This window comes from Lolium perenne, chromosome 6 (genome assembly GCF_019359855.2).
Source record: "Lolium perenne isolate Kyuss_39 chromosome 6, Kyuss_2.0, whole genome shotgun sequence".
NCBI classification, from domain to species: domain Eukaryota; kingdom Viridiplantae; phylum Streptophyta; class Magnoliopsida; order Poales; family Poaceae; genus Lolium; species Lolium perenne.
In genome coordinates, this window is record NC_067249.2 from 113,338,305 (window position 1) to 113,410,393 (window position 72,089).

The 72,089-nt window shown below is 45.7% G+C and overlaps 1 protein-coding gene across 2 annotated transcripts; it reads left to right on the forward strand.

Moving 5' to 3' along the window:
* Nucleotides 1–44,142: 44,142 nt before the first annotated feature.
* Nucleotides 44,143–55,084, forward strand: LOC127326063 (type II inositol polyphosphate 5-phosphatase 15). Of its 2 annotated transcripts, XM_051352893.2 has the most exons (12): nt 44,143–45,041; nt 50,267–50,519; nt 50,634–51,444; nt 52,030–52,151; nt 52,242–52,326; nt 52,893–53,058; nt 53,215–53,249; nt 53,337–53,586; nt 53,738–53,764; nt 53,853–53,976; nt 54,111–54,441; nt 54,650–55,084. In XM_051352893.2, the coding sequence occupies exons 1-12, from the start codon at nt 44,216–44,218 to the stop codon at nt 54,875–54,877; spliced, it is 3,258 nt and encodes a 1,085-aa protein (XP_051208853.1). In that variant the 5' UTR covers nt 44,143–44,215; the 3' UTR covers nt 54,878–55,084. The 2 variants fall into 2 exon arrangements, with proteins under 2 accessions (XP_051208853.1, XP_051208854.1); XM_051352894.2 differs by lacking the exon at nt 53,738–53,764 and having other exon boundaries at nt 44,144–45,041.
* The last annotated feature ends 17,005 nt before the right edge of the window (nt 55,085–72,089 follow it).

Sequence of the window (72,089 nt, forward strand, 5' to 3'; positions counted from 1 at the left end):
TCAGGGAGGAAGAGGTCAAAGATATCCCTCTCATGCAACCCTGCAACCACAAAGCAAGAAGTCTCTTGTGTCCCCAACACACCTAATAGGTGCACTAGTTCGGCGAAGAGATAGTGAAATACAGGTGGTATGAATATATATGAGCAGTAGCAACGGTGCCAGAAAATAGCTTGCTGGCGTGTAGTTGATGGTGGTAGTATTGCAGCAGTAGTAACACAAGAAACAAAGAAACAAGCAGCGATAGCAGTATTTAGGAACAAGGCCTAGGGATTACACTTTCACTAGTGGACACTCTCAACATTGATCACATAACAGAATAGATAAATGCATACTCTACACTTTTGTTGGATGATGAACACATTGCGTAGGATTACACGAACCCTCAATGCCGGAGTTAACAAGCTCCACAATAATGCTCATGTTTAAGTAACCTTATAGTGTAAGATAGATCAATAGACTAAACCAAGTACTAACATAGCATGCACACTGTCACCTTCATGCATATGTAGGAGGAATAGATCACATCAATATTATCATAGCAATAGTTAACTTCGCAATCTACAAGAGATCATGATCATAGCATAAACCAAGTACTAACACGGTGCACACACTGTCACCTTTACACACGTGCAGGAGGAATAAAACTACTTTAATAACATTGCTAGAGTAGCACATGGATAGTAGTGATACAAACTCATATGAATCTCAATCATGTAAAGCAGCTCATGAGATTATTGTATTGAGGTACATGGGAGAGATGAACCACATAGCTACCGGTACAGCCCCGAGCCTCGATGGAGAACTACTCCCTCCTCATGGGAGCAGCAGCGGTGATGAAGATGGCGGTAGAGATGGCAGCGGTGTCGATGGAGAAGCCTTCCGGGGGCACTTCCCCGCTCCGGCAGGGTGCCGGAACAGAGACTCTGTCCCCGGATCTTGGCGTTGCGATGGCGGCGGCTCGGAAGGTTTCTGTGGTTTCGTCAATCGTATCGGGGTTTTCGATCCGGGGGCATTATATAGGCGAAGAGGCGGCGCAGGGAGGGTCGAAGGCGATGACACCATAGGGCGGCGCGGCCGGGCCTGGGCCGCGCCGGCCTATGGTCTGGGGCCCAGTGCCCCCTCCGGTCCTTTGGGTGTTACGGATGCTTCGGTGAAAATAGGAACCCGGGCGTTGATTTCGTCCGATTCGAGAATATTTCGTTACTAGGATTTCAAAACCAAAAACGGCAGAAAACAGGAACTGGCACTTCGGCATCTTGTTAATAGGTTAGTTCCAGAAAATGCACAAATATGACATAAAGTGTGCATAAAACATGTAGATAACATCAATAATGTGGCATGGAACATAAGAAATTATCGATACGTTGGAGACGTATCAGCATCCCCAAGCTTAGTTCTGCTCGTCCCGAGCAGGTAAAACGATAACAAAGATAATTTCTGGAGTGACATGCCATCAAGCATATGTAGTGAATGCAGCGATCAAAACAATGTATATGACATAAGTAAACAAATGAATCATAAAGCAAAGACTTTTCATGAATAGCACTTTCAAGACAAGCATCAATAAGTCTTGCATAAGAGTTAACTCATAAAGCAATAATTCATAGTAAAGGTATTGAAGCAACACAAAGGAAGATTAAGTTTCAGCGGTTGCTTTCAACTTGTAACATGTTTATCTCATGGATAATTGTCAACATAGAGTAATATAACAAATGCAATATGCAAGTATGTAGGAATCAATGCACAGTTCACACAAGTGTTTGCTTCTTGAGATGGAGAGAAATAGGTGAACTGACTCAACAATAAAAGTAAAAGAATGGTCCTTCAAAGAGGAAAAGCATCGATTGCTATATTTGTGCTAGAGCTTTGGTTTTGAAAACATAAAGAGAGCATAAAAATAAAGTTTTGAGAGGTGTATGTTGTTGTCAACGAATGGTAGCGGGTACTCTAACCCCCTTGCCAGACAAACCTTCAAAGAGCGGCTCCCATTTTATTTTATTTTGGGTGGCACTCCTTCCAACCTTTCTTTCACAAACCATGGCTAACCGAATCCTCGGGTGCCTGCCAACAATCTCATACCATGAAGGAGTGCCTTTTTATTTTAGTTTTATTATGATGACACTCCTCCCAACCTTTGCTTACACAAGCCATGGCTAACCGAATCCTTCGGGTGCCGTCCAACAATCACATACCATGGAGGAGTGTCTATTTTTGTTAATTAATTTGGGACTGGGAATCCCATTGCCAGCTCTTTTTGCAAAATTATTGGATAAGCGGATGAAGCCACTAGTCCATTGGTGAAAGTTGCCCAACAAGATTGAAAGATAAACACCACATACTTCCTCATGAGCTATAAAACATTGACACAAATCAGAGATGATAAATTTTGAATTGTTTAAAGGTAGCACTCAAGCAATTTACTTTGGAATGGCGGAGAAATACCATGTAGTAGGTAGGTATGGTGGACACAAATGGCATAGTGGTTGGCTCAAGTATTTTGGATGCATGAGAAGTATTCCCTCTCGATACAAGGCTTAGGCTAGCAAGGCTTATTTGAAACAAACACAAGGATGAACCGGTGCAGCAAAACTCACATAAAAGACATATTGAAAACATTATAAGACTCTACACCGTCTTCCTTGTTGTTCAAACTCAATACTAGAAATTATCTAGACCTTAGAGAGACCAATTATGCAAACCAAATTTTAGCAAGCTCTATGTATTTATTCATTAATAGGTGCAAAGTATATGATGCAAGAGCTTAATCATGAGCACAACAATTGCCAAGTATCACATTACCCAAGACATTATAGCAAATTACTACATGTATCATTTTCCAATTCCAACCATATAACAATTTAACGAAGAAGAAACTTCGCCATGAATATTATGAGCTAAGAACACATGTGTTCATACGAACCAGCGGAGCATGTCTCTCTCCCACACAAGCATTTATTCAAACAAAAACAAAAACAAAAGCACACAGACGCTCCAAGTAAAGTACATAAGATGTGACCGAATAAAAATATAGTTTCAAGAGAAGGAACCTGATAATTTGTCGATGAAGAAGGGGATGCCTTGGGCATCCCCAAGCTTAGACGCTTGAGTCTTCTTGATATATGCAGGGGTGAACCACCGGGGCATCCCCAAGCTTAGAGCTTTCACTCTCCTTGATCATGTTGCATCATACTCCTCTCTTGATCCTTGAAAACTTCCTCCACACCAAACTCGAAACAACTCATTAGAGGGTTAGTGCACAATAAAAATTAACATATTCAGAGGTGACACAATCATTCTTAACACTTCTGGACATTGCATAATGCTACTGGACATTAATGGATCAAAGGAATTCATCCAACATAGCAAAAGAGGCAATGCGAAATAAAAGGCAGAATCTGTCAAAACAGAACAGTTCGTATTGACGAATTTTAAAATGGCACCAGACTTGCTCAAATGAAAATGCTCAAATTGAATGAAAGTTGCGTACATATCTGAGGATCATGCACGTAAATTGGCTTAATTTTCTGAGCTACCTACAGGGAGGTGGACCCAGATTCGTGACAGCAAAGAAATCTGGAACTGCGCAGTAATCCAAATCTAGTACTTACTTTTCTATCAACGGCTTAACTTGGCACAACAAAACACAAAACTAAGATAAGGAGATGTTGCTACAGTAGTAAACAACTTCCAAGACACAAATATAAAACAAAATACTGTAGCAAAATAACACATGGGTTATCTCCCAAGAAGTTCTTTTCTTTATAGCCATTAAGATGGGCTCAGCAGTTTTGATGATGCACTCGCAAGAAATAGTATTTGAAGCAAAAGAGAGCATCAAGAAGCAAATCCAAAACACATTTAAGTCTAACATGCTTCCTATGAAAAGGAACCTTGTACACAAATAAATTCATGAAGAGCAAAGTAACAAGCATAGGAAGATAAAACAAGTGTAGCTTCAAAAATTTCAGCACATAGAGAGGCATTTTAGTAACATGAAAATTTCTACAACCATATTTTCCTCTCTCATAATAACTTTCAGTAGCAACATGAGCAAACTCAACAATATAACTATCACATAAAGCATTCTTATCATGAGTCTCATGCATAAAATTATTACTCTCCACATAAGCATAGTTATTCTTATTAATTGTAGTAGGAGCAAATTCAACAAAGTAGCTATCATTATTATTCTCATCAAGTGTTGGAGGCATAGTATAATCACAACAAAATTTACTCTCCATAGTAGGTGGCACTAAAAGACCAATATCATTATAATCATCATAAATAGGAGGCAAAGTATCATCAAAGAAAATTTTCTCCTCAATGCTTGGGGGACTAAAAAGATCATGAAAAACAGCTTCCCCAAGCTTAGAACTTTCTATATTATTATCAACAATGGTGTTCAAAGCGTTCATACTAATATTACTACCAGCATGCAAATAAGATTCCATAGGTTTTTTAATTTTCGCATCAAACAATCCATGTTTTAAATCAGGAAATAGAATAAGAAGATCATTCTTGTCCATTATGCCAAACTAGTGTAAACAAGAAACAAAAAGATGCAATTGCAGGATCTAAAGGAAATAGCTTTGAGTACTTACAACGGCGGAAAATAGCTTGGTAGCCGAGGTCCGGAGTGTGAGTACCTTTTACCTTTCCTCCCGCAAGCAACGGCGCCGAAAAATAGCTTGATGTCTACGTTCCCCCTCCTTTCCTCAGAGAAGTGTTGGGCCTCCAAGAGCAGAGGTTTGTAGAACAGCAGCAAGTTTTCCCTTAAGTGGATCACCCAAGGTTTATCGAACTCAGGGAGGAAGAGGTCAAAGATATCCCTCTCATGCAACCCTGCAACCACAAAGCAAGAAGTCTCTTGTGTCCCCAACACACCTAATAGGTGCACTAGTTCGGCGAAGAGATAGTGAAATACAGGTGGTATGAATATATATGAGCAAGAGCAACGGTGCCGTAAAAATAGCTTGCTGGCGTGTAGTTGATGGTGGTAGTATTGCAGCAGTAGTAACACAGTAAAACAGTAAACAAGCAGCGATAGCAGTATTTAGGAACAAGGCCTAGGGATTACACTTTCACTAGTGGACACTCTCAACATTGATCACATAACAGAATAGATAAATGCATACTCTACACTTTTGTTGGATGATGAACACATTGCGTAGGATTACACGAACCCTCAATGCCGGAGTTAACAAGCTCCACAATAATGCTCATGTTTAAGTAACCTTATAGTGTAAGATAGATCAATAGACTAAACCAAGTACTAACATAGCATGCACACTGTCACCTTCATGCATATGTAGGAGGAATAGATCACATCAATATTATCATAGCAATAGTTAACTTCGCAATCTACAAGAGATTATGATCATAGCATAAACCAAGTACTAACACGGTGCACACACTGTCACCTTTACACACGTGCAGGAGGAATAAAACTACTTTAATAACATTGCTAGAGTAGCACATGGATAGTAGTGATACAAACTCATATGAATCTCAATCATGTAAAGCAGCTCATGAGATTATTGTATTGAGGTACATGGGAGAGATGAACCACATAGCTACCGGTACAGCCCCGAGCCTCGATGGAGAACTACTCCCTCCTCATGGGAGCAGCAGCGGTGATGAAGATGGCGGTGGAGATGGCAGCGGTGTCGATGGAGAAGCCTTCCGGGGGCACTTCCCCGCTCCGGCAGGGTGCCGGAACAGAGACTCCTGTCCCCCAGATCTTGGCGTTGCGATGGCGGCGGCTCTGGAAGGTTTCTGTGGTTTTCGTCAATCGTATCAGGGTTTTCGATCCAGGGGCATTATATAGGCGAAGAGGCGGCGCAGGAGGGTCGAAGGGGCGACGACACCATAGGGCGGCGCGGCCAGGGCCTGGGCCGCGCCGGCCTATGGTCTGGGGGCCCAGTGCCCCCCCTCTGGTCCTTCCCGGGTGTTCTGGATGCTTCCGGTGAAAATAGGAACCTAGGCGTTGATTTCGTCCGATTCCGAGAATATTTCGTTACTAGGATTTCTGAAACCAAAAACAGCAGAAAACAGGAACTGGCACTTCGGCATCTTGTTAATAGGTTAGTTCCAGAAAATGCACAAATATGACATAAAGTGTGCATAAAACATGTAGATAACATCAATAATGTGGCATGGAACATAAGAAATTATCGATACGTTGGAGACGTATCAGGCACTCTAACCCCCTTGTAAAACAGACTTTCAAAGAGTGGCTCCCATGAAGGACGTTATCTCTACCAGCAAGGTAGATCATCCCTCTTCTCTTTTGTTTACACATGTACTTTATTTTTATTTATGGATGACACTCCTCCCAACCTTTGCTTACACAAGCCATGGCTAACCTAATCCTCGGGAGCCTTCCAACATTTCACATACAATGGAGGAGTGTCTATTGCAAAATTAAGTTGCTTACTGATGAATCAGGGCAAAACATGTGAAGAGAATTATTAATAAAAGTTAATGAATTGGGGCTGGGAACCCCGTTGCCAGCTCTTTTTGCAAAATTATTGGATAAGTGGATGTGCCACTAGTCCATTGGTGAAAGTCTGCCCAACAAGATTGAAAGATGAAACACCACATACTTCCTCATGAGCTATAAAACATTGACACAAATAAGAGATACTAACTTTTTGAATTGTTTAAAGGTAGCACATGAAGTATTTACTTGGAATGGCAGAGAAATACCACGTAGAATGGCATGGTGGACACAAATGGCATGGGTTTGGTTTAAGGTCTTGGATGCACGAGAAGCATTCCTCTCATTACAGGTCTTTGGCTAGCAAGGTTGGTTAGCAAGCATAAGAGTTGAGGGAGACAAACAAATATACATGTGATAGAAACAATCGTGCATCTTCCTTGTAGGCACAAATAATTTTAACTTCAGAATACTAAACTCATTAGCTAACAAGAAAGAAAGATAAAGAAATAATATATCTACATGTATTTCCCTCTTTTCTACTTAAGCCTCAAAGTATTGTTGCTGTTGACCAATGCTAAGTTTGCCAAAACCAAATAGATTTACTTGATGCTCCCAAAGTGATACCAATACTAACAACAAGATCAATCATATAACAGAAATTGCAAACTAAAATAAGGTGTGCAAAACGTAAATGATAAAACTTCTCATTAATATTCCATAACGATAACTCACACCAAGGGATACAATAATAACCAGCTAAAAGAGAGATACTTCCACACTACAAACCATCTTATATGATAACTTCCCTTCTCATGATATGACACTACTTGATAGTAAAAAAGGTAAAAGATAGTGATGATGTGATACCGCGGCACTCCCCCCCAAGCTTGGAACAAGCCAAGGGGGTGCCAATACCAATGATGAATTACTCCTTCAGCGGTGGTGGTGAATTCTTCCCGTCATCAGACTTCCAAGGAAGAGGCTCTCCATCAACAAACGACATCTTGGTCTCGGGAATCCTGAAACTGGCAGCATAGCTTATGTGTTTAAACTTGTTTTCATACTCACAGTTTTGATTCTGAACATCATAAAGTTGAGCTTGGAGTTTGTTGGTAGTGTTGTGAAGCGAGAGGATATCGTCCCATAGCTTTGCAGTCTCCTTCTTGTGTTCATCAATAAGTTTAGACACAATTTTGTGGAAGATGTCCACTTCACGCTCAGCCATCTTCTTGTAGGTGAAGACCTCTTGTTCTAGTTTCTCCATCCTGTCCTCCAAAATTCCTTCTCCTTTAGGACCCCGGACATCTTCAATCTGCAACTCTCCATCTACGAGCAGCAATTCCTTGGGATGCATCTTCAGCTCGTTCATGTACGGGTTGACGACACTCTCAAAGAAGCTGTCCTTCGGAGTTCCCGACGAAGACATGGTGGCTCTAGATCTGAAAACAGTATCTGGAGAAAACAGCTCGAAACAAAACACGACGAGAAAACGATATACGCACCTCGAGGGGTCCGGGGGATTATATAGAAAAAAAATTCACGACAGAAGGAAAGTACCAGGTCGAACTAGAGTGGAAAAGGGACTTCGAGGAGCCGTCCCCATAGGGCGCCGCGGCCAGGGTGGGGCCTGTGCCCCCACGTGGGGACGCGCCCTCGTGCGTCTCCTCCGCTCCGATTCGATCTCGTAATTTTTCATATTTTCTAAAAATAGCAAAAACATTGTTCGGAAAGTTAAACGCGGACTTTTTATTACCAAAACTCTTACCTATCAAAGTCGAACTCTGCAGAAGTATCTTATCAACTGGAGCTACCAGAAGAAATGTCGGCAGTGCACGACGTGTTTCACATCTCACTCCTCAGGAAGTGTCTAGAAGTGCCCGAGAAGACCGAAGTGTTCAAGAACATCGATCACAGATCGGTGGATATCAACAAGGACTTGACGTATCGCGAAGTGCCAATTCGCATACTGGAGGAAGCTTTCAGAACCACCCGCACCCGAAGCATCAAGTTCCTGAAGATACAATGGAGCAACCATACCGAAGACGAAGCCACTTGGGAGCGAGAAGACTACATGAAGAAGGAGTACCCAGATCTCTTTAGTACCTAATTTTTCTTTAAGATCTCGGGACGAGATCTTTTGTAAGGGGGACGAGATTCCTACGCATAGGAAGTGGGTTAGACTTAAATGTGTTTTGAATTTGCTTTTTGATGCTCTCTTTTGCTTCAACTCTTATTTCTTGCGAGTGCATCATTAAAATTGCTGAGCCCATCTTAATGGCTATAAAGAAAGCACTTCTTGGGAGATAACCCATGTATTTATTTTGCTACTGTTTTGTTGTGTCTTGGAAGTTGTTACTACTGTAGCAACCTCTCCTTATCTTTATTTTATTGCATTGTTGTGCCAAGTGAAGCCTCTAATAGAAGGTTGATACTAGATTTGGATTTCTGCGCAGAAACAGATTTCTATCTGTCACGAATTTGGGCAAGGTTCTCTGTAGGTAACTCAGAAAAATCTGCCAATTTTTCTGCGTGTTCCCCAGATATATACGCAACTTTCATTAGTTTTGAGTTTTCTGATTTGAGCAACGGAAGTACCTCTTAAAAATTTGTTTTTACTGGCTGTTCTATTTTGACAGATTATGTCTCTGTTTTTTGCATTGTCTCTTGTGGACTTTAAGCGAGGCTTTCTAGATGTGGAGAGCTGTAGATAATGTTTTATTGAGTTCTTGCAATGTGTCACTACAGGACTAAGGTGAATTAAAGTTTTTTTTTTGAGTACTAACCCCTCTAATGAAGTTTATGAGAAGTTTGGTGTGAAGGAAGTTTTCAAGGGTCAAGAGAGGAGGATGATATATGATCAAGAAGAGTGAAAAGTCTAAGCTTGGGGATGCCCCCATGGTTCATCCCTGCATATTTCAAGAAGACTCAAGCGTCTAAGCTTGGGGATGCCCAAGGCATCCCCTTCTTCATCAACTTATCAGGTCACTTCTATTGAAACTATATTTTTATTCGGTCACATCTTATGTGCTTTACTTGGAGCGTCTGTGTTTTTGTATTTTTGTTTTTGTTTGAATAAGATCGGATCCTAGCAATCCTTGTTTGGGAGAGAGACACGCTCCGCTTTTTCATATGAACACTTGTGTTCTTCGTTTTACTTCTAATGTTAAATGGTAAAAGTTGGAAGCTACTGCACTTATTGCTATTTGGTTGGAAACAGAAAATGCCTCATATTGTCTTGAATAATTTGATACATGGCAATTGTTTTGAGCTCTCAAGTAGATCATGATTAAGTTCTTGCATCATGTAGTTTAAACCTATTAGTGGAGAACTACCGTAGAGCTTGTTGAAATTGGTTTGCATGATTGGTCTCTCTAAGGTCTAGATATTTTCTGGTAAAAGTGTTTGAGCAACAAGGAAGACAGTGTAGAGTATTATAATGCTTGCAATATGTTCTTATGTAAGTTTTGTTGTACCGGTTCATACATGTGTTTGCTTCAAACAACCTTGCTAGCCCAAAGCCTTGTACTGAGAGGGAATGCTTCTCGTGCATCCAAAACCTTGAGCCAAAACCTATGACATGTGTGTCCACCATACCTACCTACTATGTGGTATTTCCTGCCATTCCAAGTAAATACTTCATGTGCTACCTTTAAACAATTCAAAATGCATCTCTTATTTGTGTCAATGTTTTATAGCTCATGAGGAAGTAGGTGGTGTTTTATCTTTCAACCTTGTCATTTACTCTTGACAGACTTTCATAATGGACTAGTGGCACATCCGCTTATCCAATAATTTTGCAAAAAGAGCTGGCAACGGGGTTCCCAGCCCCGATTAATCAAACCTCATTAATAATTCTCTTCACATGTTTTGCTCTGACTCATCAGTAAGCAACTTAATTTTGCAAATAGACACTCCTCCATGGTATGAGATTGATGGAAGGCACCCGAGGATTCGGTTAGCCATGGCTTGTGTAAGCAAAGGTTGGGGGGAGTGTCACTCATAATAAAACTAAAATACGTGTGTAAACAAAAGAGAAGAGGGATGATCTACCTTGCTGGTAGAAATAACGTCCTTCATGGGAGCCGCTCTTGAAAGTCTGGTTGGCGAGGTAGTTGGAGTACCCATTACCATTCGTTGACAACAACAAACACCTCTCAAAACTTTACTTTTATGCTCTCTATATGATTTCAAAACTTAAAAGCTCTAGCACATGATTTAATCCCTGCTTCCCTCTGCGAAGGGCCTTTCTTTTACTTTATGTTGAGTCAGTTTACCTACTTCCTTCCATCTTAGAAGCAAACACTTGTGTCAACTGTGCATTGATTCTTACATACTTGCTTATTGCACTTATTATTCTACTTTGTGTTGACAATTATCCATGAGATATGCATGTTGAAAGTTGAAAGCAACTGCTGAAACTTATATCTTCCGTTGTGTTGCTTCGATGCTTTTACTTTGAATCTATTGCTTTATGGGTTAACTCTTATGTAAGACTTTTGATACTTGTCTTGAAAGTATTATTCATGAAAAGTTTTGATACATGTTATCTATTTGTTAGCAACTATAGATCATTTCCTTGAGTCACTGCATTCATTTCATATGCTTTACAATAGTATGATCAAGGTTATGTAAGTAGCATGTCACTACAGAAATTATTCTTTTTATCGTTTACCTACTCGAGGACGAGTAGGAACTAAGCTTGGGGATGCTGATACGTCTCCAACGTATCCATAATTTCTGATGTTCCATGCTTGTTTTATGACAATACCTACATGTTTTGCTCACACTTTATAATGTTTTTATGCGTTTTCCGGAACTAACCTATTAACAAGATGCCACAGTGCCAGTTCCTGTTTTCTGTTGTTTTTGGTTCCAGAAAGGCTGTTCGGGCAATATTCTCGAAATTCGACGAAACAAAGACCCAACATCTTATTTTTCCCGGAACCTTCCAGAAAGTCAAAGGGGGACCAGAGGGGAGCCCTGGGGGCCCCACACGTGTGGGCGGCGCGGCCCAAGGGGGGCGCGCCGGCCTACTGTGGGGAGTCCCCGTGGCCCCTCCGACTCCGTCTCTTCGCCTATATAAGCCCTTTCGACCTAAAAACGCGAGACCAATTGACGAAACTCCAGAAAGACTCCAAGGGCATCGCCGCCATCGCGAAACTCCAATTCGGGGGACAAAAGTCTCTGTTCCGGCACCCTGCCGGGATGGGGAAGTGCCCCCGGAAGCCATCTCCATCGACGCCACCGCCTCCATCATGCTGCGTGAGTAGTTCCCCCATGGACTACGGGTTCTAGCAGTAGCTAGTTGGTACTCTCTATCCCATGTACTTCAATACAATGATCTCATGAGCTGCCTTACATTATTGAGATTCATCTGATGTAATTGGTGTTGTGTTTTTTGGGATCCGATGGATGATACATTATGATTAGTCTATCTATAAAGTTCGTGAAGTTATTGTTGCTGCAATCTTGTTATGCTTAATGCTTGTCACTAGGGCCCGAGTGGCATGATCTTAGATTTAAGCTCTATACTTATTGCTTAGATTGTATCTACAAGTTGTATGCACATGTCTATGTCCGGAACCAAAGGCCCCAAAGTGACAGAAATTGGGACAACTGGAGGGAAAGGCGTAGGTATGAGGATCACATGTTTTCACCAAGTGTTAATGCTTTGCTCCGGTGCTCTATTAAAAGGAGTACCTTAATAGCCAGTAGATTCCCTTGAGGCCCGGCTGCCACCGGCTGGTAGGACAAAAGATGTTGTGCAAGTTTCTCATTTCGAGCACGTACGACTATATATGGAAAACATGCCTACATGATTAATAATCTTGATGTTCTGTCTTAATGCTTTCAATCCTATCAATTGCCCAACTGTAATTTGTTCACCCAACACTTGTCACTTGTTATTGGAGAGTTACCACTAGTGTAGATCGTTGGGGAGCCCCGGTCCATCTCTCATCATCATATACTCGTTATATATGTCATTGGAAGTAGTATCAACTATTTTCTGGTGCCATCGCCTCTGTGTTATTGCTACTGCTGCTGTGTTACTGTTACTATTGCTCTCATATTACTGCTGCTTTCACATCACCCCTGTTACTAGTGCTTTTCCAGGTACAGCTGAATTGACAACTCAGTTGTTAAGGCTTATAAGTATTCTTTACCTCCCCTTGTGTCGAATCAATAAATTTGGGTTTTACTTCCCTCGAAGACTGTTGCGATCCCCTATACTTGTGGGTTATCAAGCACACTGCCCACCGCCGCTGGAGCCACGGTGAGCTCTCCGACCCCCTAGCGCAACCGCTCCAGTGAACCCATCTCGCCGTCGACGACGATGGACGTGGTCCGTTGGATCGCGATCTAATCGTGCGTCTCAGAATCCCCCGTACCGATTTGCGTTATAACAGCTGCTTACAGGAAGGACCCACCTGTCAGACAGCCCACGCGGACGCGTGGTGGGTTGGACTGTGTCCATTTAAATAGATTGGGCCCGTTTAGTTTTCCCGCGCGGCCCACAGATTCAAATTTGGAATTTCTGTTAAATCAAAATTCAATACTGGCCCTGTTTTCAAATTTGAATAGATTCAATTTGGCTCAACCAAATTTGATGAATTTTATACCATTGGAAAGCTAGTAAAAATATCTACACAACCCCACTGGTCGCACTTTGAGATTCTTTGTAGAAATAATGTGACAAAAAGAACAAGTCAGGGTCTTTTGCACATTCAAACAATTATTAAAAATCAACCAAAATTGATATTGAGTTGATTTCAACTCTCATGGATCAATTTTCACATACTCTAATTTATTATGCAAAAATATGGCAGGGTTACTTTGAGTGATCATGGCCCAAATTAAATAAAGGACTATATGGCTATTCTAGTCAAATGATATTGTCCAAAACTATTAAGTAAATTGTATGAGAGACTTGCTCTCATTTAAATCTTGTCCCAAGTACTTTCATATGAAGTTGTGACCCTGGTCTAAATACTCCCACATGAAATTACTTGGTGATATTAAATCATTTTTGGTATTGTTAAATGGTATGAGGTATTCTACCTCATTTAAATCATTTTCCCAAATGATGAGGATGAATGGTTGACTTAGGTCAACATGATTTCATGCATGATTGTTTGAGGAGATTAAATCTTAATAAGATTCAATGAGAGGAAATTATTTCGTCCAAGAATTAAATAGAAACTCTAATCTACATATGTAATGTGAGGAAATTATTTTTCTTAAAGAAAGAAAACCAAATGCAACTAATATGTAATGTGTGTCATGATAATAGAATAGTTGGTGTGAAGCCATGGTGTGCTTAGTGTAGCTCTTGAACCTTGTTGGGTGATTGTATCTTGTATTCATTTTTAGACGCTAGTACCGGAGAATACCAAGAGGAGGAAGGCTTCTACCAAGAAGAGGAAGAAGAGAACTTTGATCACTACCCCAACCAAGGCAAGCTAATATTCTTGCAAGTGCAAAGCCCTATTGGGGCAAGGCACCATTAGTCTTACCTTACTTGCAATGATCCCATCCCAAGTTTTTCCCTTACAAGTTTTTACTTGATTTATGAAGAAGTTACTTTTATAGTGTGTGACTAGAGTAGCAAAGTTAGTCTCAAAGATGGCCAAGCAAGATAGCACCCCTCATGATTAGTGCTAGTGCTAACAACTAAAAGTGACTACTCTAGATGGGAACTTGTGATTTGAAATGAATTTGAAAACTTTGGAATGATGAGTCATTCTATTTAAAGATCTTTGAAGGTGAATATGACTTGAAGGATATGGTGAATTTTGACTAAAACTGATATTGGTTTGGATGCGATACCTTTCCAATTTTTGAGTACCCCCACAATACCTGATTATGGGTAGGGATTAACTGGAAGTTTATACATCTTAGTATGGGTTCCCTCTGAACAAGCATCATAGGGGTTATGCCGAGACTGCCTCTGTTGTATGAGAAATGATGTGAAATGAGGTGAATGTACGACCCAAGCCCTGTGCAGTTCCCAGGTTGACAGTTGGTCTTCACTGGGAGGCCAAGCTCATGGGGAGAGGTACCTATACTAGGGTAGGTAAGTAAAAGGTTATGGTTGATGATCCGCGTACTGAGTTACGATGATTCGGGGTTATCCCTGACGGATGTAGTCAAATGTTGTGGCACAAGTGTGCAACCTCTGCAGAGTGTAAACCTATTCGAATAGTCGTGTCCACGGTTACGGACGGTTGGAAAGGCCATACTGTTACCGGTGTCAGATATTTCTTGAAAATGTTGATGAAGTGAATGGTGAATTGAATTGAATCACAACAGAGTTGTGGGAATGACACTAATGTTCCCACTTGAGTTAGTTAGCACATGAAGAGTCTTTAGCAAATACTTGTGAACTAAAATTGGCTTTATGCAAAATAAACTAGAGCTTAGCACCCCTTACTAGAATTGATAGTACTTACATTAGTATTAGTTTGCGAGTACTTAAAGTACTCACGGCTGTGTCCCTGGCTATTCAAATGGCCAGAATATGAAGAGGAGCAGAACTACCAAGGTGACAATCAGCAGGACGCCTACGACAACTAGGAGTTCTTCTAACGTCAAGCGTTGGCCTGTGGACTAGAGAGTCCCCTTTTATTACGCTTCCGCTATGAACTTTGTGTTCATTGATCAATAGATCAACTATTTGTGTAATATGAATCATGTGATCTAAATTTGTAAGACAAGTATGAGTTGTAATGAATGATGACTTATGATATTCGACTGTTATGTCTCGCAACAACAATATTCCTGGGATTGCGATGAATGGCATAATAGGCATTTGGAATTACGCCAAATTCAAGGTCTCCTACAAAAAGGGTATGTACGTGAAAGCTTAAGCCCTTGTGCGGTTCCGGTGATTCTTGTTCCTAAACCGGATGAGTCGCAAAGAATGTGTATGGATTATCGCCCCATCAATGCCATTACCGTTCGATACCGCCATCCCATTCCGCGTTTAGATGACATGCTTGATGAATTGTGTGGTGCCACCATTTTCTCTAAGATTGATTTGCGTAGTGGCTACCACCAAATCCACATGGCAATTGGTGATGAATGGAAGACGACATTCAAGACCAAACTTGGTCTCTAAGTGATGCAGCCCGACCTTCAGTCTTCACCGCATCATGTGCTTCATCGCCAAGACGGCACGCTAAGGTGAATCTTCTCCTTTACGCGTGCCTCGAATCGCCTATTTGGGACGATATACTACTTCATACTCCGACATATCTTGATGATAGGAACTCGACGACAAGTACGGAGAGAAGAGATGATGCCATGGAGACCCGAGGACGCAAGGCCGATGTCACGGAGGCATGGAAGAGAAGGAGAAAGAGGAGCTGGACGCTCCAGGCCGGAACTTCCGCCCGACACAGCCGGAACTTCCGCCAAGATTCCATCCAAGACTGAAGATGCTCATGCTGAAGAGCTGCGGCCGGAACTTCCACCCCTGATGGCCGGAACTTCCGCCCAGGACCGGAACTTCCGTCCCATCGAATCTCAGCCAGATCTCAGCCCCCTTTGGCTTGTAACTTACCCCTTCATCCCCTTGCCTATAAATAGGCACCTACCCCCACCTTCATGAAGGAGAGATGATGTTTAGATGAATTGGCTTATGCCTCTATTATCCCCTAGTGGATTTGGGAAACTCCCACCTTAGGTTAATTCCTATTGTACCACTCGGGCTCCGATCGAATCCTATTGTATCTCTTTGGTGACTTCTACCAATCTTGATCTTTTGCTTGCACTTCTACCTATTTGGTCTTTTGCTTGCACTTCTATTGAGTTTGGTCTTTTCACCCTTCTAGATTCATAGGATCTTCGATTCGTCGATCTTTTTGCGGGACTTCTACCGAAAGGTCTTTTCCTTGCAACTTCTATCGAGTTGGTGGTTCGGGCCAACGAGAACAAACCGATTGTGTTGTGTGCGTGTGTTTGTATCGTGTTCTTCGCATTCATCCATTTCCCCGCGAATCCCCCTCCGCAATCACACTCACCTGGGTCAAACCGTGAAGATTGGGCACACCTTCGGGCTTAGCCCGCATCATATGGTATCAGAGCAAAGGTTGCCACGGATTTGACCCCTCGATTCCACCAATTTCGCCCAAAAATTTCCCCAAAATTTTTTCCCCAAAAAATAGCTCGAATTTGGATCTCAGGATTTGTTGCGTTGTTTGTGGTTTTGATCCACAGATCTGTTGTCTTTGGTGTTGATCTACGTTTCCCCAAAGTTTCACCGGTCAATTCCATCATTTGCCCCTCGAAATCCACCATTTTCTGCCCATTTTTCCGCTCCCGAGTTCGTGCAGTTCTTCGTCCTAGATTCAGATCTGGAAATTTCGTAATTTCCGGTACTACCGGCCACTTCTGGCGGAACTTCCGCTCTGGCCGATTTGGTCGATTTCCCTCCATCGTCTTCCTCCAAACGCGCCTGCATCGATCCCGCCGTGCTCCACGCGCTGCCGCTCGCCCCAGCGCAGCAACCGCCACGCGCCCGCACGCCTTGGCCCACCCCACGCCACTGCCCACCGCCACGAACGCATCAGAAGCAGGCCCACGCCACATCGCCCGCTCGCCCACGTGCTGCTCCGCTCGCCAGCAGTGCTGCCGCACCCCACCCCGCTGGCCCAGCTGCTCCCCAAGGCCCGCTCGCGCCCGCCACCAAACACCGCCGCACGCACCAACCGCTGCCGGCCCCGCACCCCAATTCCACGCTCGACCCAGGCCCAATCCCGCGCGAGCCCACCAGCCAGGCCACGATCTCCATCTTGCGCCCCATCTCCACTGATACGTGTAGCACAGCCACAGCCAAAATCGTTTCAGCGCAGAAAAATTTTCCAGACCGAAAGTTCCGGCCAAACACAGCGGTACTTCCGCCCCAGCGGTACTTCCGCCCAACTTCCGCCAAACTTCCGGAAACGCGCGATTTGGCTCGCAGTAACCCTTGGATACACGCTGAGAATTTCCGGAACTTGACCGGAAGTTCCGCCCGGCGCAGTTTTTGACCCAAATTTCAGCAACTTTTGACCCCCAACTTTGACCCAACTTTTGACAACTTTCCGGAACCCGTTTGACCTCAAATTTTGACCATAGTACCACCATCTTGACTCCAAATTTTGACAATTTTTCCGAGCCCATTTGACTCCAAAATTTTGACCACTTCGATCGCTCATTTTGACCCAACTTTTCGGGCATTGACTTTTGTGTTCGGATTTCCTTGTGGAGTGCATTGGTTGTCTATTTCGCTTCCGCGCCTACATCAACACCGCGACGACACCTTTGACACCCCGGATTCCGGCGCAACTTCGACACCATCATCGACACCACCTCGATCATCACAAGTTCGTGTGCTTGACACCGCCTAACATCAATAGGTATAACTTTCCCCACCCCTTGTAGCCTCGTTTCTTTCTTTGTGTACCTATCCCATTGAGAGTGGCTTTCTGAGTGTTGTGAAGCATTGCGCAAGTGTCACGACCGTGAGAGGGTGTGTGTGTGCGTTGTGTTGAGCAAAGCTCCGAAGCAAGCTCGGTGAGAAAGATACACAAAAGAAGAAAAAGTGTGACATAGAGAAAAAGAAAGCTTCTAAGCATAGAAAAAAAAAGTGAAAAAAAGAAAGAAAAAAGAAATAGAAAAAGAGTGTGTGTCCACCGATACAAAAGAGTGCAAAGCTTGTAAGCACTAAGAGAGAAAAGAGAAGAGTGGCATTTGTGCAAATCTAGTTGCTTCTCTCATATGCAACCAAGCTACGGTCTCTCTTGTGTTGGCGCGACACTGAGCTAATAGTCTTCATTAGGACCATCTTTGTTACTTGCTCACTTCCTTGGTCGCGCTAACCCCATTGTTCTTCCTTGTGTGTGTTTTCGTGTTTCCTTGACATAGATCACCGCCTTTGACATTTGACTTTGGATCTTACCCACATTTGACAATAGACATTTTCTTTGGTTCTTTTCGTTTGCTATCCACTTCCTCACCTACCACCATATAGAGTTCTTAGCCTTTTGCGTGTGCTTTGAGTGTGTGTGTGAGTACATATTGGTTATTCTCTAACTTGAACCATTTTCTCGATTTTGGTTTGCGAGTTTTGACCTTTTGGTAGTTTTCCTTCCACCACATACATACACACCTTTCCTAGTGAGAGCTATCCAATATGACCCCACAAGAAAAGGCCGAGATGAGAGCCTACTTTGCCGAGCTAGATGCTCGTGAAGCCAACATGACCCTCCAAGATAAAGCCGAGTGCAAATCCTACTTCAAACACCTTGAGAGCAAGAGTGACACACCACATGAGTTGAGTGAGGACGCTTTGATTTCTAACACATTAACCTCTACTCCTCTTGTGTTGTCTTCCTCTTTGCTAGGTTGCTCGGACATCGACGACGTCATTGCCATGGAGATGAGGGACTCCACTATATGTGAAATGAGCGACTCCACTATATGTGAGATGAGCGACTCCACTATATGTGAGATGAGCGACTCCACTATATGTGAGATGAGTGCATCCACTATATGTGAGATTGAGTGCATACACTTCGAAACCATGAGTGATACACCATGTGAGATGAGAGTGGTAGTTGATAGGTCATGTGAGGCCATTTCGAATTCTAACAACTTACCCTCTACCTCTAGTGTGTTTCCTTGTGTCTCATTAGGTCCCATGGATGACGAGTTCCCGGTCATGGAGAAGATGTACATGGTGCATGAAGATGATGCTATCACACCATGCTTGATTGAAGATGAACATGGAGGCCACATGGAGCCTACCTCTTCCACAACACCCACTTCAAATGAGTCGGACTACAAAGGTACCTATATGGGTGTTGATGATGCCATGATCCCACTAGTGGACATGATGCTTGATGAGTGCTTGCATGAGTTGGATGATCGTATTGCTATGTCATATGCTTCTTTCACATTCCCTTGTGATACTTGTGATACCACTATTGTTGATCATGTGGAAGTAGTTGCTTATGATAATATGTCCATGCCATGCTATGAGAGTTTCGATTTCTATCCTATTGCTTGCAATATGTCGAACAATTGCTCTTTCCCATGTATTGTTTGCAATGAAGATGATGATGCTAATTCTTGTGTTGTGACAACCTTGATGAACAATTGCTCTTTCCCTAGGTTTGTCGACAACCATGATACAATGTTGAACATGTTTTGTGCTAGATGCTTGCAATACTCTCCCATTAATGCAACCAAAATGTTGAACAATTGTTCTTTCCAATGCTTGGTTTGCCATAATGTTAATATGCTTGTAAATGAGATTGCCCCCATAGCTCTCTCAAATTTTGGAGACTTTGCATATATCCATGTTGCGCATGTTCCCATGTTTACTCCGCATATTCACCATATCTATTATGATTCTTTGCTTAACGCTAATGGTGCTGTGCAAAAGAAATGGACCATCATGATGGATGATGTGTTCATATACCATGCACACACGTTCTTTGCTTTGCCTATTGTGTGTGTAGGTACAAGAATGCCAATGTCAACCTCGATTGAACACGAGTTGACAAAGAGAGCTCTAGAGAGCATAATACACATAAGTTCAAGATCGAACCCGGCTCTAATACCTTTCCCATGCTTTGCATTGAACATGCCGAACAATTTCTCTTTCTTGTGGTTCTTTTGAAATCATGATGATGTGATTCTTACCGTGGGTGTTGCCTCAAACAAGTTGACCAATTCCTCTTTTATTTGGTTTGTTGGCATGCACGGTTGTGCAAATTTCTACTTAGTGAACTTTTTGGATGATATGTTGTGTGTTGCACCAAATATGAGGACCAATTTCTCTTTCCAATGGTTTGTGTGCACACATGTTGATGATATTTTGGACACTCTTCCGTATGTGTTTTTGCCAAACTCTCCACTTATTGCTTCAAGGATGTTGAACAATTTCTCTTTCCGATGCCTAGAGTGCAATAATGCACATGAGTTTATACATGAGATGGACATCATAGTCGTCTCACAAATTGGAGTTTTTGTGTTTCCACATTGGGAAGATGTTCATAAGGAGTTCTTACACATTGACCTTGCACATGCATTATTCTTGATCAATTTGTGTTGTGCTAACGGTGTTGTGAACATGAAAGGATATGTCATCGATGATATGCTCCTCTATCACGCACACATATACTTTGCTTGGTCTTTGTTGTGTGAAGGTACATGTGACTTGTGGATGAGCGTCAATGAGTGGTTCCGCCCACATACTTCGACGACCCAAGATCTATCGATGAGAGCACACCGACATTATGCAAAGGTGACCTCATTCTACTTGCGCTCTCTTGCTAAACCCGTGGAACATTGGCTATGCTTTGAGTGTTGTTTGGCTTTTCTTGTGCTATTGATAGGGCTCTTGACAAGTGAAGCGACATTCAAGCGTTGGTGTCATCTACCTCCTCTACACGTTCATGAAGATTTATCGTCGAGGACGACTCTTTTTCAAGTGGGGGGAGATGATGCAGCCCGACCTTCGGTCTTCACCGCATCATGTGCTTCATCGCCAAGACGGCACGCTAAGGTGAATCTTCTCCTTTACGCGTGCCTCGAATCGCCTATTTGGGACGATATACTCACTACTAGGAAAAGGGCTATAGCTGCACGCAAGTGGTGCCGGCGCACCACCATAGGCATGCGCCGGTGGAACATGTTGCCGGCGCACCAAATAAGCGCCGCGCCGGCGATGGACCTATCTTGCGCACAAAAAAAAAATTAGTGCGCCGGGGGATAAAATTCGAAGAGATCTGGTGAACAGTAAAAAATCTGGGCACCTTCCCCCCGGCGCCCCTAAATGGTGGTGCGCCGGTGGTATACAATTTACCACCAGCGCACCACCATATTGGTGCACCGGGGGTAAGGTGCCTATATTTTTCTCTCCACCCCCCCCCCCCCCCCCCCGGGAATCGCCTTTTCAGTTTTCAAAAAAATAATAGAAAATGATAGAAAATTCAAAAAATAAAATCCTTTGAGATGCCCATGTAATATGTGATCTAGTTTTAGTAAAAATTTGAAAATTTGAATTTCGATGTATTATGCAAAATGGCGTCATCTTTCGGTAAAACGGGATTTCTGGTTGCATACGACCTCCGATGAAAAACTTTTTTATATCAAAATCGATCTACTCGAAATTTCCTATTCGAATTCAACCGCCTACGGCCGTTTGGAGAAAAAATGGATTCGTCAATTGGAAAACAGAAACAAGACTTTTTTGAGGTTTAAGATTTGGGTGAAAAAAAAGAAAAAATACCCCCGGCGCACCACCCTACTTGGTGCGCCGGCGGTAACATCTCCTATATATAATGCAAACCGTCGACCTCCTCCTCACTTTCCTCACTTTCCCCTCTTCCTTCTCTTTTCCTCCTCCTCCACCTCCGACGGACTCCACCAACTGCTGCACCGTCGACCTCCTCCGGCCTCCTCCGGATGGCCTCCTCCGGCCTCCTCCGCATGGCCTCCTCCGGCCTCCTCCTTCGGCCTCCTCCTCCGGCCTCCTCCGCATGGCCTCCTCCGCATGGCCTCCTCCGGCCACCTCCAACAGCCTCAACCCCCCCTCCGGCGTCGTCCACCTCCTCCGGCCTCCTCCACCTCAACCTCCTCCGGCCTCCTCCGCATGGCCACCACCACCTCCTCCGGCCTCCTCCACCTCCGGCCTCCCACTCCTCCACCTCCTACACCGGCGCAGCAACAAGAACAACAACCTCGGCCTACTAGAATGACGCAAAAACGGCACCACAACCGCAGCTCACGAGATCTAGATCTAGATCTAGATGATCTAGATCTAGATTTAAATTTTTTTGTTTTCTGGTATAACTTACCGCCGGCGAACAAGGCAGGTGCGCCGGGGATAAATCGAGTTTCTGCCGGCGAACCAGCAGGTGCGCCGGCGGTAAGCCATTATCACCGGCATGTTCCCAACGGCGGGCGCTAGTGCGCCGGCAATAAGCAATTTTGGTGCGCCGGCAATAAGCCTTTTCCTAGTAGTGACTACTTCATACTCCGACATATCTTGATGATAGGAACTCGACGACAAGTACGGAGAGAAGAGAGGATGCCATGGAGACCCGAGGACGCAAGGCCGATGTCACGGAGGCATGGAAGAGAAGGAGAAAGAGGAGCTGGACGCTCCAGGCCAGAACTTCCGCCCGACACAGCCGGAACTTCCGCCCAGATTCCATCCAAGACTGAAGATGCTCATGCTGAAGAGCTGCGGCCGGAACTTCCGCCCCTGATGGCCGGAACTTCCGCCCAGGACGGCCGGAACTTCCGCCCCATCGAACCTCAGCCAGATCTCAGCCCCCTTTGGCTTGTAACTTACCCCTTCATCCCCTTGCCTATAAATAGGCACCTACCCCCACCTTCATGAAGGAGAGATGATGTTTAGATGAATTGGCTTATGCCTCTATTATCACCTAGTGGATTTGGGAAACCCCCACCTTAGGTTAATTCCTATTGTACCACCCGGGCTCCGATCGAATCCTATTGTATCTCTTTGGTGACTTCTACCAATCTTGATCTTTTGCTTGCACTTCTACCTATTTGGTCTTTTGCTTGCACTTCTATTGAGTTTGGTCTTTTCACCCTTCTAGATTCATAGGATCTTCGATTCGTCGATCTTTTTGCGGGACTTCTACCGAAAGGTCTTTTCCTTGCAACTTCTATCGAGTTGGTGGTTCGGGCCAACGAGAACAAACCGATTGTGTTGTGTGCGTGTGTTTGTATCGTGTTCTTCGCGTTCATCCATTTCCCCGCGAATCCCCCTCCGCAATCACACTCACCCGGGTCAAACCGTGAAGATTGGGCACACCTTCGGGCTTAGCCCGCATCATATGGTATCAGAGCAAAGGTTGCCACGGATATGACCCTCCGATTCAACCAATTTCGCCCAAAAATTTCCCCAAAATTTTTTCCCCAAAAAATAGCTCGAATTTGGGTCTCGGGATTTGTTGCGTTGTTTGTGGTTTTGATCCACAGATCTGTTGTCTTTGGTGTTGATCTACGTTTCCCCAAAGTTTCACCGGTCAATTCCATCATTTGCCCCTCGAAATCCACCATTTTCTGCCCATTTTTCCGCTCCCGAGTTCGTGCAGTTCTTCGTCCCAGATTTAGATCTGGAAATTTCGTAATTTCCGGTACTACCGGCCACTTCTGGCGGAACTTCCGCTCTGGCCGATTTGGTCGATTTCCCTCCATCGTCTTCCTCCAAACGCGCCTGCATCGATCCCGCCGTGCTCCACGCGCTGCCGCTCGCCCCAGCGCAGCAACCGCCACGCGCCCGCACGCCTTGGCCCACCCCACGCCACTGCCCACCGCCACGATCGCATCAGAAGCAGGCCCACTCCACATCGCCCGCTCGCCCACGTGCTGCTCCGCTCGCCAGCAGTGCTTCCGCACCCCACCCCGCTGGCCCAGCTGCTCCCCAAGGCCCGCTCGCGCCCGCCACCAAACGCCGCCGCACGCACCAACCGCTGCGGGCCCCGCACCCCAATTCCACGCTCGACCCAGGCCCCAATCCCACGTGAGCCCACCAGCCAGGCCACGATCTCCATCCTGCGCCCGATCTCCACTGATACGTGTAGCACAGCCACAGCCAAAATCGTTTCAGCGCAGAAATTTTTTCCAGACCGGAAGTTCCGGCCAAACACAGCGGTACTTCCGCCCCAGCGGTACTTCCGCCCAACTTCCGCCCAACTTCCGGAAACGCGCGATTTGGCTCGCAGTAACCCCTGGATACATGCTGAGAATTTCCGGAACTTGGCCGGAACTTGACCGGAAGTTCCGCCCGGCGCAGTTTTTGACCCAAATTTCAGCAACTTTTGACCCCCAACTTTGACCCAACTTTTGACAACTTTCCGGAACCCGTTTGACCTCAAATTTTGACCATAGTACCACCATCTTGACTCCAAATTTTGAAAAAAATTCCGAGCCCATTTGACTTCAAAATTTTGACCACTTCGATCGCTCGTTTTGACCCAACTTTTCGGGCATTGACTTTTGTTTTCGGATTTCCTTGTGGAGTGCATTGGTTGTCTATTTCGCTTCCGCGCCTACATCAACACCGCGACGACACCTTTGACACCCCGGATTCCGGCGCAACTTCGACACCATCATCAACACCACCTCGATCATCACAAGTTCGTGTGCTTGACACCGCCTAACATCAATAGGTATAACTTTCCCCACCCCTTGTAGCCCCGTTTCTTTCTTTGTGTACCTATCCCATTGAGAGTGTCTTTCCGAGTGTTGCGAAGCATTGCACAGGTGTCACGACCGTGAGAGGGTGTGTGTGTGTGTTGTGTTGAGCAAAGCTCCGAAGCAAGCTCGGTGAGAAAGATACACAAAAGAAGAAAAAGTGTGACATAGAGAAAAAGAAAGCTTCTAAGCATAGAAAAAAGTGAAAAAAAGAAAGAAAAAAGAAATAGAAAAAGAGTGTGTGTCCACCGATACAAAAGAGTGCAAAGCTTGTAAGCACTAAGAGAGAAAAGAAAAGAGTGGCATTTGTGCAAATCCAGTTGCTTCTCTCATATGCAACCAAGCTACGGTCTCTCTTGTGTTGGCGCGACACCGAGCTAATAGTCTTCGTTAGGACCATCTTTGTTACTTGCTCACTTCCTTGGTCGCGCTAACCCCATTGTTCTTCCTTGTGTGTGTTTCCGTGTTTCCTTGACATAGATCACCGCCTTTGACATTTGACTTTGGATCTTACCCACATTTGACAATAGACATTTTCTATGGTTCTTTTCGTTTGCTATCCACTTCCTCACCTACCACCATATAGAGTTCTTAGCCTTTTGCGTGTGCTTTGAGTGTGTGTGTGAGTACATATCGGTTATTCTCTAACTTGAACCATTTTCTCGATTTTGGTTTGCGAGTTTTGACCTTTTGGTAGTTTTCCTTCCACCACATACATACACACCTTTCCTAGTGAGAGCTATCCAATATGACCCCACAAGAAAAGGCCGAGATGAGAGCCTACTTTGCCGAGCTAGATGCTCGTGAAGCCAACATGACCCTTCAAGATAAAGCCGAGTGCAAATCCTACTTCAAACACCTTGAGAGCAAGAGTGACACACCACATGAGTTGAGTGAGGACGCTTTGATTTCTAACACATTAACCTCTACTCCTCTTGTGTTGTCTTCCTCTTTGCTAGGTTGCTCGGACATCGACGACGTCATTGCCATGGAGATGAGGGACTCCACTATATGTGAAATGAGCGACTCCACTATATGTGAGATGAGCGACTCCACTATATGTGAGATGAGCGACTCCACTATATGTGAGATGAGTGCATCCACTATATGTGAGCTTGAGTGCATACACTTCGAGAGAATGAGTGATACACCACGTGAGATGAGAGTGGTAGTTGATAGGTCATGTGAGGCCATTTCGAATTCTAACAACTTACCCTCTACCTCTAGTGTGTTTCCTTGTGTCTCATTAGGTCCCTTGGATGATGAGTTCCCGATCATGGAGAAGATGTACATGGTGCATGAAGATGATGCTATCACACCATGCTTGATTGAAGATGAACATGGAGGCCACATGGAGCCTACCTCTTCCACAACACCCACTTCAAATGAGTCGGACTACAAAGGTACCTATATGGGTGTTGATGATGCCATGATCCCACTAGTGGACATGATGCTTGATGAGTGCTTGCATGAGTTGGATGATCCTATTGCTATGTCATATGCTTCTTTCACATTCCCTTGTGATACTTGTGATACCACTATTGTTGATCATGTGGAAGTAGTTGCTTATGATAATATGTCCATGCCATGCTATGAGAGTTTCGATTTCTATCCTATTGCTTGCAATATGTCGAACAATTGCTCTTTCCCATGTATTGTTTGCAATGAAGATGATGATGCTAATTCTTGTGTTGTGACAACCTTGATGAACAATTGCTCTTTCCCTAGGTTTGTCGACAACCATGATACAATGTTGAACATGTTTTGTGCTAGATGCTTGCAATACTCTCCCATTAATGCAACCAAAATGTTGAACAATTGTTCTTTCCAATGCTTGGTTTGCCATAATGTTAATATGCTTGTAAATGAGATTGCCCCCATAGCTCTCTCAAATTTTGGAGACTTTGCATATATCCATGTTGCGCATGTTCCCATGTTTACTCCGCATATTCACCATATCTATTATGATGCTTTGCTTAACGCTAATGGTGCTGTGCAAAAGAAATGGACCATCATGATGGATGATGTGTTCATATACCATGCACACACGTTCTTTGCCTTGCCTATTGTGTGTGTAGGTACAAGAATGCCAATGTCAACCTCGATTGAACACGAGTTGACAAAGAGAGCTCTAGAGAACATAATACACGTAAGTTCAAGATCGAACCCGGCTCTAATACCTTTCCCATGCTTTGCATTGAACATGCCGAACAATTTCTCTTTCTTGTGGTTCTTTTGCAATCATGATGATGTGATTCTTACCGTGGGTGTTGCCTCAAACAAGTTGACCAATTCCTCTTTTATTTGGTTTGTTGGCATGCACGGTTGTGCAAATTTCTACTTAGTGAACTTTTCGGATGATATGTTGTGTGTTGCACCAAATATGAGGACCAATTTCTCTTTCCAATGGTTTGTGTGCACACATGTTGATGATATTTTGGACACTCTTCCGTATGTGTTTTTGCCAAACTCTCCACTTATTGCTTCAAAGGATGTTGAACAATTTCTCTTTCCGATGCCTTGAGTGCAATAATGCACATGAGTTTATACATGAGATGGACATAATAGTCGTCTCACAATTTGGAGTTTTTGTGTTTCCACATTGGGAAGATGTTCATAAGAAGTTCTTACACATTGACCTTGCACATGCATTATTCTTGATCAATTTGTGTTGTGCTAACGGTGTTGTGAACATGAAAGGACATGTCATCGATGATATGCTCCTCTATCACGCACACATATACTTTGCTTGGTCTTTGTTGTGTGAAGGTACATGTGACTTGTGGATGAGCGTCAATGAGTGGTTCCGCCCACATACTTCGACGACCCAAGATCTATCGATGAGAGCACACCGACATTATGCAAAGGTGACCTCATTCTACTTGCGCTCTCTTGCTAAAACCTTGGAACATTGGCTATGCTTTGAGTGTTGTTTGGCTTTTCTTGTGCTATTGATAGGGCTCTTGACAAGTGAAGCGACATTCAAGCGTTGGTGTCATCTACCTCCTCTACATGTTCATGAAGATTTATCGTCGAGGACGACTCTTTTTCAAGTGGGGTGAGATGATGCAGCCCGACCTTCGGTCTTCACCGCATCATGTGCTTCATCGCCAAGACGGCACGCTAAGGTGAATCTTCTCCTTTACGCGTGCCTCGAATCGCCTATTTGGGACGATATACTACTTCATACTCCGACATATCTTGATGATAGGAACTCGACGACAAGTACGGAGAGAAGAGAGGATGCCATGGAGACCCGAGGACGCAAGGCCGATGTCACGGAGGCATGGAAGAGAAGGAGAAAGAGGAGCTGGACGCTCCAGGCCGGAACTTCCGCCCGACATAGCCGGAACTTCCGCCCAGATTCCATCCAAGACTGAATATGCTCATGCTGAAGAGCTGCGGCCGGAACTTCCGCCCCTGATGGCCGGAACTTCCGCCCAGGACCGGAACTTCCGCCCAGGACGGCCGGAACTTCCGCCCCATCAAACCTCAGCCAGATCTCAGCCCCCTTTGGCTTGTAACTTACCCCTTCACCCACTTGCCTATAAATAGGCACATACCCCCACCTTCATGAAGGAGAGATGATGTTTAGATGAATTGGCTTACGCCTCTATTATCACCTAATGGATTTGGGAAACCCCCACCTTAGGTTAATTCCTATTGTACCACCCGGGCTCCGATCGAATCCTATTGTATCTCTTTGGTGACTTCTACCAATCTTAATCTTTTGCTTGCACTTCTACCTATTTGGTCTTTTGCTTGCACTTCTATTGAGTTTGGTCTTTTCACCCTTCTAGATTCATAGGATCTTCGATTCGTCGATCTTTTTGCGGGACTTCTACCGAAAGGTCTTTTCCTTGCAACTTCTATCGAGTTAGTGGTTCGGGCCAACGAGAACAAACCGATTGTGTTGTGTGCGTGTGTTTTTATCGTGTTCTTCGCGTTCATCCATTTCCCCGCGAATCCCCCTCCGCAATCACACTCACCCGGGTCAAACCGTGAAGATTGGGCACACCTTCGGGCTTAGCCCGCATCACTATGAATGGCTTGTCATGCCATTTGGTCTTTCAAATGCTCCATCTACTTTCATGCGACTTATGAATCACATCTTGAGACCTCTCATTGGCAAGAGTGTGGTTGTTTACTTTGATGATATTCTCATTTATAGCAAAAATCTCGAGGACCATGTGAAACATGTGAGAGAAGTCTTATGCATCTTGCGCCACGAAAAGCTCTTTGCAAATCTTCCCAAGTGCACCTTTGCACAAAACAAGTTGGTTTTTCATGGATTTCTGGTTTCCACCAATGGTATTGAAGTTGATTCGTCAAAGGTTGAGGCCATCCACAATTGGCCCACTCCTACCAATGTTGGCCAAGTTCGAAGTTTTCATGGACTTGCCGGTTTCTATAGACGCTTTGTGAAGGATTTTAGCACCATTGCTTGCCCTTTAAATGAGCTTACTAAAAAGAATGTTCCGTTTGTTTGGGGCAAGGCACAACAAAAAGCTTTTGATGAGTTGAAAAAGAGACTTACCGAGGCACCACTCCTTGTTCCTCCGAACTTTTCCAAAACTTTTGAGATTGAATGTGATGCGAGTGGACTCGGTATTGGTGGAGTTCTTATACAAGATGGAAAACCCGTGGCATACTATAGCGAGAAGTTGGATGGCGCACGCCTCAACTATCCTATATATGACAAGGAACTTTATGCTTTGGTTCGTGTTCTTGAAGTTTCGCAACACTATCTTTGGCCAAAAGAATTTGTTATCCACTCCGACCATGAGTCTTTGAAGTATTTGAAAAGCCAACACAATTTGAACAAAAGACATGCAAAATGGGTTGAGTTCATTGAGTCCTTTCCATATGTAATCAAATACAAGAAGGGCAAGGACAATGTTGTTGCGGATGCTCTTTTCTGCAAGCTCACCCTCTTACTCACTCGTTTGGATGTCCATGTGTTGGGTCTTGATGAAATCAAAGACCTCTATGCCTCCGATACCTTCTTTGGCCCAATTTTTGCAAATTGTTCTAGTCAAAGGGGCATTGATGATTTCTATTTGCACCAAGGATTCTTGTTTAAAGCTAACAAACTTTGTATACCCGAGTCTTCTCTTTGTAAGTTGCTTTTGAAAGAGTCACATGGCGGTGGTCTTATGGGACACTTTGGGCGAGACAAGACGCTCTCCATGCTATCTACCCATTACTATTGGCCAAGAATGAAGCGAGATGTGGAGCGCCTATGCAACCGTTGCACGACATGTTTACAAGCTAAGTCTACAACCAACTCTTATGGTCTTTACACACCGTTGCCTACTCCTTTTGCCCCTTGGTCCGATATAAGCATGGACTTTGTGCTAGGATTGCCTCGAACCAAATATGGTCATGATTCAATTTTTGTAGTGGTTGATAGATTCTCCAAAATGGCTCATTTTATACCATGCTCCGGAACGGATGATGCTTCACATATTGCCTCCTTGTTTTTTAGGGAAATTGTGAGACTCCACGGTGTACCAAGAAGCATCGTTTCGGACCGAGATGTCAAGTTCATGAGCTACCTTTGGAAGACACTAATGGCCAAATTCAACGTCAAGATTTTGTTCTCCTCATCCTCACATCCACAAACCGATGGCCAAACCGAAGTGGTGAACCGAAGCCTCTCCACACTACTACGAGTACTTGTCAAGAAGAATTTGAAGTAATGGGAAGATTGCATCCCACATGCGGAGTTCGCCTACAACCGTGCCAAGCACTCTACAACAAGGAGAAGCCCATTCATGGTGGTCTATGGGTTTGAACCACCTACGGCGATCGACCTACTTCCTCTTCCGGTACATGAAAAAGTAAACATGAACATCGACAAGCGAGCCCAATACATGAAGAAACTACATGAAGACACAAGGGCAACAATCGAGGAACAAGTCCTTCGTCAAGCCACTAGACTCAACATGAATAAGAAGGCAAGGATCTTCAAGGAAGGAGACTTAGTGTGGTCCCTTCAAGGTCCTCAAGCGCATCAACGACAACGCCTACGTCATCGACATACCAACGTCCAAGTACTTGGTGAGCAACACATTCAATGTGTCCGACCTCTCACCATACCATGAAGATGAAGAGACCATAAAGTCGAGGACGACTCTTTCCCAAGGGGGGGAGATGATGTAGCCCTACCCAAGGTCGACACTACATCAAGACCGATAAGCCCTCCTCGTGGCCCAATGACATGAGGTCGAGCCCAAGCCATACACCAAGAGGTGAATTCGCTCCTTTCCATGTATGCATTTGATACCTCTTTGGATGGCATGCTACTTCATGCAAATACCTTGTGTTCAATCAGGTACATCAGTCAAGACACAAGCCATGGAGACCAAGCCAATGGAGAGGGAGCTGAAAATGAAGAAGATGGAGCTACAACGCCCCAGCCAGAACTTCCGCCCCCCAGGACCGGAACTTCCGCCCAGATTCCCTGTGAAGAGCATCCAGCCGGAACTTCCGCCCCGAGAGACCGGAACTTCCACCAACCGGAACTTTCGCCCAAGTTCCGCCCTAGTTCCGAAAATGCGCCAAAACGCCCCGGGATGTTACTGCAAGGAAATCGGTCATTTCCGGAACTAGGCCGGAAGTTGGCCGGAACTTCTGCCCTGACCAGAACTTCCGGCCTCCAGGACCGGAACTTCCGCCCCCTGAGGCCGGAACTTCCGCCTACACGCGTTTCAGCACCAAAACTGGCAGATTCAGCATGTAACTTACCCCTTCGCCCCACCTACTATAAATAACCTTGTTGGCTCAGATCTGAGATTAGACTTGATGTGAAATTAAACCTGAGCTTTGCTCTTGACCCTTGTGGGAACCCTACCATAGCTCTTAGATCTTGTACCCACCCGGGCTCCTTATCGAATCCTATTATATCTCTTTGGTGACTTCTACCAATCTTGGTCTTTTGCTTGCACTTCTACCCTTGGGTCTTTTGCTTGCACTTCTACCCTTGGGTCTTTTGCTTGCACTTCTATCGATTTTGGTCTTCTCACCCTTCTAGATCTATTCGTCGATCTTTTTGCGGGACTTCTACCGAAAGGTCTTTTCCTGCAACTTCTATCGAGTTGGTGGTTCGGGCCAACGAGGACAAACCAATTTTTGTGTGTGTGAGTTTGTATCCCACGATTCCCCTTCGCATTCTTCGTGTTCGTCGCGTTCTTCCACCTCCCCCACGAATTCCACCCAAATCCGTGAAGATCGGGCACACCCTTGGGCTTAGCCCTTATCATTCGCTAGGCAGGAAGATCCGACGATTCACATGCTCTGAGCGCTGTGAGACCCCCTATGGGAGGCATCCATTAGGGCATCTCCAACGGGCGACGCAAACAGACGTTTTTCGTCCATCTGCGTCTGCGCGGACAAAAAATGCGCTCCAACAGCTAGACGCAAAACGTCTGTAGCGTCCGTCCAGACGCAAATGTGGACCAAATATGCGTCAGGAATCGTCTATGCGGACGCATCCGCGCGTCTGTGTTCCTCCGTTTAGGCTGCATGGCTCCTTCTCTCTCCTCCTTAAATGCAGGGTAGGACCATGTGCTGGCTAGTCCTCACCACACAAAAGGAATCTTTCTCTCTCTCCTCACTAATCACTGCATGGCAGGTCCTCGCGATCAAAAAATGCGTCCCTGCCGCTGGAGAAGGGGCTGACACATGCGGACATGTGACCATTTTTTCTGTTCGTGCGCGACGGAAACAGACATAAAAATGCACGCCCCGTTGGGCATCTCCAACGGGGCGACGCATTTCGGACGCCCGCGGACATATTTTGTCCGCGCGCCCGTTTGCGTCTGGGTGTGCTTCCACCGGGGCGACCCATTTGTAGATTTGCAACATATTTGAAAGCAAATAAAAGTAGTACATTTGAAAGCATAGAAACTACACAAAGTAGTTCAAGAACCCTAGACTACTTGCTGCTTGACGGGCCGGCCTCATCGTTGCATCGCTCCCTCGCCTGCTTCTTCGCCGCCTCCCGTGCGGCCGCTAGGGCTCGGTGCGCCGCCGCGTCCTCTTGCAAATACTACTGCAGCCTCACATTGGCGGCGTCGTCCTTGAGCGTCTCGAAGGACTCGACTATAGCTCTCTGCTCCACCGCCCTCTCCTCCGGGGTAGGCGCATCAGGGTCATCGGAAGACCATGATTTGTCGGACTCGGAGTCCTCTGCGGCTGCGGCGGCCGCTAGCCTGCGCTATTCCATCTCGGCGTCGAACGACGCGTGGGCTGCCCGCTCCTCCTCCGCTTCCTTCTCCGCGCCAGCCAGGAACTTGGCTTCCCTGACCGGGTCGAGGAGGTCGTCCGTGCTGTCATCGTCGTCGAACTCCTCATCGGAGCTCGAGGTCGGGGGAGGTGGAGTGGAAGGTGGAGGTGGAGGCGCGACAGCCTGGCTGTGGGGACCCCGGACTAACTGTCTGAAATACCCTGTTATGTATACAGTTCACGATCCCATGATCAGTGCGCCGTGAACACATAACCGAACTGATATCAAATTACACCATCCATTACAAAGCGGAATAAGAAAATTACAATAAGGTGTCATGACCATTACTTACATAATAGCCTCGAATGGCCTAACTAAACATCAGAATAGCATCATCACTTCAACAGCGCGGAGCCCAAGTCATCTGCCATAAACCCTACAGGCAACTGACTGGGAAGACGTTCCTAGCTCGCATAGACGTCACCAACTTCTTCTTCATCCGTCGTGTTCCTCCAAGTCTGGCCAAGTAAATAGCCAGGGACAAAGCCGTGAGTACATTTGGAATTGTACTCGCAAACCATCACGATGATACTAACAAGAGCTAACTAAAGAGACAAGAGAGGAAGAGTAGTTTCTCTTGTGGATATAGCATGCATAAGAGAATCAGTTTCTCTTGTGAATATAGCATCTAGGAGAGATGTAATTTCTTTGGTGGAGATAGTATCTCGACTTCTCGGTCGAAGGGGATACTTAGGAGTTTAACTAAGACATTTCTATAGAAGGAAAAATCTCCAAGAGGGACTACACATAAAACACTAGGAAGGGTACGCCCATTTTTGTTTTTCTTTTCCGACCAACCTCACATGGTCACCACCAGTACCACTACGGTACTCCAAAAACACTTTCCTTTGCTTTGTAAAACTTTGTCAAAACAAAACTCAACACAGCTAAGTAACGGCCATCCCAACTGTCCATGACGCGGACTCGGCTATTCGAATAGATTTAACTCTGCAGAGTGTGCTCACTTTCCCCACAACTATCTGGATACCTATCGTGTGGGCATCATCCCCGCATAACGACATATGCCACGACGGATACCCGGACATAACCCTTCGCCCATTCGACTTAACACGAGGTCCTACCCTATGGAGTATGTACCTCCCCGGCACCGTGGCAGCTCACCTCCTTTTGAGCGTGGCTCCACCGCCAAGCCAGGAGACCCATAGTGTCTTCCGGACGGGTCAGCCCCGAAGGCCTCCCATTATACTATTGTCCCAACCATGACAACCCGGACTCGGGGGTAACCGTACCCTTGTATAGTTGTGCGGTGCCTCATGCTAAGAAGAACAAACGTCAAGTTAAGCCCCGTGCCCACGTTGGAGTAGCTATGGTTGCGCGGGTTGGTTGTTCCGGGCGAAAACATAGAATCTATGTCGTTTTTCCAAAAAACCCAAGTTATAACCACCTTAGCCTTTCCACCACAACCACATTTGCCACTTCCATTTAAAACAACTCATTCTTAAAACCTCACTTGGGTAATGTCAATTTACCCAAGGTTTTATCCAAAAACTTTTACAACAAGGCAAAACCTTGAGGGTTTCCCAACCTATAGTTTTATGTGAGAAACTAAGATATTCAATAGCATAATGGAAGCCATCATACTACCAAGGGTGTCAAGTGGCCCACATACTCGAATTGAGCATGTATGGAAAATAATCATGAGATTAACAAGTTCAAGGTAACAAACCCTTCTTCACTAAAAGGGGTGGTGTCAAAGGGGGAAAATTTGGAGACTCACATGCTTGGGGGGGTGAGCATGTAAGTGTCAAGGTGAAAATTTCATACTTGAAGACAAGTATGCAAGGGAGGAGAACCCAATAAACCCAAGGTACACGCGGGAACAAGATACTAAAAGAATCACAACAAGGATATATTAACAAGGGATCAAGGAAAATGGCTTGCCTTGGCTTATTTGTCCCTGGACTTCTTCAACTCCATCAAATAAGAATTCCAACAATATAAATAAAATCCTCATTCCACTTCTTCTTCTTCTCCGGAATTGTTCGCATCAATCGCCGGAAAATATAAAAGGAACACAATCAACACATTTCACCAACAAACACAAAATGCAACAATCAGAAACTAACCACTCAACTTTAAATTTGATTTTAAGAACACCCAATTTATTCCTCCTAAATAAAGGCATGAGAGCTTTACGAAAGAGAAATTGCCTTCATGATTATAACCAAGGTATGAATTAAACATCCCCTAATAGATAACACTATCAAGAATACTAGCGCAATGCTTTGCCCTCAAAAACATTCATCCTTTATTTTCAAAACATTTTTGAAGAGGTAGAAAACATTTGTCTCTTTTATTCTTAAACACTACACTAAAAATAGAAAGTAAACCATATACCCCAACAGTTGAAATCTAAAAAAAACACAAGAAACTTGGTTTAAGTCTCAGAGAGTTTTGTTTTGCAAGAATGAAACATAGGTTGACCACTTTTAAAAAGAAGAGGTGGTCAAGGATTTTAAATAAGCAAAAGTTTTGGTACAACATTTCATGTGACACACACTTAGCACAAATAGTAGCCAAAAAGTTATGAAAAGGGTCTAACACTAATTATTCTAGATGGTCAGTACTAAAACAAGGCTAACAGAATTGGATTCACTCAAAAAGGTTAATTTTTCAAATTTAGAAATTAGAGATACTAAACAATAACCAGTGATCATGTTCAATACATTAAAAATCGTACAAAAATCCTAAAAATATGAGGTCAGTGGCAATGGAAAGGTATCAAAATTATTGATCCAATGCAATTGGTTTCAATTGATTTGAGTCTGTATATCTCGAGTTATTCAAATTTTAGTGCCACTGGTTTTCAGCACAAATTAACAGAAATTTCAAAAAAAAAAATTAAAAGGGGCGGGAAAGCCTGGGCTGTGCGGGTTTGAGGACTTGGGCCAGCCCAGGAAGTTATCCAGGTGGAGGGAGGAGGAAAGAAAAAAAAAGAATGGGAGGGCCCCGGGCGGGCCAGGCCATGCATGGGCCGACGTGGCCATGCATGCGCTCGCTCGGGAGGCGTCTCCCTCCTGCGGCCATGCACGCCCGATGGCGGACGGGAAAAGGGAAGGGGCGGCGCGGGGACTCACCGGGAGGTCGCGGCGGACATCGGCGAGGTCCTGGTGGGGCTGTGGTGGTCGACGGCGGGTCGAGGCCGCGCCAAGGGGCGCGTCCAGGGCGCCACACCGTCCTGCAGCAGCTCCTCCCGGGCGTTTTCCTCCTCAGGTGCCCCCGGGCAATGATGCCGGCGGCGAGCTCCGGCGGTCCTGGGCAGTGCAGAGGGTTAGGTTAGGACAATCAGGGCACCGTGAGCGTCGAGGAAGGGGAAAAGAGAGGAGAAAACGAGGCTGGGCGAGCGCGTCCTACGCCGGCAACCTCGCGGTGACCATGGCCGTGGAGCTTTTGCCGGCGAGCAGCAGCATAGCAGGGCGCGTTGGCGCTTCTGGGGGAGAGCTGGGAGTGTGGAGAGGATGGAGTGGGAGTGGTGTGAGGGAAGGGAGAGGCAGGGGTGGGGGTTTTATAGCCGGATGGAGGAGCAGGGGTGGTGGCCACGGCCAATGGCTGAGCGGGCGAGCGGTGGCAGCGACCAATGGGGGTGCTGGTGGTGACGTAGGGGCGGTGACGTCCACAGGAGGACGTCAGCAGACGTGCGGGGCAAGAGAAAAACGAGCGGGAGGGATGTCCTGTGCGTGTGGGTTTCTCGCAGGGGTGCTAGGGTTTCGGTGCTGGATGGGCTTGGCCTGCTGCTGGGCTTGGGAAGAGAGGGAGGGAGTCCAGGGGTAGGGTTTAGCTGGGCTGAGGTCGGGCCAGAAGGGGTGCACAGGTTGGGGCACAAGAGCAACATGGCCCGGTCATGTATAAGCAAGAAGAGAGGGGGTGCTTCTCTAACTAGGCTTTTTGGGAAGAAAGAGGGAGGAAAGAGAGGTTGGTGAGTGTGTTGGAATTTAGTTGGTCAAGAAATGGCAAGAGAATGCACAAGCCTGCAAGGTTTGGAAAGAAACAAGAATAGAAAAGGAAGAGAGTGGTGGTGGTGATGGTGATGGTGTGCCATTATGGTGGTCAAAGATGATGATGGTCCAAGGCTTAGAGAGGTAGAGATGAGACCATCAATATTATACCAAGGATGGACATGGTGACATACTCCTCACTTCATGAGGTGAATGTGTTTAAGATGAAGAATGCTAGAGTGAGATGTGGTGGAAGAATATAAGTTGAAACTCTAAATTTAGAAATTAAAAGAGATGGCCTTCAATACTATATGAGGGTTGACTAAATTTTGGGTAGAGTGTTATTTAAAAAGAGAAATATAGAGGTGCTAGGAGATGGTGGTGATTTTGTAGGAGAGGTACAAAGGATTCCCAAGACTTATCACTTGATCTTGAACCTATAAGGATTTGATTTGGATCACTACCTATGCATAGGGCTCATTTGAAAGAGATTAGTTTTTGAAAGGTTGAGATAAGCTAGGCAGTACATAAGATTGTAAAATAATCTTCCCACTTTATGGGGCAAGGGATATTGTCTTAAAATTGAGTATGAGAAAAAGGATGGCAAGAAATGATATAGATACCATAACATGCATTTTGTTAAATAGAATAAAAACTTTTGTAGAAAGTATTTTTGGGTTGAAGGAAATTAGATGATGCAAAACACCGTCCACATTTCCTATTTTAAAGGTTTGAAAAGCTTTGATAAAACTAGGATTAGTTTTGTAGTGAAAATTAGAGAAGAATCTTAAATAGGACTTTTGGCAAATAAAATATTTTAGGAGAAGTGATCTCAAGGGTAGAGTGTGGCTACATAATGTAGCTACCATCTTCACTCTAGGTTTTGTGGAGATTAACATGGTCTAAAATGAAAACAAGAGATAAAAGAGGAAGAAGTGATCTAGTGCCACGCGAGGCATCGCCATTTACGCGGCCTACCGAAGCGACGCCTCGGCGCTAGTACTGACGGAGAAGACGCATCGACGTTGGGTCACTGCCAGGCGGGGCAGACGAAACGCCCGCTAGACGCGAGCGGATACTTTGCGCGTCCGCGCAGCGTCCGCAGAAACACATCCGAGACGTATATTTGGGTCAGGTTTACATCGCCGCAGAAGACTGGTCACTTTGCATCGCCCGCTGAAGGTGGTATCAAACGCATTTTTCGGCCCAGCGGACACAAACGATCGCTCTGATCGCGCGGCGCTGGAGATGCCTTGTACCTTTACTAGATGAACTTGCGCGCTTCGCCGCGCCGCCTATATAGCATTTGTGTTTGCTTTGCAAGAGTGATAGCTTTGCATGGTAGTGCCGCCACATTGTCTCAGGCATTAACACAATTTTTTTTCTTCAGATCTCTTCTGTTTTAGTGTTGCGGGGCCCTATTAGCTGTATGGAGCAAATAATCCCAACAAAACACTTCTACCTCTACAGAGTTGTAACCAAGGTCAACTTAAATTTTGAGCAAACTATAACCAAACCACCGGTCAGATATGGAGCAAGTCAACGGGTAACGATAGTGTGGAACAATTATCAAGATAACACGAAGCTCAAACTATACCACCGTGACATAAGAATGAGGTAACTATGACCTACACTGTATTTCGGCTCAGCGGCATTCCTACAGCCATTAAGAGGTGATCCATGGCCGACTTCCGAATTGTCGTTTAATGCAGAGACCACTCTGTGTATAAGCTTAATCAAGAGGATCACTCTGCCATTAATAGGATACTGTTCAAAACCAACAAACATGGATATCTTTGCATCGACAATATAGGCGTTGGAATTACACGAAGGATATAAGCAAACAATAGATATATTATTATAGCAATAATGATACACTTACGGGATTTTGTTACAAACTGAGGTGGAGCCAGGCCATTGGAAGAAAAGGGTGTGGCAGTTCCACGCAAATCACACCCAACCGCTAAGTGAGTGACACCTAATCCCGTAAACACTTGCCGTAAGAATATGCCCGTAAGTGTAGTTCAAACATGAACGTCAGGTTACATGCTTATAATTGAGACATATACACCCATATCTCGAGTTTTATCTGGATGGCTTGAAACTTTCCAGGCGGTCACCATTGAACGAGGCGAGAAAGAGACGGTGGACACCAAAGGCGCAGTCCTCCTCTTTAAAAGCGGTTTGCCGCTTGTTTGTATTAGTGAATACCTTATTTGTTTGTCTTAGTAAATACCTGATTTAGGTAGCCCTTTCCGGCTCTGTAGCGCCCCCTTTTTTTGAGTGGGATGCAAAAGAAGGGTAAGAATAGTAAGGGATACAACCAGGACTTCAAACCAGCTATAGAAGCAAGAAATTGAATATAACTTAGTATGAACCAAATGCACTTTGTATCATCTGCTGAATTCATGATACTGGTTTCAGATGCTTTGAATGTTCTCCATGGAAAAGCTCGTTAGTTAAATACCAGAGCGATACGCCTAGAAAAGATATCGTACAAATATCATCCATATGAAAGAGAATCGTTGCAAAGGATCACACATGTTAAGTGATCACATATGAGATACCAAGATTGTCTCTCGATTGACCACATTGTTGTCGCTATTCTTGCGAAGGCGGTGCGGACTAAAAAACATAACAACATCTTTCTCGGAAAAATAACCATGAAAAACTGTCCTGACTGAAAGAACATGCAAAAAGCTCCTCAATTGACAAAGTCATTCACTTTCGCATTCAGTTGTCTATACCGATTCACTAAAACAAAATTCCCTATATTACGGTAGCATGGTAGAGTGTCCTCCTCCAATTCGGTAAGTTTGACCAGATGTGATTGAGCACTGACGAGGTTATTAAGTTATTTTACTTCTGGTGAAAGTGAACCAACGAAACAGGACAGATTTGCAACATTGTGAGCCAGGCAAAACCTTTACCTGGCATTCTGACCTGAACTATATATCACCTCATTGGACTACACTGGCTTCCGGATGTAATGTCATTTATTGGTATGATCTTCAATCCTTATCGAGGAGTAGAAAAGTTATTGCAGCTAAGACATGTTGCTGCCGCTCCAAGATATGTCTGCTTGGCTTCACAGAGAAAAAGGTTGCAGTGTCTAGAGCAGATTAGTCTAATAATGCATATTGTCAACTAAAAGTTGTCTTGTAGCCATGGCAACAACGACTTACACCATGCTTTCTAAAAAATATAAATACCCTTATCCTGCCTTTGCAAGAACAGGTTGCATGATATTATAGGCTTCTAACATGAAGAGGTCACCTGCAAGCAATAGTGTAAGTAATACTCCAAAGCTCAATTTAGTTATGAACTTGTTCCATAAAAGGAAATTATTAATCAAAAGAAGAGGCTAGACTAAATTGTACCCATGCACGTCAAGGTCAGTGACACATGGAGGCCTCTAGGTAGAGTACCAACTACAGTAAATAATGCAGCAGAAAAATAACACTGCCCTCGTACTTAGCAACTATATTAAAATTTGTTAATATTTTTTCCTTCGTCTTTGGATGCCCGAATGTTCCAAACAGATACTTAGCCGCTCTATTTAGTATGATTCAGTGATAAATTTTCTTCTACTTGACACGGAGAAATTGTTAATCAACATACCATTATCAATTACCATCTGTACATATGTGTAAAAGCTACACCAGAAATAGCACTGAATTGTCAAAAGACTTAGATAAACCTAGAAATTAAGCGGGCTTTCACAATATGCAGGTCATCTCAATTCAAGGCCTAACACATGTCGTGGCTGCAACCAAATGATAACAACTGCTCTTAAACCATCTATCATCAGTCAACAATTCAATATAGCAGGTAATGTAGGTGCCAGGTTTAGTATGCTAACATGCCGCAGGCGAAGGGAAATGATATATTAAACCAACAATTATCACTAAAGTACATAACACCTAGTAGCATCCGGCCAGCCACAGATAAATTTTAATTGCTTGAACTCAAAACAATGAATGTTAATCGCACCAAACATAGAACCTTTTCGAGAAAAAATGAGGGAAGTGGTCGTTCAAAACTGGAAGGGAAACTGAAGCTTTCACAGCACAATTATGTAACATTCTAAATTTTTGTGTAAACTTACAACCTATAATTAGTCCTACATTTAAATGAGAGAAATGTCAGGAGCATGAAAGAACTGGCAGCTAGCCAAACTACAATAAAAGGATGGAAACACATTGCGATGGTGTATGATCCATTAGTAATACCATTACGTATAATGTTACGAGGACGGGATTGAGGTGAGTTAACCTGCTAGGTCCTACCCCCTAAGAAGTATAAAATCGAGAAGGTAAGTGTATGCTTAGGAATTATGCTTGAGACTTACTGCTCGCGTCGTTTCAGTAACATTTATTGCATAACAATCCAATTGATTATGTGACAGGCAATATGAAATATCAGAGGAAAAGCACCCTGAAATCACAGCTCTTTAGAACTGAACGCTTGCTTCATGTTAGTGCTTTTGTCCCCAGGAGCGCACCCACTGTTGGGATGCTCTAGTACAACAACAAATGTAACTCAACTACTTTTATTCTCTATGAATGTCAGCTAATCTCTCCAAATGCTAACACTTGATCCAACAACTACCAAAACAGAGGAACTCATGCATCATTCAAGAAAAAAAAATCATCTCATGAACCAAAGAATATTTACCTTTTTGAGATGAAAGGCCATATGCTTAACCAAGAGAATTATGAGCACAGCGATTGCTGACATGCTATATTTGGAAGAACATCTTTACGAATTCATTGTATCCCCAAAATCTTGGCTGAGCAATACTCTAAATAAAATCCAAATAAAGAATATTTGAGTAATTTTCAATAAGATTAAACACTAAACTTTCTAACATTTAAGATTTCGAGCCTACTTATCTAACTTCGACGAATCTCAAATATCAATGATAATCTTTTATATACTGTTGTTAGTCTTTGATATTTATTTTACACAAAATTACTATAAGATTCAATTTTACAAACCAAGCATTGCATCGCTCTGACAATGCACCATGAATTCACGAACCAAAGAGCAGGTCAAGGGATCAGCAACTACATCCGGCAACTCGGATGAAATACGCAATTATTGAGTAACAAACTTGGCCGTTAGGAGCTTTATTAATCTAAAGCTGGGCACTTGTGTCTTATGTTTAAAAACATCGTAAGTCGACTTCCACCATGACCCAACCAGAGCAAAGATGTAAGATCCCTGCCAAGCCCTCCCACTGGCAGCCCCCTCTTCCGAAACTCAACAGTATACAAAGTTGTAACACAAACACATGCCAATCAGTCGACCTCCTTGCGCCAAGACTTCCCTTTGGCAGCACCCTCTTCTAGAACCCAACAATAAAAAATAAGCGATGTAAATAAAAATTAGGCACTACTAATAAGCGATATAGATAAAACAGACTGTAAAAATCTAATTTGCAAAAAAAATGGTGCTCCACGAAATTGGGAAAAGGCAAAAGCTATATCTTATGGGCAGCGGTTGTCATTACGAAGCCCTATTACTAAAAGTGCCAAAAAATGAATATCATGAAGCAACAACTCTTGGGACTTTTTTTAATAGCTTAAAATATGTGAACCGAACAGTTGCTTCTAGATACCTAGATGCCATATCTACATGGAACACCAAGTTTTAGGCTGCCACCGCCTCAATAAGGAGTGGGAAAATGAATAGCATGCCCAAGTTCAAATTACCCTATATAATAAACATGCCAAATTTAAGAAAAAGCGCCAGTATCATCTTTGTCAGAACAAATTCTGTGATTTTTGTTTGGATAGGTGGATTCACAGTTCTAAAATGAAGAACAACAAACAGAATTCTGATTCTGAATTAAGAAACAATCTAATAAAAAATTATAAGATTTACTTATCTAAGCCAGCAGGTTGGAAACTAAATGAGATGTATTTGGAATCTTTTAAGCTTATACACAGAGGCAGTTCAACCTAAAAGAACATCATAGAGCAGAATCTGAAGAGCGTCAAGAAAAAGGAGCAGGAGAACATTACCTTTCCAAATACGTGGAGAAGGGAAGAGAATAGAAGAAGGGCAACCCATCACATGAACCTTATGAACTTTGAGGCTGCACGAATGGACACGGGACAGGGCGTGAAGGAACGACCATAGTGGACGGCAGCCAGCGGGCAGGATCGGAGGCGTTTACTGCGGTGGACACCGCTGCAGACGGCAGCATCCATCTAGGTGGATGCGCGGTCAGGGATAAAGGGCTCGTGAAAGGGTGATTCAGGGACTCGCCGGACTCAGTTGCAGCTAAAGTTGGTGGCAAGGGCAACACCCATTAGCAGAGAGCAACTGGTATGCACATGTAGGGACGACGGGCGGTGATACCTGGTAAAGTAACTTCCATGTACAGGTCGGCAACGCCACCATACCGACCACCACCGGAAACCCTAGGCTCTGCCTCCATGAGCAAATAGTCAGAAACGAAGACCACTGGCATTCCCGCACAGCCATGAAAAGCATGCCAAAGGAGGGTAAGAAGCCTAGGCCAGCTTAATCGAAGACGCGACGTCGCCATCCTCATCGGGACAACGCCCCTCGAAGACATAGCCAGCTATCTCTACAACTACCTACATGTACGACAATAACGAAGTGCCGGGTTCCCCCTCTCTCGCGTCACCGGAGCGGCGGATGGAGGGAGAAAAACCTTCGCCGGCTAGGGACAAAGGGCCTCCGTCGCCTCCCTAGTTGCCGATTTCGCTTGGAGAGAAGAAGGGGCAGAGGAGAGAATGCGAATTTTCGTTGTGGGGTTGTGCGCGACCTGAGTATTAGGAGATTTGTGAAACAAACCTACCTACATAACTTCGGCGGTGACGAACCCTGCAACCCCCACCCTAAGTTTTTTGCTCGCCGGTGGCTCGTTCACCGTCGTTTGCTCCGCCGCGGAGAGCCTATGCCCCGGCTCCGGCCCTCTCTCTCTCTCAACTACGGTGCGGGGATCCGGCCCTCTCTCTCAACTACGGTGCAGGGCGAAGGGATCAGGGGGAGATGAGATGCGAACGGACAAAGAAAAAAAGGAAAGGGCGTCGGTGGCGGCCCCACATGGCATGCAGGCACCGTCAAAGCCCTCAGAAGTCAGAAGGCAGGGATTGCAACAGCATTATATCTTGTATCTAATATGCACGACTGGCCCACGACACGGCACGACCGAAAGGCCAAAGCCGTTCTGAGCCCTAGGAGGGTCGTGCAAGTCCTCTTCTTTCTCACCTAGCTGTCAGGAGTTAAAAAAAACGAAGTTGTCGGCTATCACCTCCGATCTCCCCAATGGTGGATCCCGGCGAAGCCGCGACACCATCCGCAGCCGTCTCCTCCCCGTGGGACGATATCCCCGACGACTTCTTCCTCTCCGCCTCCATCTCGTCTCCTTGCCCTCCACCAGCCCCTGCTCCCATCCTTTGCACCTCTCCTTCCCCTCCACAGGCCCTCCGCTCATCATTCCTCCCGTTCACCTCCACCCATTCAGCCTCCGCACACTTCTCCGATTCCCTCCACCACGCTACTCCCCCTGAGTCCATCCACCCCAGTCACTCCCTCCCGGCCTTATCAGCCGCTTCTCGCTCCGCAGCAGCTGACGTCTGGCACCCGCCTCCGGGCCCCCACCATTCCCACTCCCTCCCGGAGTTTTCGGCCTCCGTATCCGATTCGCATGTCCACCGCCGTTCTCCTTACAACTCGGTGTGTGCGGACCGCCCGCCCCCGCTGGAGCTGCGCCCGCGGCCGCCAAGGGAGTCACAGGCTGGCACCGCCCTCCGCGCTCTCGCTTGCTTCGCTTCTCCCGCGGTCGGGACCTCTACTCACCTCTGGGCGGCGGGTGACGCTGGCGTCAGGGTTTGGGATCTCGCGGATGCCTTCCGGTCGCCCACGTCTCGGCGGCGGTGGGGGGACGAGGCGAGTGCGCCGTTCCGTGAGTCGCGCAGGACGCCGCCGGCGCTTTGCCTCGTGGCCGACCCTGGCCGCGGTGTGGTGTGGAGCGGGCACACTAACGGGCGGATCATGGCTTGGGGCGCCGACCGGGGTCCAGAGGCTGGAGAGTGCATTGGGTGGGATGCGCACCGCGGACCGGTATTCGCGTTGGCCATCTCTCCATATGGTATTTCTCCTTGGCTCTTTTCTATGTCAATCAGTATGATCCGTATGCGACTTCATGATAATGATTTCCGAGGCAACTGATTAATTTTCAGTGGAATCCTACACCATTAGATTTGTATTTGATTCTTGCACTTGAGTCGCAAGTTGGGTTGCAACTGAGATTTTTTAGTTGCAAGTTCGGTTGCAGCTAGTAAAGATTGTTAGATTTGCTTCATTTTTCATGATAATGGTGAGTTACAACATGGGTTGCAACTGAATTTGAGTTTTCAGTCGACTGAGAATTAATCACACCTCTTATACTTAAGATTACCACCATCTGTAAACAAGTGACCAATTCATATTTATTCAACCAAGTCGGAATGACGAGTATGTGGTGTCACTATCAGCAGAAATGTATAATTCTAGTAGAAATATAGTGTCAATGGTGCCCATCACTGAACTGATATTTTTTTTACCCGTGAAAGTGTTGGACCGAACAACTACGTTAGCCGAACAACTATGTTAGATAAATCCCTGTAGGAGTGATGCAATGGATCTTGTATTCTCGTGGAATCGGCTGTCTACTTTGAACTATCTAATCATAGGACTTCAGCCATCTCCATGTTGTCTAATGTGATTATTCACCGCACTAGTTTTTTTTTTGGGAAGTAAATCTATGCTCTCCCAATTATAAATTGGATGAGTCAGATAGCACCCAGAGTTACTAATCTTTACTGTCTTGATGCCATTCTCCTCTGACCCACATCATGACCAGCCACCACCGGTTCGTCATGGTCTGCCTTGAGCGCTGAATTGGCACCATATCTTCATCATCGGTCCCGTACCGAAACCAGCCTCCAACACATCACTTCATTGAAGTCGTGGCACTTAGCTGTGTCAAATGTGTGAAAGCGCTGATGGCATCATGGGGTGAGGATAAAAAAAAAACGAGAGCAGCTTGGACTAGCTGTGGTGGCATATTTTTATAGAAGAAGCCCACTCGGGTGAGCTACCGGAAATACGATCCTCACAGGATTTGAACCCTGGTCAGCAGGGATGCAGTACTGTGACCATACTTGGTTGAGGATTCTACGACTGAAGCGATTGGCTTCATGAAGACTTGGGGGAGCCCGTCTTTGATAATGCATGTCTGCTCCATTTTCTTATATTCTGCCTTGGCGCTCCCACTTAAATACTCCCATGTCCTCTGTCGGTATCAAATATGCCGGCCATGGTGGGGATGATCTTGGTTACTTTAGTCCGGCCTAATGATATGAATGGGCTGAAAATGAGTTTGGTCCTAATATTGATGTTCCATATTCACTCTTTCTAAGTGAGTGAATTGCCCTTGCAAAAATAGTATCATATATAGAGCTTCTCCTTGCAAAAGCACTAGTGAAGAGTTCATTTAAAGGTTGCACTATTATTTTTTGTTGGAAAGCATATAAGCACTTGAATTTCTGCTTGCAGAATGCAAAACTGCCCTTGGGTTATATGTCCACACGAGCGGAGTGGCATTTTTGTCATGTCATGTGTACGCATTCTTTACATAGATGTTTGGCGAACTAGGTGTCACATTAGGGCATCTCCATAGGTAGCTCCCAAAACGTGTCCGACAATTGCATGCTAGACATGCTATTGGGATCATCTCCAAATACCCCAGACAAATTTGAGATCGTTCCCACAGTGGCACTCCCCAAATGATCACGTAATTTATTTTTATTTTTTACCGGCATTTTCGCGAACACATGCCATGCCATCCTAGGGCTAGCGGTGGAGCGCTTCGTAGCTGGCCTAGGAGGCCAAGAACAACAAGAACCCACAACACAAATGCCTAGCTCCAAGCAGAGCACGCGCGCCACGCATCTCAAAGCATACAGTGTTCCTGTTGCGTGTCCTGCGCCACGCATGTGAGGGAGCTCAGTGCGTGTGCTCCACACTGCCGCCGCTGTAGAAGGACATGGATGAAGACCTCGCCACGAACGGCTAGGACGCGTACGTGGGCATGGACGTCGCGCCATGAGATGAGTTTGTGGTTGAGCGCGACCTCACCCTTGTTCTTGCCATGGCACTGGGCGCACTGTGGCCGCTTGCACTTCTCCGTGCTACTAGGAGCACGTCCCCCACGCCTCGCCACGGCTGGCCGCCCCACGCACACTTCAAAACGACATGTCTGTTGCTGGCATCTTCGAGAGGGCACTAAGCAATTTGTCGAGTTCGGTTGACGCCGGTGCCTCCCATTTGAAGCGCTGCACTCTAGCATCAGCGTTAGGAGTGTGTCACACCTGTTGGTGATGCAAAGGGGATTCAACCTTGCCTGGAGTGCGTGGAAATCGCTCCAATGAGCTGCAGCATCATCTCCATTTGTTGCTCCATGTCCAGGTTGTATTTCGCCTCGGCCAGAGGTGGATCCTTTCGTCGGGCTCCCCGTACGCCCACGTGGGGTGAGATCTTTTATACAGCAGCGCTAGGCGCCACCAAACGAAATCGGCCGCAACTTTGCTGCTTGTCAAGCCCCATCGCTGGAGGGCCTTGAGCCCTTGATCCGCAACACCGCAACGTGCAGATCCCTATCTCGAGGCTCAACTCCCTTAAGTTCTCGTTGTGGTTGGTGTCTTCCGGGGGGGGGGGGGGGGGGGTTCGACGAAGCAGACGGGGATGGGGTTGATGGGTACATAGCACCAGTGGCCACGCCGCTCCTCCCACTTGGACTTGAAGACTTCGCGGATGCACTCTTTAGTGAGGCCATTATGGAGGCGCTAGGTGATCCCCTGAAAATCGTGTTCGCATTGATGAGGGGAATGAAGAATTGTCAGAATAATGCCACATACGGTGTAACCTCGACAAATCCTTCGCACAGATGCGCGAAGACCGCCATGACCAAAACCACGTTGGTTGCAACTGCTATATGAGTGTGTGGCCCGTCCTGCGCCCGCCTCAAGCAGCCTCGGTCTCCTTCGCCTTCTCCCTTTGGCTGGCCTTTAGTGGGGAAGCGCATAATAGCAAGAAATTACGAAGAGGGTGGACTGCGACGCAGAGAACATTAGGGCCAGGGCGTGGGAAACCGCCCCTTCCGTTCTCTCCGCGGACCGCGGTTAATGCCGCGCCGCCCACTACGCCTACTATTCGTGGTGGTTTCCCCTCCCGCGGGATAAGGAGCTCACCTGGATAATCTACAATCAAGACACACAAAGGATTCGACAATGACAAGTCGTAATATTGACCCGATAGATTCCGCGACCACCACTTTCACTGAGCATATCCCCTGCAATCTGTTAGTCATCCCTTGGTCCCATGCTGCTCGGGGGCTATTGTCGGCCCCGTGGATACTAGGGTCCCCACGGGCCCAAAAAGAGTGGGCGGCAACTGTTTTCCCTCCAAGGAGAACATCGAGACCTATAAGATCTACATATTTAAGGTGCTTAAGCAGGAACACCCGAAGAAGCGCCAAACAATCCTCCACAATGGTGGGCTTACGCTGGGAATGCACCATCCCTGCCAACGATATCGACCCGAGTACTGATCGTCAGCACGCCTCAGGCCCCGGAGATGAAAATGTTAGCAGTGATGTGTCCACGATCTACGCATGCATATGGTAACGGGATGCGTCAGGGCAACGGCGTGTCCGCGGCTAGGTGACTCCACCGCAACCTTTGCGCCACGCACTTGATGCCTTCTACATTGCCGAGATATGCTGGACGCGACATTGCCCCTTCCCCCATATTGACCGATGTACTTCTCAAATGACATGGAATAGTGGCGGGGTTGAGCACTAGCAAGCCAAGAGCTCTCAAAGAATTGATCTTGCTATTAGTAAGATTGATCTTGCTCAATGTTTATCCCTCTTGTCAAGGCTAGGTGATTCATTCCTGATCAACACAAAGGGCTATTCTTTTAGGATTTTCAAATTTTCTCAAAGAAAATATTGGGGGTATGGTACCATATGATGAGGGCTAACCTCGTAGGGTTGGCCTGATCTCACTGATTGACGAACGTGGGGGTGAGGAACACGAAGAGCGCGATCTACACAAAGGGGAAATCGAGATACAAATTCACACCACACACAGCGGTTGCCCTCGTTGGCCCGATTCACCAACTCAATACAATTCACAAGAGACCAAAGGTAATGTTCCTTGTGAAAAGATTGTCAAGCAAAGTGTAGAGTTCGAAGAGCAAAGAGATTGCAAATTGATATAGTTGCCAAGCAAAAGATCAATAGCAATTTACCCATGAAATAGATCCAATTGCACGGAGCAGCCTTGATACAACTATATATTTATGGTCTAAGGAGAGGTCTTTTTTTTGAGGTAGGTCTAAGGAGAGGTCTTAATTCCCACATGGGAGGAACAAAACTCATATCTATTCTTAATCTTAGTCTAACTCAAGGTTTGAGCCACAAGGGGCTATTTATACAAGTGGGTGCGAAAAGGTAAGGTGCCAAAAGGCCAAATCTGCTGCTAAAAGTTGTCGACTTAAGGTGGTAGTTCCGGTGCACTTCTGGGGCCATATCTGTGTGTGGTTCGGTTGAGCGGTAGTTGGATCGGTAGTACCGCTCCTGGCATCAGGCGGTGGTGCAGCCGGTAGTACCGCCGCGGGATGTCATATGAGACCATCAGGGTAGTTTCCGACGACTAGGGCCTGTAGTACCGGTTCCTTAAGCGGTAGTACCGGTCTTGTAGCTTTCAACTCTTCTTCTTCTTTGCTCCTTTCCTTGGTTCCGATGCCTTGGTCGAATGGATAAAGTTCTTGTGGACTGTACCTTATTACACATAAGGTATCAGCATGAAGTAGTATACCATCCAGGGGAGTATAAAATCACATGTCGAGAGGAGCGAATTCACCTTATCTTGCATTGCTTTGGCTCATGCTCCAGTTATGGGTCCAGTTGGGGGACTTGGAGGTCTTAAGAAGGTTTTGTCCGATTGCCACCCCGTATCTTTAACGAATGCTGAATTATTATTTTCTACCTTACACCGCTAACAAAACTACCCCATCCATTTTTATATAACCAAATTTTGTTATAGTGTAATCTACAAGACAAATAAGACATGTAATTAATAGATATGCAGCATGAGGTGCTGAAATTTGTTTGTTCATGTAACCTATATACTTAAGATGGTTAGTTGCTGCTTGCATTTTTATCATTTTTCTGCATAGCAAGTATTTTCAGAAGTAGCACTTATGTTGTTGAACAAACTAATTGAAGTTGGAGTCTTGCAATACTGATCTTGTTTGCGTCAATCATAGGTGATTTATGGTCTGGATCTGAAGGGGGGATAATTAAAGTATGGTATGGAGAAGCAATTGAGAAGTCACTTGCTTTACAAAGAGAAGAAAAGTGTAAGACCTCCCTTTTAGTTGAAAGATCATTCGTTGACCTCTGGATCATGGTCAGTGATGGAGGGGCCTGCCCCTTACCTGCCGTAGATGTAAAACTTCTATTGTCTGACAATTCTAGATCAAAAGTATGGAGTGCTGGTTACCTCTCATTTGCACTCTGGTACGCTTCATGTGTCCTCTTATTTGGTACATATTTGGTACATTGAATTGGGCTGACATTAGTCCAGCTGTTTGTATATTTCTGTTTATTGTTGTTCTCTATTTTGCCATATAGGGATTCCCGCACTAAGGAGCTCCTGAAAGTGGTAAATGTGAATGGCCAAGTTGATAGTCGTTTTGACGTCATAGCTGCTCAGGATTCATATGGCCATGAAACAAAAGAAAACCTTTTCTCCTCCCCGAAGAAAGACAAAGCTCGCAGTCCTGTTAACTTTTTCCAGAGATCACGGAATGCTTTGCTGGGAGCAGCTGATGCAGTTCGACGAGCTGCTGCGAAAGCAGGATTAGGCGATGATACTCAAAGAATAGAAGCATTAGCAATGTCAATGAATGGGATGATCTGGACAGGATCTGCAAATGGCTCTCTTTCTCAATGGGATGGCTGTGGTAATCGTTTGCAAGAGTTTCAGCATCATCCATCTTCTGTTCAAAGCATTGCCATATTTGGAACAAAATTGTGGGTGGGGTACATGGATGGCAACATCCAGCTCTTGGACCTGGAAGGCAACTTGCTGGGAGGATGGACTGCACATAGTAGTAGTCCAATTCTGAGCATGACTGTTGGAAGTTCATATATCTTTACATTAGCTGGTCATGGGGGAGTCAGTGGATGGAATTTGTCATCTCCAGGGCCTACTGACAGTATTTTGCATTCTGAACTGATGGAGAAAGAGACATCATACAAAAACATTGAATACATAAAGGTGTTAGTGTGTTCTTGGAATGTTGGGCAAGAAAAAGCATCTTATGAGTCACTAAGGGCTTGGCTGAAATTTCCAACAGCAGAGGTTGGAGTAGTAGTAGTTGGATTGCAGGAAGTGGAGATGGGCGCTGGTTTTCTTGCAATGTCTGCAGCTAAAGAAACGGTAAAAAACTATAAGCCAAAATCTCTTTACTTTTCATTATTTATTACACATCGTTGTTGTTGAACATAGTCATCTGTTATCATGATCTATGCTGTGTACTGGGGGCTAGTCCAGATCCTACCATGTTTCACCTAACCAGAATGTTGAATCATTTTGTGATCAACCGATTATTTTATGATATCTTGTGGCATGAATAGTTGGATACATTGCCTTGTTGTGAAATCTTCTGAGCTTGAATATAAATTTACTCGCAATCCTGCATGGAGAGCTGCTATTCTATATCAAATGACTTGCATTTTACTAGAGTGGCATGAATAGTTGGATATGTTGTGTTGTTGTGAAATCTTCTGAGCTCGAAAATAAGTTTACTAACAATCCTGTATGGTGAATTGCTATTCTACATCAAATGACTTGCATTTTTACTGGAGTTGTACAACCCTGTGCCCGCAAGGCCACTGGGAGAACTGGTTTGTTCATTACCTGTTAAAATTCATTCCTTGTCAAATTTCAAGAATACTAATAAATATATGAAAAAATGCTATTTTTGGTAATTTTAATCCTGATTTAGTTTCCACTTGTCTTTAGGTAGGGCTAGAAGGAAGCCCAAATGGGGAGTGGTGGTTGGATGCAATTGGGAAAATCTTGAAAGGACACTCTTTTGAGCGTGTTGGTTCGAGGCAGATGGCTGGGTTACTTACTGCTGTATGGTAATCTGTTTCAGACTTTAGTTTCGTCAGATCTATCCTTCTCCTTTTTTCCTGTATTTTGTAGAAATTATTGAGTTTCTCTTTCCTTAGGGTCAAAACAAATCTTAAGTGTTCCGTTGGTGATATCGACAATGCTGCAGTAGCATGTGGATTAGGGCGAGCTATCGGCAACAAGGTACTTCTGTAGTTCTGTTGTCTTATTAATGATTTGTTCTTATCCGTAGCAGATAATGTAGACATGTTGCTTATGACTTATGTTAAATGACAATTCAGTTTTATTTCAGCTATCCATTTCCCCATCATTCTCATTGGCCATTTATTATTAAGTAAGTTTGATTTAAGGGCCGGTGCAAGCCACTTTCTTGCTGTTGGCCATTGGGAGGATTAAGCCTTTCTGCGGGATTGGACCGGTGTGTTCCGGCACTGAAATTTCCACTAGAACTATCTGATAATTGTCACCCTGTAGAATCGAATCGAGTAATATATTCTTACGCAAGTGACTATCTTGATCCTTCTACTGAGTTGTATGCCACATTACCAATGTATCTCTCCTGGACACGCCTGTCATGTCTCCTAGTTGGACATGGCCATCTCGTTGCAGTTGTTAAAAGCTGTTGAGCATGGCACAATTCTACTTAAATATTCGTGTAATTTAGTTCTAGGGAAGTATAGAAGCAGTACTATTGATTCATTTTATTTCATCTTAGTTTATGTATTTTGATATGTGTTGCATTATCTCAGGGAGCAGTCGGATTAAGGATGAGAATACATGATAGAAGCATTTGCTTTGTAAATTGTCATTTTGCTGCACATATGGAAGCTGTTAGCCGAAGGAATGAAGACTTTGAGCATGTCTTTAGAACAATGGCCTTTGCTACCCCTTCCAGTGGAATATTGACAACATCAAGTATTTGTTCAATTGTCTCCTATTAACTTTTCTGCATGATTGCATTCAAGTTTGTAATATCTAGCCAACTTTGCTAGTCACAATCAAGAGTCAATTCCAGAAATTCAGAACTTCTTAATCTTACACACTATTACTCAACTTGTTTTGATGTTGCAGTTTCCAGTTCTGCTGGTCAGCTTCTTCGAGCAAATGTATGATGTTGGTTCCTGTCCATTATATTTTGGCAGTGTAGACCCATTTACTGAGATTGTAAACATTCCAAAATTTTGCTATAATAGGGATCAAGAATGCCTGAGTTGTCAGATACGGACATGATTGTCTTTCTTGGTGACTTCAATTACCGGCTGTACGATATTTCCTATGATGTTGCGATGAGCTTGGTTTCCCGGAGATGCTTTGATTGGCTGAGGAAGAATGACCAGCTGCAAGTAGAAATGAGTTCAGGGAGAGTCTTCCAGGGATTACGAGAAGCACATTTCAAATTTCCACCTACTTACAAATTCGAGAAACACAAAGCTGGCTTATCAGGTATAGTTACTCTGATGATTAGACACATTTGTTTATGTTTGCCGCTGCAAGAATGTTTTCTGCGGTACCATTTTGGTTCTAATGAGTTGATAATATTCCTGAACTCCTGATTCCTGGAACATTTGTTTAAAGAACCTCTCTTATATTGAAGGGTACCGCTGCAAGAATGTTTTGAGTGGTACCATTTTGATCCTTATGAGCTGATAATATTCCTGAACTCCTGATTCCTGGAGCACTTGTTTGAAGAACCTTCTGTTATGTTGTAGGGTATGATTGTAGTGAGAAGAGGCGCGTTCCTGCCTGGTGTGACAGAATTCTGTACCGTGACAGCCGAGCTAGTTGGGGAACTGAATGTTCTTTGGATTGTCCTGTGGTTTGTTCAGTGTCACTGTGAGTTATTTGCTGTTTGATTCTCTCACTAGATAAACTACTACCTCTGATCCATAATTAGTGTCGGGGCTTTAGTTCAATTTACTCCAAATTTGAACTAAACCTTATGGAAGTGTATTATTTTATATTTCCAGGTATGACTCTTGCATGGAAGTAACTGACAGTGATCATAAACCTGTAAAATGCTTGTTCAATTTGGATGTTGCACGTCTTGACAAACAGGCAATGAGGCAGAAGTATGGGGAGATAATGAGTTCAAATAAGAAAGTGTTGCACTTGCTCCAGGAGCTAGAAGCATTCCCTGAAGCAAATCTCTTTACTAATGACATCATTCTCCAAGACCGAACTGCTTATGTTTTGAAACTACAAAACAGAAGTACAGAAGACACGGCTTGTTTTGAGATTGTTGGCCAAGCACCAAATTCTTCTGGTACACGTTTTGCTGGTTTTCCTACTTGGCTAAAGGTGGGTTAATGCTTTGTCGTGACCCCTTATGTTGGTTCAGTTCATTTTGAATCAGTCCAGTTGTAGGATGGTGCAGAACATTATATACACACCTTTTTTTTATGGATGAAATGGCTCTCAATACTGCAAAAGATTGTTCTGCTTATTTATTCTTATTCAACACTGAGCTTAATGCTTGCACACTGAGTGAAACACATCTTCAACGCAGGTTTCGCCAGCAGTTGGTATAATTTACCCAGGACAAACAGTGGACGTCACGTTGCAACATGGAGACCTGCGTGGAACATCATGGAATAATTTGGCTGGAGCTAACCAAGAAAAGGAAGCACGGTTAACAGTGAAAGTAACTGGAGTGCATTCAGCAGTTGCCAAGTATCATGGAGTACGTGTGCAACACCAGAAGTGCAAGAGCACATTTCCTTTCAAGAGGTCATAAATGTGTCGATCGATTTTCACTATGAGTGTGGTCGTGACCTCTGAGATTAGTTTTTAGTTTGACTGAACTATGCATAGTAGCAAATGTTTTACGTGGTACAGGAGTAACCAAGCCATTGTCTACTCTTTTGATGTTCCCTTTTTTGCAGGGAGATGTTCCAGTAATACAACTACATAAGTTTTTTTTTATAGTAAAGCTAAGAGCACATATATTTTGCGGGGACATGCAGTAGATGTAACTCGTCAGGGTCGGCCCATTGGACCTCTGCCCGGCACCTATATTTTGTTACCATCAGGTTATAGGTTTGGCTCGTAAAAAATTAGGGTGCAACAGGTTTCAATCCTTACGACCCTAGGGTCGAACCGCTCCTCGATTGATACGAAGGGGTCGGCCGCATCGTCTTCATCGTACATCAATTGACGTAGGTTCGCTGGGAAAAAGGGGGCCGCACGGTTTGGAGCCTCGGCGAGCCATGCCATCCACACCATCGTCACCGCCTCTTCCTCCTTCTCCGCCGCCATCGATTCTGACCTTCCCGGCGGCACCAGGGTGAGCTGCTGGTTCTCCCGCGCCCTCTCTCTCCCTCTGTATCTCCGCCACCACGCTCGCCTGCGAGCACCGTCGCCAGGTGTGGCCATCGGTGCCGCTCCGGAGACGGCTTGAAGGTGTAGATACAATGTTATCAAGCAAAGCATCACATGGGAAAGTGAAAGTAGCATGTGACGTAGCAAATGTATCATCAAGATCATGCATGCACTCATAAGTCATCATGTCCACTAGTGGGATCATGGCATCATCAACACCTATGTTGTTACCTTTGTAGTCCGACTCATTTGAGGTAGGTGTTGTGGAGGTAGGAGGATCCATGTGGTCGACATGTCCGTCTTGAAGCAAGCATGGTGAGATATCATCATCTTCATGCACCATGTACATCTTCTCCATGAGCGGGAACTCGGCCTCCGTGGAACCTAGTGCAACATAAGAAGACACCATAGAGGTAGAGGTTAATGTGTTAGAAAATGTGATGTCCTCCAAGGACCTATCATCTACCTCTCTCAACTCACTTAGTGTATCACTCATGTCCTCCAAATGGAAGCACTCAAACTCACATATGGGGTGGGAGTCACTCAACGCACTATCACTCTCACTCAAGTGGGCTAGGTGGCTCTCATGCTCACATGGGATTGGTACCAACTCATCGATCAAGCATGTAGGAGTAGGCTCGACCTTCTCATCGCCATGCGCCTCCTTGGTTGAAGGGAAATTCCCATGCTCAACCATCTCAACTCCATCGCCTCCCAAGTCATCCTCTATCGGTGGCGCCATGGTGTTGTTGAGAGCTAGGCTCGGCTCAACTTCACCCTTGAGTTCACCTTGGCGATCTTCATCTTGAAGTGTTGGCGTCAAAGGCTTCTTGGTGTCTTGGGCTTGTAGCTCGTCGAAGTAGAGCGTCTTGGCGCTTGGCTTTGTGCATTGCCATGCCTCGTGACCCTTGGCCTTGCACACCTCACATAGGAGATTGGGACATTCCCGTGGAGGGTGGCCTTGTTGCTTGCAGTTGTAGCATCGGAGTCCATAGACATGTGACGAGGTAGGGGCCATTGTGGTGGTGGCACAAGAGGGAGAAGTCGCCTTATGAGGAAAGTCTTCTTGATGTGCCCTCTCCATCCTTGGAGTGGTAGACACTGAAAGATGGTGTTTGTCGTCTTCGTGTCGAGGCTCTCGTCGTCGTGCTTCATCACCATGTCTTGATGAGTGTCGTCGAAGATCCTTGGGGGATGTTGGTCGATGGCGATCATGAATTGGCTTGTGGCGGCGAAGCTCATGTGGTGACGTATGTCGATGTAGACCATGAGGTGGTAGTAGTCGACGACTATTATGAGATGGTGTGAGTCGTTGACGGTCCTTGCCATGCCTATATGATGGCTCATGCGACTTGGCATATTGCTTGGGGCGCCTTGTGGAGCTTGTAGAAGAGTGTCGATGACGATCATGTTGGGGACGCCCTTGAAGCTCCATATGGTTTCCTTGATGTCGATGATCTTGTGCATAAGCACTCTCATGGTGGCGCCTTGTGGAGCTCGGAGAAGTGTGTCGATGGCGATCATGTTGGGGACGCTCGTGATGCTCCATATGATGGTGCCATCTTGGAGGTCCTCTATCTTCATATGTAGCTCCATTGGCGATGTAGGTGTACGTGGGAGCATCGTATTTGCTCATCGTGGAGCGTAGGTGAGGCTCCGCCATGGTGTCGATGTCGTACTCGTGGTGTTGCTCCACCATGTCGTCGATGTCGTAATCGTGGCGTTGCTCCACCATGTCGTCCATGAGTGGTGAGCCATTGTCGATGTAGAGCTCGTCGATGTCGTCCTCAAGGTGGTGCTCCATCATGTCGTCCATGCTTGAGGAGCCATTGTCGATGTAGAGCTCCTCGATGTCGGTCATGTCGGTGATGCTCGCGGAGCCATAGTCGGTGTCGAGCTCCACATTTTCCTCCACATCCGCGGTGCTTGAAGAGGAATCCTCCTCGAAGTGCTCTGTATACTCCTCCGTATCTTCTTCATCGCTATACATGTTAGCACGACAAGATCTATATGGTGTATGTTAGTGGAAGAACACTACCCCGCAACCTTACCGTGGTATGACAAGATTGGGGGTGATCCAACAAAACCGAGAGTTAGAACAATTGTATCGGGTACTCACACACAAAAGCACACGCAAAAGCTAGCAAATATGGTGTTAGGTGAGTATGGTGGACAGCCAAAAGATGAAATACAAGATCAATTATGTTGTCAAGAGTGGGTGAAATCCAAAAATCAAATGTCAAAGCGATGATCACTATAAACACGGAAAAGATATGGAACACACACACGAGATGAACGGGGTTAGTGCGACCAATGAATGAGCGGAAAAGTGTAAGAACCCAACAGCAAGGGTGCTCGGTGTCACACTAATACAAGGAGAGGCAAAGCTTTGGTTGCCAACGGAGAGACAACAAGATTTACACGCGGCCTCTCTTCTCTTTTCTCTCTTTTGCTTAAAAGCTTTTTCTCTTTTGTATTTGGTGGCACTTGACACTCTTTTGTATAGGGATTTCTATTTTCGTGCCCCTGGTTCCTTAGTTGTGCTCAGTTTTCCCCAGCCTCTTAACTTTTCCTCAGTTTTCTCCTCCCTCTAGTTTGAAACCCCTCGGACGGGAGGGTTGCCGTCAGGTCAGAGGCCTTACCGTTACCGTTAATCTGACGGGTGGGGCTGCACAGATCGAGGTGGGGCTGCACAGAGGGCAGTTCCTCTCTGACCGTCTCGTGCTGACGGGTAGCCATCCATTTGTCGGCCGACGCGTGGGCCGTTTTATTTCCTGATTGTATACGCGGTCTTGCCAATGACAAATGGGGCCGCTCTATAGGGCTGCCGCAGCCAATGACCGATGGGGTCGTCTATTTTTCAAGAAAATACATATATAACCGCTCGTGTGGCTGCCGCAGCCAATGACCAAGTGGGGTCGTCTATTTTTCGGAAAAGACATATATTACCGCTACGTGGGGCTGCCGTAGCCAATGACCGGTGGGGTCTTCTATTTATTTAGAGAAAATTATATATTCCCGCTCTGTGGGACCTCACTTGACCAATGACCGCTGGGGTCGTCTATTTATTTAGAGAATATCATATAGAGCCGCTCTGTGGGGCCGCCTCAGCCAATGGCAGGTGACTATTTTCGCAGCTTAATCTAAAGTGAATCTTATGCTAAACATGGTGCTTCCCGACGGTGACCTAGCAGTGGCGGCGAGCATAGCCGTTCTGACCATGCCGATATCGGCATCGTTTGGAGGCTGTGGTGCTCGAATCATGGTGGAAATTGCGATATAATTTTTTAAATGCATAATATATAGCTAGATCTCTAAATCGATGCATATGAAGCTACATATATATTCTTGGTCATAATTCCCTTATCTAAAGGGGATGGATGCATGGCTTCACGTCGTCGTTGCTTTCATCATCAGTATCTTCGTCGTCCGAGTAGTAGTACATGTAATATTAATAGAGTCCATTTATTGCCTAATTCTTTCATGGAAAAATTTAGGTGGAATTTTCATGCAAGATATTAGTTATTAGCTCTGCCACTGATATTATGCAATAGTAACATAGTCTGGAAACGAAACGGAGGGCGAAATACATGTAGCCCCCATAATTAATCACATGCATCATATATGTGGGAACGCGGACGTACCTTCTTGACCAAAGGATCTTCATAGACGATGATGAAGAACTCCTCTATGATCAATGGCAGTGTTGACGGTGGTGGTGGCAATGATGATAATCCACATGGAAGCCATGGCAATGGATCAAGTGTATGTGAACGAAGAAGAGAGAGGCAGAACCTATTGACACAAGGGATGGCCGTTGTGGGTGTTTATAAGGGAGAGATGACCGTTGTAGGGGTTTACACAATAAATTAAGGATGAGGTGACCGTTATGGCCTTGTGGGGGTTTACACAATAAATTAAGGCTAGTCATAGTGCATAGTATCATATTGTTGTATCATGCATATGGTATTTGCCTATGATACTATCACAATAGTGGGTGGTATTATAGGGTAATATCATAATCTTCTAAATTTATTGTTTTGTAGAATCTCAATACAAAATGTGTGCACAAGATCTATTTAGATACTAGCACTATGGCCAGCCTAAGGAGGACATGATCGTTGTGGGGGTAGTCATCTAGGTTTTGTGTTTAGTCAAACTTCCCTTTAAACTTTGACCACATATATAGGAAAAAGTAGTAGCATTTATGACACTAATTTAGTATCCTGAGATCCCTTCAAATGGTAATTCATGATAGTTTATCATTTTACCGTAATGGCTACAAGAAATGGGTGATTGTTCATCATTTTACCGTGAAAAGTAATGCCTAAAAGAAATGGTAATTCATGATAGTTTATCATTCTACCGTAATGGCTACAAGAAATGGGTGATTGTTCATCATTTTACCGTGAAAAGTAATGGCTAAAAGAAATAGTAATTCATGATAGTTTATCATTTTACCGTAATGGTTACAAGAAATCGGTGATTGTTCATCATTTTTTGTGTGGAAAGTAATGGCTACAAGAAATGGGTGATGGTGTATCATTTTTTGCGTGGAAAGTAATGGCTACAATAAATGGGTGATGGTGTATCATTTTTTGCGTGAAAAGTAATGGCTACAACAAATGGGTGATGGTGTATCATTTTTTGCGTGAAAAGTACAAATCGGTGATGGTTTATCATTTTTTGCGTGAAAAATAATACCTAAAAGAGTTTATAATTTATCTCGTGAAAAATAATACAGAAAACCAAACTTTAGCGTACTGGGTAACCGCCCTTTAGCATACATAGAGGGTGGAAGCTAACCGCCGACATAGAGAGAGAGGATGGTGGCCCCGACTAGAGAGAGATAGGGGTTATCCTGCCCGTTAAATCATACGATCAACGGTCGGCGGGCACGATCCGCGTGACATGGGCTAGACCAATTAGGGCAATGTTGGGCGTCTGTGAGAATTTGTGAAGGGAGAGGGCAAAACTGAGTAGTATCAAGAAACCAAGGGCAAGTGAGTTGTAAACAGACTAAGGAATTCAAATATGAGATTTAAAAAATGAAAAATGCGTGTTTTGTACAATGAAACCCATCTTGGCCTACCTCAAACTATTTGCAATACAAATATACATGAGTGTGAAAATTATGGCCTCATTCAGACAAAGTATGTTTTGGGGAAAGCTGTTTTGGGTAGGGCTTATTGTGGAAAACCATGCACCTTCATAGCTACTAGGTGATTTGAGAAGTGGCAATTTGTGGTAAAACTTGATTATCTATGATTTATCTATGATTTGAGAAGTGGCAACTTGTGGTAAAGACTCCATGAGTAAGTTCCACTCTTTTTCGTAATTTTTTGCACATTAAATAACTCATTTAACTGGTTAATCCCATTTGTTGACTCTCTGTTGACCAGCCACTTGAGGGTAAAACTGAGTATATTGCACTAGCGTATTAGCACCCAAGGGGAAAACTGAGCACACAAAAAATGCTAGTATATGACTCGAGGGTATACCTGAGTATATCTAAATTTCCAAGGTTAGACTCGAGGACGTGTTGCGGTGCAGAAGTGGAAGACGTGCCATTGTTGACGCGTGTCGCGGTGCAAACGTGCACTAGTGGACGCAGGTCGCATTTAGGACGCGTAAGCCCCTCTCTCCCTCCCTCTGCACACAGTACGTCTCATTCTCACTCATGCACGAAACCACGCCTCTCACGTCCCATCAACTTCTCCAAATCGAAGGAAAAACCCCAACCGCCGTACGAGCCCTGCCGGCGATGGAGAAGAAGAATGCGCCGGCGGCCATCGCCCCCGAGCCCGTCGCCTCCGAGCCCGTCGCATCCGAGCCCGTCGCCGCCGCCGAGCCCGTCGCATCTGAGCCCGTCACATCCGAGCCCGTCGCCGCCGCCGAGCCCGTCGCCGCCGCCGAGCCCGTCGCCGCCGAGCCCGTCGCCGCCGAGCCCGTCACCGCCGAGCCCGGCGCCTCAGAGCCCTTCGCCGCCGAGCCCGTCGCCTCCGAGGGCGGCGCATCCAAGCGCGGCGCCTCCATGAGCTGGGCCTCTCTCGTGGGTGACAGACCACTTCACAAGATCGGCGAATGCTTACTGGCGAATGAGGAGTACGTGGACGCCTACTCTGCTATGAGGCAAGTCTGTAGAAATTGGCGCTCAGGTTTACCTGAGCCCGACGTGCACCTGCACGAATGGATCATGGTAGACCACGCCCTTCCACGCGCCGTTGAGTTCACCTTCCTCCAACTCGGCACATCCCGCTACGTCACCATAGATCTATCGGAAGTTCGTGCAAGGTTCAAATTCCTCCAAATTCCTCCATATTTATAGGGTTAATATATTCTTATTTTCAATCTTAGTGTTGAATGTTATCTTCATCAATATATTTTAGATACTACTTCGTCGGCTTTTGCCGTGGTGTCATCGTGCTTGCCCAGAAGAACCCGCCGCACAAGATACGGCTTCTGAACCCACTCACAAAGGCATCGAACACTATGTTTGAGGCGCAGATGCCATCTGTTTTTGTGAATTCAGTCGCTGTGATCAAATCCCCGACTATGGTTTTAGTTTGCTCACATTACCTGATGCGGGCTAAGCCCGAGGGTGTGCCCAATCTTCACGGTTTGACCCGGGTGAGTGTGATTGCGGAGGGGGATTTGCGGGGAAGTGGATGAACGCGAAGAACACGATACAAACACACGCACACACACAAATCGGTTATCCTCGTTGGCCCGAACCACCAACCGATAGAATTGCGAGAGAAAGACCAAAGGTAGAATCTCTTGCAAAAGATCGACAAATCCAAATAGAAGTCCAAAGAGTAAAAGACCAACTAAGAATAGAGTTGCAAAGCAAGAGATTCTCAATTGATAGAATTACTAGAATGGAAAAGATCCGGATTAGGAGGGATACAATAGATGGTCACACCTAAGGTGGGGGTTTCCCAAATCCACAAAGGGATAATAGAGGCATAAGCCAATTCATCTAAACATCATCTCTCCCTCATGAAGGTGGGGGTAGGTGTCTATTTATAGGCAAGGGGATGAAGGGGTAAGTTACAAGCCAAAAGGGGCTGAGATCTGGCTGAGGCTCGACAGGGCGGAAGTTCCGGTCCCTGAGGGCGGAAGTTCCGGTCGGGGGCGGAAGTTCCGGCCATGAGGGGCGGAAGTTCCGGTCGCAGTTCTTCAGTGCGAGCATCTTCAGTCTTGGGTGGAATCTGGGCGGAAGTTCCGGCGGTGGTGGGCGGAAGTTCCGGCCTGGAGCGTCCAGCTCCTCTTTCTCCTTCTCTTCCATGCTTCCGTGACATCGGCCTTGCGTCCTCGGTTCTCCATGGCATCCTCGCTTCTCCCCGTACTTGTCGTCGAGTTCCTATCATCAAGATATGACGGGGTATGAAGTAGTATATCGTCCCAAATAGGCGATTCGAGGCACGCGTAAAGGAGAAGATTCACCTTAGCGTGCCGTCTTGGCGATGAAGCACATGATGCGGTGAAGACCGAAGGTCGCCCCGTATCATCTCCCCCCACTTGAAAAAGAGTCGTCCTCGACGATAAATCTTCATGAATGTATAGAGGAGGTAGATGACACAACCGCTTGAATGTCGCTTCGCTTGTCAAGAGCCCTATCAATAGCACAAGAAAAGCCAAACAACACTCAAAGCATAGCCAATGTTCCACGGGTTTAGCAATGGAGCGCAAGTAGAAGGAGGTCACCTTAGCAAGATGTCGGTGTGCTCTCATGGAGAGATCTTGGGTCGTCGAAGTATGTGGGCGGAACCACTCATTGACGCTCATCCACAAGTCACGTGTACCTTCACACAACAAAGACCAAGCAAAGTATATGTGTGTGTGATAGAGGAGCATATCATCAACGACATGTCCATTCATGTTCACAACACCATTAGCACAACACAAATATATCAAGAATAAGGCATGTGCAAGGTCAATGTGTAAGAACTCCATATGAACATCTTCCAAATGCGGGAACACAAAAACTCCAAATTGTGAGACGACCATGGTGTCTATCTCATGTAGAAACTCATGTGCATTATTGCACTCAAGGCATCGGAAAGAGAAATTGTTCAACATCCTTGAAGCAACAAGTGGATAATTTGGCAAAAACACATACGGAAGAGTGTCCAAAATATCATCAACATGCGTGCACACAAACCATTGGAAAGAGAAATTGGTCCTCATATTTGGTGCAACACACAACATATCATCCAAAAAGTTCACCAAGAAAACATTTGCACAACCGTGTGTGCCAACAAACCCAATGAAAGAGCAATTGGTCAACTTGTTTGAGGCAACACCAACGGTAAGAATCACATCATCATGCTTGCAAAAGAACCACAAGAAAGGGAAATTGTTCGGCATGTTCAAGGCAAAGCATGGGAAAGGTATTAGAGCCGGGTTCGATCTTGAACTTACTTGTATTATGCTCTCTAGAGCTCTCTTTGTCAACTCGTGCTCAATCGAGGTTGACATTGTCATTCTTGTACCAACACACACAATAGGCAAAGCAAAGAACGTGTGTGCATGGTATATGAACACATCATCCATCATGATGGTCCATTTCTTTTGCACATCACCATTAGCGTTAAGCAAAGCATCATAATAGATATGGTGAATATGCGGGGTAAACACATGAACATTCTCATCATGGATATAGGCAAAGTCTCCAAAATGTGAGAGAGCTATGGGGGCAATCTCATTTACAAGCATATTAACATCATTGCAAACCAAGCATTGGAAAGAACAATTGTTCAACATTTTGGTTGCATTAATGGGAGAGTATTGCAAGCATCTAGCACAAAACATGTTCAACATTTTATCATTGTTGTCGACAAACCTAGGGAAAGAGCAATTGTTCGGCAAGGTTGTCACAACACAAGCATCATTATCATTATCATTGCAAGCAATACATGGGAAAGAGAAATTGTTCGACATATTGCAAGCAATAGGATAGAAATTGAAACACTCATAGCATGGCATGGACATATTATCATAAGCAACTACTTCCACATGATCAACAATGGTGGTATCACAAGTATCACAAGGGAAAATGAAAGAAGCATATGACATGGCAATAGGATCATCCAACTCATCCATGCACTCACAAATCATCATGTCCACTAGTGGGATCATGGCATCATCAACACCTATGTTGGTACCTTTGTAGTCCGACTCATTTGAAGTAGGTGTTGTGGAAGAGGTAGGCTCCATGTGGCCTCCATGTTCATCTTCAATCAAGCATGGTGTGATAGCATCATCTTCATGCACCATGTACATCTTCTCCATGATCGGGAACTCGTCCTCCATGGAACCTATTGCAACATGAGAAAACACACTAGAGGTAGAGGTTAAGTTGTTAGAATGTGAAATGGCCTCCATAGACCTATCAACTACCTCTCTCAACACACTCGGTGTATCACTCATGTCCTCCAAATGGAAGCACTCAAACTCACATATGGGGTGGAAGTCACTCAACTCACTATCACTCTCACTCAAGTGGGCTAAGTGGCTCTCATGCTCACATGGGATTGGTACTATATCATCATTCAAGCATATAGGAGTAGGCTCGATTTTCTCATCTCCATGCGCCTCCATTGGTGAAGGGATCATCCCATGCTCACCATTCTCAACTCCATTCGCCTCCTTGGTTGAAGGGAAAATCCCATGCTCAACCGTCTCAACTCCATCGCCTCCCATGTTGACACCATTTGATGGCGCTATGGTGTTGTTGAGAGCTAGGCTCGAATCAACGTCACCCTTGACTTGGCCTTCTCGTGCTTCATCTTGAAGTGTGGACTTCATAGTCGTCCTCTTGGCCATTTTCTTGCACCATTCTTTGAAGACAATGGTATCTTGAAGTGTCTTGTTGGCGATTTCGGCATCCAATTGGGCGAAGTAGAGCTTGTGGGCTTGTGGTGTGTTGCACTCCCATGTCATGTGCTTGTTGGATGTGCACACATCACAATGGAGATTGGGGCATTCCCAAAGATGACCGTCTTGTTTGCAACGAAAGCATTGGGAGCTACTTGATCTTGGTGGATAACGCATTGTCATGTTGGCATAAAGATGGGTAGATCGTCCTTCATCTTGAAGTGTAGACTCCACGGTCTTCATCTTGGGGCTTAAGCTTCTTATAGGCGCCATTATGGTGGTGGCGGTAGGAGGAGGAAGCACCATGATATGTGGTTCCTCTTTCTTTGTACTTGGCACCATCTTGCTTGTTGGTGTAGCGCCTTGTCTTGCACCATTGGAGATCTTCTCATGTGTAGGCGGTCTTGGAGATGCCATTTTGGTGGTGGCGCTAGGCTTTGTGGACACCATATGGTTAGCCTTAGCCGCTTCATGTCGAGGATCTCGTCTTCTTGCATCATCACCATGTCTTGTGGGGTGTCGTCGAAGATCCTTGCGAGGTGTTGGTCGATGGCGATCATGAGGTGACTTGTGTCGGCGAAGGTCCTTGGGAGGTGTTGGTCGATGGCGAACACGAGGTGACTTGTGTCGGCGACGGTCATGTGGTGATGCATGTCGATGGTGGTCATGGGGTGGTGATGGTCGACGACGATCGTGAGGCGACAAGTGTTGATGACGATCCTCGGCATGCCTATATGATGGTTCATGTGGCTTGGCACTTTGCTTGTGGCGCCGTCTTGAGCTCGGAGGAGAGTGTCGATGGCGATCATGGTGGTGGCGCTCTTGATGTTCTATAGGATGAGCTCGATGTAGATGATCGTGTGCATAAGCACTCTCATGGTTGCGCCGTCTTGGAGGTCCTCTATCTTCATATGTAGTTCCATTGGCCAAGATGGGGAACTTGTAGGCACCGGTCTTGTTCAAGGTGGGGTCGAAGCTAGGCTCCACCATGGTGTCGATGTCATGCTCGAGGTAGTGCTCGGTGTGGTGCTCCATCATGGTGTCGTAGTCGTAGTCGAGGTAGTTCTCAACCATGTCGTCGTGGTCGTAGTCGTGGTCGAGGTAGTGCTCAACCATGTCGTCGTGGTCGTAGTCGTGGTCGAGGTAGTGCTCAACCATGTCGTCGTAGTCGTAGTCGTGGTCGAGGTGGTGCTCCACCATGTCGTCGATGTTGTGGTCGAGCTCGGAGTGGTGATCCACCATGTTGTCCATGCTTGGCGAGTCATGGTCGGTGTAGAGATGCTCGATGTCGGTCATGTCGCCAATGCATGCGGAGCCATTGTCGGTGTCGAGCTCCACATGGTCCTCCATATCTTCGGTGCTTGCGGAGCTATCACCCTCATAGTACTCCATGTCGTCCTCCGTACGCTCATCCTCACTATCCATGTTAGTCTCTAGGATTGGTGTATATATGGTGGAAGGAGAAACTACCAAAAGGTCAAAACTAGCAACAAAATCGAGAAAATGGTTCAAGTTAGAGAATAACCGATATGTACTCACACACACACTCAAAGCACACGCAAAAGGCTAAGAACTCTATATGGTGGTAGGTGAGGAAGTGGATAGCAAACGAAAAGAACCAAAGAAAATGTCTATTGTCAAATGTGGGTAAGATCCAAAGTCAAATGTCAAAAGCGGTGATCTATGTCAAGAAAACACGGAAACACACACAAGGAAGAACAATGGGGTTAGCGCGACCAAGGAAGTGAGCAAGTAACAAGGATGGTCCTAACGAAGACTATTAGCTCGGTGTCGCGCCAACACAAGAGAGACCGTAGCTTGGTTGCATATGAGAGAAGCAACTAGATTTGCACAAATGCCACTCTTCTCTTTTCTCTCTTAGTGCTCACAAGCTTTGCACTCCTTTGTGTCGGTGGACACACACTCTTTTTGTATTTCCTTTTCCTTTTTCTCTTTTTTTTCACTTTTTTTTTCTATGCTTAGAAGCTTTTTTTTTTCTCTATATATATGTCACACTTTTTCTTTTTTTGTGTATCTTTCTCACCGAGCTTGCTTCGGAGCTTTGCTCAACACAACGCACACACACCCTCTCACGGTCGTGACACTTGTGCAATGCTTCGCAACACTCGGAAAGCCACTCTCAATGGGATAGGTACACAAAGAAAGAAACGGGGCTACAAGGGGTGGGACAAGTTATACCTATTGATGTTAGGCGGTGTCAAACACACAAACTTGCGATGATCGAGGTGGTGTCGATGATGGTGTCGAAGTTGCGCCGGAATCCGGGGTGCCAAAGGTGTCGTCGCGGTGTTGATGTAGGCGCAGAAGCGAAATAGACAACCAATGCACTCCACAAGAAAATCCGAGCAAATTAAGTCAATGCCCGAAAAGTTGGGTCAAAACGAGCGGTCAAAAGTTGGGCTCCAAAAATCGTCAAAAATTAGACGTAGACTATGTGGGGTAGTTGGAGGATGTTGTTAAAGTTTAGAGTCAAACGGGCGCCGGAAAGTTGTCAAAATTTGGGGCAAAAAGATGGGTCAAAACTGGACGAAATTTTGGATCAAAACTGCGCGCCGGGGCGGAAGTTCCGGCCTACTTCCGGCCAACTTCCGGAAATACACTGCTAGTATTCAGGGGCTAAAACGGGCAATTCCGGAACTTGGGCGGAACAAGGGCGGAAGTACCGCTCGGCCGGATGTTCCGGTGACTTCAGCCGGAAGTTCCGGTCCTGAATTTTCTACAGAAATCGATTCAGCTGAACGGGAAACACTAGATTTTTTCTGCGCGTGAGATGAAATTGGAAGGAGATGGTGCGGAACTTGTACTGCTTGTGCGCGCGGGGCAGGAGCAAGGTCGTGGCCCGGGGCGGATGGAGCTGGTGGCGTGCGCAGCGCGGGCGAAGTGGGCCAGGCGCTTGGGGCGGGCGCGGCAGCCGTGCTGGTTGCGATGCGTGCGCTGCTGCTGCTTGCAGTGGTTGGTAGCGGGCGGATCGAGCGGGGCGAGGCAGCGTTTGCAGGCGCGCGGGCTGGGCGTGGAGATGGCCGTGCGTGTGGGCCGGTGGAGCAGCGTGGGGGTGAGCGGGCTGGGCGAGGTGGGCCTGGCGGCGAGTGGAGCTGGCGGCGGCCTTTGGCCGAGCGATGCGGGGCGATCGAGGCAGAGCGAGCGTAGGGCGGGGCGAATAGCAATCGTGGCCTGGCAGGCGTGCGCGCGCGGAAGCGGTGGTTGGCGGGCGTGGGGCGCGCGGCGGCGATGCGGTTGCAGGTGGAGGCGGCAGGCAGTTGGGTGGCGCGAGCGGAGCGAGGAAGACGACGGTCGATCCGATTTTGGAAATTTGTGGCGCGAGCGGAAGTTCCGGCTACAGTGAGTGGTAGTACCGGAAATGCAAGAATTTTCAGATCTGGATCTGGGGAAGAACAACGCACGAACACGGGCGGAAACTGGGACAAGAATCGACGGATTTGAGGGGGAAATTGATGGAATTTGGCCGAAAAAAAAAATGGAGGAAGTGTAGATCAACACCAAAGACAACAGATCTGTGGACCAAAACCACAAACAACGCAACAAATCCTGAGATCCAAATTCGAGCTATTTTTTGGGGAAAAATTTTTGGGCAAATTTCTGGGCGAAATTGGTGGAATCGGAGGGTCAAATCCGTGGCAACCTTTGCTCAGATACCATATGATGCGGGCTAAGCCCGAGGGTGTGCCCAATCTTCACGGTTTGACCCGGGTGAGTGTGATTGCGGAGGGGGATTTGCGGGGAAGTGGATGAACGCGAAGAACACGATACAAACACACGCACACACACAAATCGGTTATCCTCGTTGGCCCGAACCACCAACCGATAGAATTGCGAGAGAAAGACCAAAGGTAGAATCTCTTGCAAAAGATCGACAAATCCAAATAGAAGTCCAAAGAGTAAAAGACCAACTAAGAATAGAGTTGCAAAGCAAGAGATTCTCAATTGATAGAATTACTAGAATGGAAAAGATCCGGATTAGGAGGGATACAATAGATGGTCACACCTAAGGTGGGGGTTTTCCAAATCCACAAAGGGATAATAGAGGCATAAGCCAATTCATCTAAACATCATCTCTCCCTCATGAAGGTGGGGGTAGGTGTCTATTTATAGGCAAGGGGATGAAGGGGTAAGTTACAAGCCAAAAGGGGCTGAGATCCGTCGAGGCTCGACAGGCGGAAGTTCCGGTCCCCGAGGGCGGAAGTTCCGGCTGGGGCGGAAGTTCCGGCCATGAGGGGCGGAAGTTCCTGTCGCAGCTCTTCAAAGGCGAGCATCTTCAGTCTTGGGTGGAATCTGGGCGGAAGTTCCGGCGGTGGTGGGCGGAAGTTCCGGCCTGGAGCGTCCAGCTCCTCTTTCTCCTTCTCTTCCATGCTTCCGTGACATCGGCCTTGCATCCTCGGTTCTCCATGGCATCCTCGCTTCTCCTCGTACTTGTCGTCGAGTTCCTATCATCAAGATATGACGGGGTATGAAGTAGTATATCGTCCCAAATAGGCGATTCGAGGCACGCGTAAAGGAGAAGATTCACCTTAGCGTGCCGTCTTGGCGATGAAGCACATGATGCGGTGAAGACCGAAGGTCGCCCCGTATCATTACCCGAACGAAATTAGTTGGGTCGATGAGAGCACTCCAACTAAGGATATATTTGAAGATTGGGGAGATGGTAGTTTTTCGATGGAGAACCATAGTTTGCGTTGCATTACCCCGTTCAATGGTGAACTGTATGCAATAGCTGTGGATAATTTTGAGTCCGGAAGAATAGTGTGCACCAATGTACAGTTGCAAATGTCACAGCGAGCACCGTCAAGATGGAGACACTAATTTCATTTCCACAACTTGGAAATGACAAGTTCTATCTTGTGAAGTCGGATGGTGATCTCGTCGCTTGTGTTGTTGGACAACATGCTTTTGGAGGACCAACCATTGGTGTACCGTGTGGACACTCAGAGCCGCTCTCTCCATCCGGTCAGTAACATTGGCAGTCATGCCTTCTTCGTGCATTATATCCGGTGTATCTCCATCGACACCACAGTGCACCCGACACTTCTACCTGGCTGCATCTACTACGCCGATTTGGGTTATATCAGAGATTACATTCATGATACAAAGGCCTGGGATGAGTGGCCACGATATGTGAATAGAATGGGAAACTACGGTCTGAGAAATAAACACAGGCCATACCGTCTGGAGGATGTATTGGCCGCATACTGCAGACGGAAGGAGTTCAATGAATATTTCCTTGGGATAATGCACGGATGGAACGACGAAGAAATATATGAGCAATGAGGAATCTTCTAGCTGGCCATACATTGCGTGCGTCTTGTATTTTTTTTCATCTTAGTTTGTCGTGAACATTAACAATGTTATTGGCTGCTTTTGGCTGTCGTATGCGCTTATGTATTATACGTTTTTACGATTATCTTCTTGTGAATTTATCATATACTAGCTTCTAGATTTGCTGCCATATTGGGCAAAAAACGAGGGTCAAAAGGCAGAAATAGAGAAGCTTCTCTAGATTTGATACTAATTTGGTGAAAAAGACAGAGAGAGAAAGAGGCGAAAAGGTGCTCTTAAAAGGGAAAATGCCAATTTGGGCCGAGAGAGACAAAATCGAGCTCCCCGCTCACGTGCAACCAAACGCTATCTCGTCCCGTCCCACGCGGTCCCTTTCTACCAGCTCCACGCGACGAGGGCCCACACGACGCGGCCCCACACGTCGGCACAAAGACGGAACTGGTCAACTTAACGGGAATCCCGCCGTCCGAGCCGTCTCAAGCGGGTTTCAAACAAGGACTTGGGGAAAACTGAGGAAAAACTAAGGGGCTGGGGAAAACTGAGCACAACTAAGGAACCGAGGGCACGAAAATAGAAATCCCTTTTGTATATGTATGGTGGCACTTGCACTCGTTTGCTCTTTTTGTGTTTTGGCGGCTTTTTCTCGCACTATGTTAGCGTTAGCTCGCTTTTGCTATTTTGCCACACGAGTTTTGCTTAGAAGCTTGACTCCACACTACACACACACCTCACAATCGGGGCCGCGTGCAATGTCTCGCAACACTTGATAAGCAATGCTCGATAGGATAGATCGCAAAAGAAGAGGGGTTACAAGGGAATGCAAGTTATACCTAGATGAAAATGTTAGGCGGTGTCGGAACACACAACTTGCGATGATGGCGGGTGTCAAGAGTACGGTTGCAAGTCCGGGGTGCCTCGGATGTCGTCGCTTGCTTCGGAGCTGCGGGTTAGTTTCACAAACAAGGCACTCAAACCGGAACAAGCAAACACAAGTTAGCGGAAGAAAAGGGTCAAAGTAGCTTGGCGGTGGTGGCGGTGGTAAGCCGGTGGTGGGTGGTGTCGATGCCCTTGCGGTTGCGGTGGTGGTTGTGGTGCCGCAGTGTTGTTTACCGGTGGTTTGGGAGGGTGGCGGTGCTTGCCGGCGGTGGAGAGCGGTGGTGGTGGTCGGCGGTGGAGGTGGATGGGGTGGCGCCCGGTGCAGGGGCCGGTCTGGCCGGGCCTGGGGCCGGCTGCCTCGGTCTGGCGCCCGGTTGGCCGGGTCCTAGGCCGGCCTGGCTGGTCTGCCGCCCAGTCAACCGGTTTTCTCAACCGGCATGTCGTGTTCTTGAGCCAAACTCGTCCAAATCGACCCAAATCGAAGGATAATGATGGAATTGGGGGCTAGAAGTGGGGGAAATAGTAGATCAAGCACAATAACACCGAATCCATGGACC

Excerpts from the sequence above, each read along its gene's own strand:
- LOC127326063 (XM_051352893.2), top strand. The coding sequence starts at position 44,216 with ATGGTGGATCCCGGCGAAGCCGCGACACCATCCGCAGCCGTCTCCTCC. Across the intron at positions 52,152-52,241 it reads GGGTTACTTACTGCTGTATG|GGTCAAAACAAATCTTAAGT; the intron begins GTAATCTGTTTC and ends CTCTTTCCTTAG. Across the intron at positions 52,327-52,892 it reads GGCGAGCTATCGGCAACAAG|GGAGCAGTCGGATTAAGGAT; the intron begins GTACTTCTGTAG and ends GCATTATCTCAG.